Source organism: Lynx rufus, unplaced genomic scaffold, assembly GCF_022079265.1.
Source record: "Lynx rufus isolate CCGP_SWC_20201006 ecotype Redwood Valley unplaced genomic scaffold, mLynRuf1.p SCAF_15, whole genome shotgun sequence".
NCBI lineage: Eukaryota > Metazoa > Chordata > Mammalia > Carnivora > Felidae > Lynx > Lynx rufus.
In genome coordinates this window covers 5,147,546-5,219,634 of record NW_025814829.1, presented here as the reverse complement: position 1 = coordinate 5,219,634, position 72,089 = coordinate 5,147,546, and the positions used below count along the sequence as shown (strand labels likewise).

General features: G+C 46.5%; 1 protein-coding gene across 2 annotated transcripts; it reads right to left on the bottom strand.

Moving 5' to 3' along the window:
- Positions 1 to 15,150: 15,150 nt before the first annotated feature.
- On the bottom strand, positions 15,151 to 54,803 carry DUSP10 (dual specificity phosphatase 10). Of its 2 annotated transcripts, XM_047076545.1 has the most exons (4): positions 54,102 to 54,803; positions 51,052 to 51,890; positions 19,969 to 20,340; positions 15,151 to 16,384 (listed from the first exon to the last, which is right to left on the bottom strand). In XM_047076545.1, exons 2-4 carry the CDS (start codon positions 51,845 to 51,847, stop codon positions 16,119 to 16,121), a joined length of 1,434 nt encoding a protein of 477 aa, XP_046932501.1. In that variant the 5' UTR covers positions 51,848 to 51,890; positions 54,102 to 54,803; the 3' UTR covers positions 15,151 to 16,118. The 2 variants fall into 2 exon arrangements, with proteins under 2 accessions (XP_046932501.1, XP_046932502.1); XM_047076546.1 differs by lacking the exon at positions 54,102 to 54,803 and having other exon boundaries at positions 51,052 to 52,659.
- Positions 54,804 to 72,089: the final 17,286 nt, after the last annotated feature.

Genomic DNA, 72,089 nt, shown 5'->3' with positions numbered 1-72,089 from the left:
GGCCGGTGAGTCTGGCCCAGTTTCTCCATTTCAATAAGCATTATGAGATGTCTTTTTTGTAGATTTTCTACAAAATGAGCTTCAGGAAATCCAAACGACCCACGGGATACCCTCTCTTAGCTGCAAAGTACCAAGGGGTAGCACACCCAAGCGCCACTCTGGAGAACGTCTTCACAGGCAATTTTGCAACCACTCGGACCCATCTGAAGCCGCCGGCTGGGAGGCGGCAAAGGGGCACACACGGAGAGGCATCTCTGAGAGCTCTACAGCTCTCCAGCTTACCAAGGGCAGTTCTAATAAGGTAAGAAAGAGGCTACATTTCTCCAAACCTGGATGGTGGACATAGGCCATCTTTTCATTCCTTGTAGTCATTCAAGTCCTGCAGGCGTGGGGAGCTGCTAACAGCCCCGCGTCAATGACCGTGTGGTGCGTGACACGGCCAGCTGTCACGTGACCCACGGATGGGCGTGTCCCAAGAAGAGGGCCAACACCACAGTAGTCCCTTAATTCCTGAGCAATTCTCTTCTCGTCCAAGGAAGCAGCTAAGGTGCCATTCGCCAGACTGTCTTCTCTGAGGATCTGCTTCCTTAACAGACTGAAGGGCCTACACAAGACTTTGTACTAGGAACTGCAAGGACAGCAGTGAATAGGTGACTTCCTTCCTGCCTGGTGGAGCCTACAGCTGGGTGAGGGAGGCAGACCTTAAATAAACAACCGAAGAAAGAATTGCATGATTGAAGATGTACAGGATGCTACACAGTGGTCGTCGGTAGACTAGCTTTAAAAACGGAACTACCCCGCAAGCCAGCAATTGCACTACTAGGCATTTATCCAAAGGGTACGACTGCTGATTCGAAGGGACACATGCACCCCAATGTTTATGGCAGCACTAGCGACAATAGCCAAGGTATGGAAAGAGCCCAAATGTCCATCCATGGATGAATGGATAAAGAAGAGGTGGTATATATATACATATATACCATATATATATATATATGTATATGTATATATATAATGTCATAAGATATTATATATATATATACACATATATATGGTATATATGGTATATATGGTATATGTATATACCATATATATGTGTATATATATATATAATGTCATAAGGTATTATATATATACATATAGATATATGGTATATGTATATACCATATATCTATATATATAATGTCATAAGATATATATATATACATATAGATATATGGTATATGTATATACCATATACATATATGGTATATGTATATACCATATATCTATATGTGTATATATATATATATAATGTCAGAAGATATTATATATATATACATATAGATATATGGTATATATACATATATATGATATATCATATATGTATATACCATATATGTATATATATAATGTCATAAGATATTATATATATGTATATATATAATGTCAATAAGATATTATATATATGTATATATATAATGTCAATAAGATATTATATATATATACATAAGATATATGGCATATGTATATACCATATATATAATGTACATATTTATATATAATGTCATAAGATATTATATATATACACATAAGATATATGGTATCTGTATATACAATATATCTTATGTATATATATAATGTCATAAGATATATATATATATACACAAGATATGATACACACACACACACACACACACACAATGGAATACTACTCAGCGATCAAAAAGAATGAAATCTTACCATTTGCAACAACATGAATGGAACTAGAGTGTATTATGCTGAGCGAAACAAGTCAGAGAAACACAAATATCCTATGATTTCATGCATATGTGGAATTTAAGATACAAAACAGAAGAACATAAGGGAAGGGAAGCAAAAATAAGATAAAAACAGAGAGGGAGGCAAACCGTAAGAGACTCTCTTAAATACAGAGAACAAACTGAGGGTTGCTAGAGGGGTATTGGGTGGGGGATGGGCTCAATGGGTGATGGGGCATTAAGGAGGACACTTGTTGGGATGAGCACTGGGGGTTATATGTAAGTGATGAATCACTAAATTTTATTCCTAAAATCAGTATTATAGTATATGTTCACTAACGTGGATGTAAATTCCAAAAAAAAAAAAAAAAGATATGTAACATTTGCCAACTTGCATGGCTACCAGCAGTTGCCAACTTATGAAATTCCAGAATATTTAACAATCAACTTGCAATAGTCAGTGTGATCCAACCTGAACATACCACCGGGTCACCTGGAATGCAAGAGAGAGAGATGGAACCAAGTTACGAGGGTCAGGGCCTTCCCGGGAAAGTGGAATTTAAGCTGAGGCAAGCAGAAGTTAGCCACAGAGAGAATGGAGCAAATACTTTCCAGGCAGAAGGAATCCCTCGGGCAAAGACCCTGAGGTTTGAAGTAACAGGAGAAGACATGTGGCAGAGCCTGGTAGGCCCTCAGACCGGACAAAATACACACTATTCTCCTATCCCCGTTTTAGACATAAGGAAACGGAGCTTCAGATGAGATGAGTAAGCACGTAAACTGCTCAAGGTCGTGTCACTGCAAAGTGGTAGGGGATGGAGTTGAATCCATTAAAAGCTGCCATATTACGCCCTCTTTCTGCTGCCCTTCAGCTGAGGCTGGAGGGATAGGCAAGGTCCAAATTATGCAGCAGCTAGTGAAATTTGGAGGTCACTTCTAGGAGGAGCAATGTCAAATCCACGTCCTTAAGACACTGCTCTAGGCTGGCAGTACTTAACTCCTTTGGTTAAAGAGCCATTGGGAAAGCTGATGGAAAGTACGGACACCCTCATCGTAATGAATGTGTTCATACACATACTCAATTTACATGTGGTTTCTAAGGGTTCACAGACACCTGAAGTCTATTTATAATCTCTGTAGTGGCCCAAAGACCAAGAAGAACCTTTCTAGGCTATACCTCCCCCCACCCTGCTCACCTGTTGCCCGCTCTCTGTCTTAGGTACTTGTTTGGATCGAATTCTTTTTATATGCCTGCCATCTTACAGAAATACTCCTAGATTCTCTTGCTATTCCTGGAACAAAAGATTTCATCTTATATTGGAGCCCTGGAGCCATGTCATTTAAAACATCTCTAGCAAGAATGTGGGGCTGAGAGTAGAGAGATGCTGATTCTTGCTTTTCATCTCAATCTGCTTCCTGGCAATTACCCCATCATGATGTGGAAATGTGTTAGCATCCATGCTTAACGCTCTCCTCAAAGACCCATCCCCATCCCTTTGTCAAAAACACGCCATAAAAATGTCCATCCGTGTGTGTCAATAATTCGATTTCCAAGAAGTCCACTTGATATGAATTGAATGGTATTTCGGAGTAAAATTCTACTATAATTACATTTTGCTCTGCCTTCTTCAGTAAATACTTTCGAACTCAAAAGAGATACTTAGAAAAGCATTGTGAGACCGTGGGAAAGAAAGCATCATTTATATGCAGAACATTACAATTATAATAATAATTGTGTTGCTGCTGTTCTATCACGGATGCTGACATTGTCCGTTCTATCACTTCCGCCCAGCAATTTTCCTCCTGCCATCCCAAACAAGGAAAGACAGCTTTAAGTGAGCTAAAGACAGAACAATAGATCTTTGGGGTGCTGCCTGCCGTGACAGCTTTATGAGGTAGAAGATAGCTTTTGGAGGCTGTCTCACATAAATACAATGGCTCACACCGGCTCCTGAACACTGATGTTTGAATATTCTGGAATTTTGTGAGCTGACAACTGTTTCAGATGACAAAAACCAATAGGATGCAAATGTCCTGATTTCTTTCTGAGTTCTTGCTATAAGGAAGACACGGAACTGGCTGCTATTGGGCAAGCCAGATGCCTGTTTGTCCTACATAAACATATGGTCTGAACAGACCATCTGGGAGGATTTGAGCCCCCTGACGGGTACAACACCGATAAGCCCTTGTCATACCTTGGGCCACTGTAAGATATGAATAAAGCAAGTGTTTGTTGAATGAACAGATAAGTGGGCAAATGGTGAAGGCACAGTGCTTCTTAGCTTGGGAAGATCACTTTCGTGAGAATTCTCGCCACTCGTGTCCACTTTAGGAGAAAGGAAAGGTCTCTACGATGACCCTTTGGGAAGTGAAATATAAGAAGCAAGAGCTAACAGATCCACAGTTGTGTTTTCTTCTCTTCTTTCGGCCTTTGCCTCTGCCTCTCTGGCTTCTCCTCTTAATGTACTAGCACATAAGTCATGTAAAATATTGCTCAATAGATGTTCTTGCCTCCTTTGTCATAGATTAATTGGCCGTATAGGTGTGGCTTTATTTCTGGACTCTCTATACCAGATAATTTCACCATATGTGGCATCTAAAAAACAAAGCAAATGAGAAAACAAACAAAAAGCAAATAGACTCTTCGATGCAGAGAGCAAACCTGTGGTTGCTAGAAGAGAGGGCTGGGTGAGGAAATGAGGGAAACAGATAAAGGAGATTAAGAGGTACAGACTCTCAGTTAGAAAATAAGTCATGGAGATGCAAAATACAGCACAGGGAATACAGTAACTAGTATTGTAACGTTGTGTAGTGACTACACTTTCGGGGACCAGCGTTGAGTAATGTATAGAATTGCCCAATCAATACGTTGTACACCTGAAAATAATGTAACATTGTGTGCCAATTACACTTCGATTAAAAAAATAATAAATGAAAGTATGAGTCCGTGGGTCCCCCAGTGATTTAGCAGATGTAGGAAAACTGAAATCATTTTCTTACAAAAAGTCTCATCTGGGGCGCCTGGGTGACTCAGTCAGTTAAGCATCCGACTCCAGCTCAGGTCATGATCTCGCTGTCTGTGAGTTCGAGCCCCGCGTCGGGCTCTGTGCTGATGGCTCAGAGCCTGGAGCCTGCTTCGGATTCTGTGTCTCCCTCTCTATCTGCCCTTCCCCTGCTCGCACTCTGTCTCTCTCTCTCTCTCTCTCTCTCTCTCTCAAAAATAAGTAAACATTAAAAAAAATTTTAAAAAAACCTCTCATCTAGAAAAGTAACATTTATCCGTCTTCTAGATTTGTGTTAGGACCACACTAGGTGCTTTGCCCGCATTCATTCATTTCATTCTTACAACCACGTGAAGTAGGAAACTAAGACTCAGAGATGTTAAATGAGTTGGTCAATGTCACACAGGACTTCTGACTTCTAGGCCTAAGTAATTTTTACTACACAAGAGGAGTCCTTAAGAAAAAAAAAAAAATGTAGCGTTTGGTATTCCAGGCCGTTTCAGTTGACATTTGTCCTGAAGAGAACACCCCTACCCTCTAAGATGAAAACAGTGGGGATGAAGAAAAAGATGACTCTTACCCTTTGAACTTAGGATTTATCCACTCATAAAATAATTCAGAAGGAAACTTATAATTTAAACATTTTGTAAAGGGATTGTATGTCAAATATGTCTGCAGAGGGGTCAGAAGCCCCGTGAGAAACACCTCAACCTTATCCTGGCACCCAAGACAACTGGTTTTTAGAGAATTCTCTTCAACCACATCTTTCCACTTACCCTCGCCACCCCCTCCCCCATACACTCCATCACGAAGGAGCACTGGTTTTAGTGAACAAGGAAACCTCGGAAACAAGGTGCTGAAAGGTTTATGCGCTGACTGAATGAAAGGTACAGGGAAAGAGAAAAAGAGAGTGTCCAGGGCCTTGGGTCTGAATACGTAAAGGGCCACTGATCAGAGCACAAATATCCTTTGGAAGTAGACTGTGATATAGCAAGTTTAACTCTTAGCAAAAAGGATGAGCGAGAAATGAGAGAAGAAATAGAATGGAGGATATAGGGTCCAATTAGTAAATAGACGATAGATAGATAGATAGATAGTGAATGAAATAAGATAGCAAACAAACATTCTGAATTTCTGAACTATTATGGGAAGGTTTCCTACTCTTCTCTAAATATGTCTATTTTCATTGGGACTCAGTAGCTGGCCAAAAGGGCAAGGAACCCCAAGGAACCAATCGTCTGCACTGCCAGCTATGGGGCCTGTAAGACATGCACACAGTCAGTGCTCTCCCTTATTCCTTGTCACTTACCATTTCCAGAAGAGGCCAGCCTATCTTTTAAATGCCGGGAACTGTGACTCTTAGCCCAAGGGCTTCCTCTGGTCCCTCTGCCTGCCTTCTACGACTAGAACTGCTGGGTAATTGATGCCTCCTCCCCCACCCAACTAACCTTCATCTAAATTCACGCACTCCTTCATTCCTTGGGAGGATAATTCTGAGTTTCATCTACCCTGGAATTAAGCTCTACCACAATGACAACTATTGATAACTCATTCTTTATTGGCTTCTTTCCCTACCCTGTCTCCATTCCCCTCTCCCTTACTGGTTTTAGCAGAGATTACCTAACTGACTACTTGGTCTGGAATCCATCCTCGTGGTCTACTTCTGAGTAAACCAAAGATAAAGCAGAAACTGTTTCCAAGATCCCACAGTTGGCCAATAAGAGTCCAAGCACCGAGGCACAAAGGCTAAAAGTTCATGCTGTGGATAGCCAAGTGGGGCATCCATTCTCCCAGGGGTGAGAAGTCATTCCAAGTTCCAATACCAGGCCAGTAGTTTGGTCACTAATTCTTTAGACATTTTCTAACAGCACACAGAGATACAACAGATCTGTGGATTTTTTTTCCCTTGAGGAACATTCAGGTTTGTCTTTATAGTATATCAAGCTGAAGGGAGGAAAGGCAGTTCAGAGAATTAGCCATGAGTTATGGAATATAAAATTCCTCTCAAACCTGTCACTTCAAAAATCTATTACGTTGTAGAAGTTCTGCTCTGGGTGAAATAAGAATATGGTGGTTTAGTTCTTAGGAAACTGATACTCCTGTCAGAACCAGATGCACAAGCATCCACCAAATAGATCTCTGTCCTCCGGTGCCCTTTATCCCCATACCTCTGGGGTTTGGGTTTGGAGGATGGAAAAAGATAATCTTTGGGTCAAGAGTGGATTTCACATGTTAGCCTTGAACTCCAACACTATTTGAGGTACTTTAAGGAGGAAGTTAACGGCATTCCTCTCTTTACCGTCATTCCCACATTACTGCCTCCTGCAGACTACTTTTCCATATACTGGCTTTATTGTGCAAGGAACAGTGATGGATTACAGATGGCTACAAATTCTTTGCCATTCTTCTCATTGAGAGGTAGAGTATAATGCCTCTCTCCTTTAATCTGAACTCCTATTAGTGATTCACTGGGTAAATGGAGTATGATAGAAGTGATATGGGACTTCTGAGTCTAGGTGACTTAGATGTTTTGCAGGTTTCCTCCAGACCTCTTGAAGAGGGCTGCCATGTTTTGAGGAAGCCCAAGTGTCCCCATGGAGAGGTCCACGTGAGGAGAAGCCAAGAAGATATCCAGTGGACAACCACGGCTGAGGTCCAAGCTAGCTATAAGAAATACTGGAGCACGACATCTTGGGAGTAGATTCTCCAACCCCAGATGACATTTCTTATCCTGATGAGTTCATCAGAGATGAGTTGTCTCTGTCGAACCTAACCGAATTTCACGTTAAGGAATAAAAATATATATGTATTTCCATTGTTTTAAGTCACTAAATTTTAGAGCACTTTGTCATACAGCCATCAGCTACATGCCAAAATAGTAAGCAAAAAACAATATGAGACTCCCAAGGGGATTGTGGAGATTAGGGCCACCAACAAGGACTAAAAACAATGCAATGATGGTGATTCCTGCCGTGCCCCTATTTATTTCTCATATTTGCCGTATGTAGAGAGCAGATGACTTTTGAAGAATGATAGTGGGTTTTAAGATCCCAGTCAGGTATTGGCTCCAATTAGAGCTGCTATTACCTGTGTGGTCTTTATTGATGAAAGAAACCAACACAGCTCCTGGCACCAGGCTAGGAATATTGATCTGACAGATGCGTATTTCTCTCTACCCATGAGTGAAGACCCGGAGCTGGCAAATTACAGCCCGTGGGCAAAATCTGGACTACGGTGGTTTTTTTGTTTTTGTTTTATAAATAAAGTTTTGTTAGAACACAGCTATACTCATTCATATATATATTGTCTCTGGCTCCTTTTGTGCTATAGCAACAGAGTTGAATAGTTACGACAGAAATGATACGCCCTGCAAAGTCTAAAATGTTTATTTTACGTGGAAGAAAAATCGCTGCTAAGCCCTGGTAAAGACCATCAGAAGAAATTTGCTTTCAGCGGGCATAGTCAGTAATATACTCTCACTGTCCCACCTCAGAGCTAGTGTTATTCTATAGTAATCATAACTGTAATTTGTCATTATCTAGTCCACAGGAGCCATAAATGACTATCCATTCCACAAGGCATCATGCAGGTACATTATGTTAATGATATCATGCTGACTCTACCTGGTAATGAGGATGAAATAACTATTCTAGATATGTTAAGATGCACACCTACCAGGGGATAAGAAATCAACCCCACAAAATGCAGAGGCATACAGCAAGTGAAATGTCTAGAGGTCTAGTGGTTTGGAGCATGCCAAGATATCACCTCATGGTGAAGGAGAAGTTGTGGCCCCTGACCCCTCCTATCACTAGGAAAAAGGCGCAATGTCTAACGGGCTTTGGGGGATCTTGGAGGAAACACTTACATCCTTGGGCATGCTAGCCCAATCCGTTTACAAGAACCCTGAAAGATCGTTAATTTTGAGTGGGGTACAGAACAAGAAAGGTCTCTGCAATAGCTCAAGACTCTCATGCAAGCTGCTTTTCCATCTAGATCCAGTATATCCCACAGTGTCAGAAGTGTGTGTGTTAGACAGGGATCCTGTGTGGAGCCATTCACCTGTTGGGTAAATCCTAGAGCATACCGTTAGGATCTTGGAGCTCAACTGTGATGCTTTCTTCAGAAAAACTATTCTCCTTTTGAATAGCCGTTTGAAACCGGAAGCTTGATCATGGACCATCAAGTTATAATGGACTCACCATGAAAAACTAAGTGTTGTCAACCCACCAAACCTCTAAGCTGGGCATGAACAACATGTCATTATTAAGTAGACACGGAATCTACGAGATCAGGTAGAAGTAGGTTGAACGAGCCAGTGATCCGGATACCCATGGTCTCTATTGTTGGAACTCACTCGTGGCTTCATGAGATGTTCTCTGTGACCAGCAGACTCACAGAAAAAGACTTGACCTTGTTTATAGAAAGTTTTATGTGATATCCTAGTTTTCGTCCAAAACAAATGGCTCTATCACTTCAGCCACACTCTGGCACGGCCCAGAAGAATAGTAATGGAGAATTTCCCCAGTGGGCAGAATGTCCAGCCGTGTCCCTGGTCATTCGTTGTGTCTGGAAGGAGAGATAGCCAGAGGTATGAATCTATGTTGCCTCATGGGCAGTGGCTAATGGTTTAGATGATGATCAGGAACTTCAACATGACTGGAACACTGGTGATGAGAAAGTCTGGGGGAGAAGTAAGTGATGGAACTCTCTCGGTGAGCACAGAATGTCACATGCAAATACTCAGCAAAGCTCAAACTCAGCACAGAAGAATCCTGATAATGGTCGAGATGACACATTCTGTGGACCTGTCCGGTCCCTTTCTTTAGTCATTGTCTTTGGCCAATGGGATCATGGACAAAGTAGCCATGGGGGCAGAGATGGAGAGTATGTTTGGGCTCAGCAACGTGAAATTCTACTCACCATGGCTGATCTGGCTCTAGCCACTGCTGAGTGTCCAACCCATCCAAAGCAGAGCCCCACACTGGGCCCCTAAAATAGCACCATTTCTAGGGAATCGCCGGCCTCTGATGGTGAGTTAATTACATCACATCACTTCTATCATGGAAGGGGAAGTCTCCTGTTCACACTCCATAGAAACTTACTCGTTATGTGGATTTGCCTTCCCTGAAGGCAAATGCCTGAAATGCTTTTGCCAAAGTCAGTATCTGCAAACGTATAGAATTATTAAGTCTTATTCACCATCATGGTATTTCATGATGCTTTGCTTCTGGCCAAGGAACTTATTTTACAGCAAATAAAGTGTGGCAACCAGCTCATGCGTGTGGAATTCACTAGTCTTACCATGTTATCCATCACTCTGAAGCAGTGGAACGGTCCTTTTGATAATTCAGTTACTGTGCTATGTGAATAAAAACACTCTTCAGGATAGGGGTAATGTTCTGTAAGATGCAGCAAATTCTCTAAATTGGCAACCAATAGATGTTGCTCCTTCTCCCTTATCCAGGATTGTGGGTCCCCAAATCAAGGGACAGAAATGGGAAAAGCTCCTCTCGATGCTACACCTCATTATCCATTTGTAAAATTCGTCCTACTTGTCCTGCAACTTTGGGTTCTGCTGGTCTAGGAGGCTTAGTTCTGAAGGGGCAGATGCTTCTGCTGGGAGATCCAGCAATAGTTCCATTACACTGAAAGCTGACGCTGCGTGCTGGCCACGCTGGGCTCCTCATACTAAAGAACCAGCCAACGAAGATGGGGTTCCCGAACTGGCTGGGATGATTGTGGCCACCAGAGGGAAATCGGATTACCACTAGACTATAGGAGTAGAAGTGTATCAGGATGAAGGGCAGCCTTTGTACTCTTACATCCTGCAACCAAAGTGGAAAACAACCCAATGCACACAGGACAGCCTAAAGCTCAGATCTTTCAAATGTGAAGATGTCGTTCACCCCAAGAGGCAAAGAAGCATGACCAGGTGATGTACTTGCTGAGGGCAAAGGGTACCTGGAATGGGTAGCGAAGGAAGGAGGCTATAAACATCAGCCAAGACCACATGATCAGGTGTAGAAATTCGGGTGATAAGAGTTACAAATATTTCTCACTTTCCTATAAATATATTTGATTCTATGTTAACCAATTCTTGTTTTCGCCTCTAGCTCCCATCTAACATAGAACGTGGGGAAGGTAGTTATCCTTTGTTTTAGCTTTGTTGGGCTGTCATCACAAAGTCCCACACACTGGGTGGATTAAAACAGCAGAAATATATTCTCTTAGAGTCTGGCTGCTAGGAATCCAAAGTCAAGGTATCAACAGGGTTAGCCCCTTTTGGAAGCTCTGAGGGACAATCTGTCCCAAGCTTCTCTGGTGGAATCCAGAAACTTTTGATTATTTGGCTTGAGACATAGCTCTCCAATCGCTACCTCCCTCATCATGTGACATTTGTTCCTTTGTGTGTGTCCAAATTTCCCTCTTTGTATGAGGATGCCAGTAATTGGATTCGCCTAATCCAGTATGACCTCCTTAAAACCTGATTACATCTGCAATGACCCTATTTCCAAATAAGATCACATTTATGAGGTCTGGGATTTAAAACTTCCTAAGCATATCTTTTTGGCAAACATAAATCCATCTATAACATCCTTACATCTCAGCATTTAAACTAGAGGATATCAGGGGAGCCTGGGTGGTTCAGTTGGTTAACATGACTTTGGCTAGGGTCATGATCTCACGGTTCGTGAGTTTGAGCCCCGCGCTGGGCTCTGTGTTGACAGCTCAGCGCCTGCAGCCTGCTTTGGATTCTCTGTCTCCCTCTCTCTCTGCCCCTCCCTTGCTTGTGCTCTCTCTCTCTCTCTCTCAAAAATAAATAAACATTATAAGTGAATGAATGAATGAATGAATTCGAGAATAGCAAAGAGAGAGTGGATCTCAACCACAGGAGGAACGAACATCACCCAAAAATGGATACAGTAACAACGCAGGGGGCTACGTAGCCTCTTTTGGAGACAGGGTTAATGTGTTTTCAACTGTAGAAGTGTCAGTTGCATCTAATTAGACAGAAACATCATCTTCTAACGTCTTCGCTGGGAAGTTACGGAGGGTTAAAAGGAGTTGGCAAGGATGGACTGTGGCGGTTTCCTACAGTAGCAACTTAGCTGAATCGGAAACTGCGTTCTCCCTGTTTCACACGGGGCTAGGGTTCCCCGGAAGAGAAATGTACATGAGACTTGCGAGGCAGAAGTGAAGCAGCCGCCCGCTCGCTCTGCGGAGGCCACCGTTCTCAGGGATCTGGTGGCTCACCCCGGCTTCGGGCAGCAGCTGTGATTGCTGCCGATCCCCCCCCCCCCTTCGGTTCTGCAACTCCTGCACCAGTCCGTGGTCAGCTCCCTGGCAAAGGGCCCCAGATCCTTCTCCAAGGTCACCCACATCATCAAGGTTGATAAAAGGCAAATGTGGGTTCCAGTTCTTCCTCCAGATTCCACTTCGTTGTCCTCCTCGACTTCATGGCCAGCTTTTCTCCCGGGGTGTTGGCTCCACTGACCCACAGGGACTTCAGCCCATTATCAGACCTGGAGGCAACACACTCCCCTTGACTTCTTCACTAGACCCACGGCTGTCTAATTCCCCCGGGACGAACCCCTCCTTTTCTCTCTCTCCGCACTTTGGCTTCTGATCGGACCTTGATACATGTGTCTTCCACTAAACATCGGCAAGGTTGTCACAGGAAAGGAAATCAGGAACCCTGGAAAACACCGGCATTCACAACCACCTCTGCACGGGCAGGCAGTCCTCTATGGACAGGTTTACCTTGGGACTTTTTATCTAAAGACCTTATTCTTGCCCATTCTTCTGGGGGCCGGTGCTTAATACTCACTTTCTGCCCACATCCATACATAATGACTGTCTCCAGTTAGAGCTTGAAAGCACACATCAACCCCCATTTCCTGAGACCGGATGTTGTATGTTTGGGGGCTAAACCATAAATATAACGTGTTGTGGCTTATCTACAAAAGCCTGTTCACAAGCAAGGTGTTGGCCACATTGCTTATATCCATTCAATTTGGCTTGCCACTCATTTTACCTTCCAGGAGACCTAGTTAGAGCAATTTATCAGTGCTCTGTCTTAGTCAACTTCTGAAGTGTGATTCAGGTCCTAGTTCTTTATTTTAATATAGCTTTTCATTTTTGTTTTACTGTAACCTCCAATTTTCTCTTTCCCGTGCTTTATTACCTTTCCAGAAGGTCGCCTTTGCTCATTTACTGTCAACATGTGATTGCTGGGCTGTGTATGTTTCTTCTTTCATATTTCCTCCACCTGACAGCTTTCATGCCCCACCTCCCTCCTGCTTGTCCTGATCCCAAAGCAGTTAGCACAAGCTGTTCATTGCAATGTGAGCTCCAGGGGCGCCTGGGTGGCTCGGTCCATTAAGCATGAGACTTCGGCTCAGGTCATGATCTCACGGTTCGTGGGTTTGAGCCCCGCATCGGGCTCTGTGCTGACAGCTCGGAGCCTGGAGCCTGCTTCAGATCCTGTGTCTCCCTCTCTCTCTGACCCTCCCCCCCCCCCCCCACTGATGCTCTGTCTCTGAAGAATTAATAAACATTTAAAAAGTTAAAAAAAGAAATGCAACCTCCATCTCTTGGTTAATATGCATTGATTAGAAAAGTATTAACTGTTGTAATGAATGTATATGGAGGGGCTAGACCCGTTGGGCTGTTCAACTAAAGGTTAACGATGGCAGCTGTATCTGCTGAATCTGTACATAACAGAATCCTGCTATTAAATCATTACACCCATTCACCACAAAGCAACCCTTGCTGGATGCTGAGAATGACGCATGCACTGGTCGGTCAGAAGCTCTGCTTTCTCAGGAAGACAACACTCAATTATTTCTCAGTCAGCTGAGGCACCTAGCAAGGCCCAGAAACCTGGGAAGTCTGGTTTTTAGAGCCATAGTTGGGTTAATCCACTTTATTTTCATGAAGTGGTTAACATTCCTCATGAAAAATAGAGGCTAAGTGACTCAAAACAGATTAGCAAAAAAGTCCTGGGTCTCTCAGAATTCTTGGTATGTGGGTTGGCAGGATTCCTGTGGGCCCCGGGACAGTCTTTTTCTCAAAATCATCAAGTTCAAAGACCATCAATCATTTCCACGTAGCTAAAGAAGAGAAATTGTATTGATTCTTTTCCTTGTTTTGTTACAAAAAAGGGGGGGGGGAGAAAAGATAAATAAAGGGAAAAAAGCCTTACACTCTATCAGAAATTTAACTTTTGGATTTAGAGTAAACAAAAAGAAACGCCTAGGAAGTCACCATGTATTTTAAATCACTAATTATGTAACAACTTGACTCCTTAAATATGTTCTGACACCAAGGAAAGTACTAGTCTGAAGAAGAGAAAACACCAAAAGAGAAATTTACTTTTCACCTGATTAACACTTCGTAGTAAAAATAATTCAAACAGCTCTCAGCTAATTCCCATTAAATCCAGTCTTCGCTTTCTTTTTCACTTCTAGTAGAAAAGCTATTTAAAAAAATAACTGGCAAAAACAGTTTGTTACAACAGTTCTAAGCAATGTTCACAAAAATACGTCAAGCGTAGTCATCTAGAACAGGACATGGCAGGATTCTTCAATTCGGCGACTCACGCCAGGCATGTTTCCAATTTGCTGTGACTCTTCCCTATGGCCAGCTCCCTCTAGACATGTATTTTAATAAAACGCCGAAAACCTTGAGATCGTGTTCTTCCCCTCCCCCGACACCCTCTCTTCTGTGGCTTGGGAACCCCTGGGATACCAGCTATGGATTAACCAGGTGTGATGGGAAAGCCACTGTACCCAAGGAGCTGAGTTCAGTTTGCTGTCAAAAGAGCAGGAAATTGCACTTTGCTGCTTTGTACTCTCTGTGCTTAATGTTACCAAAGATGCCAAGTGAGAAAGTGGCAATGGGCAGGGGAGGGACCGTCAAGACCCCTAAATGGCAGATGCTCACACATATTTATCAGATAGCCACTGCAAAAGATCACAGAATTCTAACTAATCAATCTAGCAGTGACCTGATCATCAAAACTCAAAGGCTGGAGTGGAACCCCCCCCCCAAACCTCAAAGGCGACTTCACCTGACATTTCCCCTAATTTGGAGAGAATTTCGTTGGTAGAAGAGGGGGTGATGACTGGGCACGCCGATGACCGGGGCTCTTTGGGTTCCTTGCTAATTCTCTCCGCTTCACCCTGAGAACACAGAATGTTTTCCCTTCCTCATCTTTCTTTCCCCATATAAAAACATGTGTTTCTTTCCAAATTACGTTACATACACAAGGTACCGGAGGTAAGAGATGCTTGAACCTGAGTTGAGGAAAAAAGACACACCCCCAAATGAGTTTCATTTATATAATGAAAATAAATTTTTACACAATCAACAGAAACACATCAAGTTTGTTTTGTTTTGTTTTTTTGCGAAAAATATTTTTAAATAAATTTTTGTCTTTTTTTTTTCTTTACATTCTGATATACATATGTAACAAGGTTTATGGCACTGTAATCAGAATCAAATCCAAAAAATGATAATAATAATAATAATAAAGGAAAAAAGGTGGGGAGGAAAGTAACTGATTTTTATTGAATTCCTTTCTATCTCCAAGCTGGCAAATTTACACTATTTGCCTATTATTTGGCTGTCAGCTCTCACTGGTTTGCACACTCAAAACCCCATATTATTGCACGAGAAGCCAGTAAAGGCTTATGGTAACATGGTCAGTCCCTTGCTATTTCAAAAAATCTCTTAAACCCAAGGGGGGGGGGAATAATCCAGAGTATGAAACACACAAAATCAACAGTATCTTTTGTCTCTTTAAAGAATGTGAAGGGTTCTTAGACCACTTAAGTTGCCCTGATTTTTCTCTTTGCACCAGTGAGCACGCCTGGGCTTGGTTTGATTGGGTGTTTGTTTTCTGCGTGGATGACCCAGACAGATGTCGGGCCTTTGTGATTCGATGTCTTTTTCTGCTGCTTCCTTTTGGTTCTTTTTAATTTGTTGCAATTGTAGTAGTATCTTCGGTCTATGAACCTGCACAGACTATTTAATCATAAACTCTACAAATAGCTTAAAAGGAAAAGGGGGAAGAAACAGCTTTTATTATATTTTTATTGTTGGCTTAAAAAAATTACTCCTTTAGCCTCCCTGCTTCGTCAGTTCACGGGAAGTAAATCTCAATGGGCATCAAAAGTTAAATTCTTCTCACACTTGTTAAAAATAAAGAGTTTTTAAACAAGTTTTGTTTCCATTCACAAACGTTACCCCCATCTAAAAAAAAAAAAAAAACGAGAAAGAAAGAAAGAAAAAGAGAGAAAAAGACAGAATCCATCCTCCTTTCTCTTCGTCTCCTAGTGGAGAACAGTAATCCTTTCCATCCAGACCTCTGTCACACCACCGTTTCCACACCCATCAGCTTTGGCGTAAGGATCCGTGGTGTTACACCATTGTTCAGGTCTTCCTCAAACTCCAGTAACTGCCCCATGAAGTTAAGGTTTGGGGAAATAATTGGCCGTTTGCCTTTGACAAACTTATAAGCGTCAGTCATGGTCATCCGAGTGTGCTTCATCAAGTACGCGATGACGATGGTGGCGGACCGGGACACCCCCGCCTGGCAATGGATGAGAAGCCCCTTCCCACACTGGTGAGCTTCCTCTGGGAAAAGGGAGGGAGGCGACAGGTGCAGGAAAGAAGGGAGAGACGGGAAAAGAGAGATTAGCTTTTATCCAGACGTGACAAGGCTATATTTTGTCGAGAAAAGAATAAATTCCAGCGGTTTTAGAGCTCAGTTATAATTTGCTAGTTAATTGTGTGTGTTTATGGCACAACCTCCAGAACTGGCTGACAGCAATATGAACGTGAATAAGATGCCACACGTCTACACTTAAAGAGAGAACGAGTGGCTCAGCGGGTTAAGGGTCCGACTCCGGCTCGGGTTAGGACTTCACAGTTCGTGGGTTCCAGCCCCACGCTGGATTCTGCACTGACGGTACGAAGCCTGCTTGGGATTCTCTCTCTTGCTCTCCCTCTGCCCCTCCCTCACTTGTGCGCGCTCTCTCTCGGAATAAATACGTAAACTTAAAAAACAATAAATAAAGAGAGGACGAGGTAAAAGAATCATTTCAAGGAACCGTTCACATCACAGGTGGTGACAACCTACTTACAGCCAGAGTCACAACACAGTTAACTTGCCCGGGAAGCAAGCCACTGATGAAGGAGACCCTTTGGATCAAGGATGTTAATTCCGATCTCAAGGTTGTGTCGCTTTTCAACACTAGTGTTGTTAAAATGGCCGTCCCAGCTGTGACAGAGAGGAAAAAAAAAAAAAAAAAAAAGCCCTGCATTTCTTTCTTTCTATTATAGGATTGATCTGTAGGAACTGGTGTTAAATCGATGAGGGTTTCCGTCCTGCTAAACTCCGAGGCCAAAGAAACAGAACACAACGAGAAAGTTGCTAGGTGCGGCTTCTTACCAGAAAAGTCTATTGTTGCAAATGTAGCTAAAGAGTCGCAGTGCTCGGGCACAGGGGGCACCACCTACGTGTGACTGTCCAAGCCCTCCCCGCATCCATGTATGCTGTTCCAACATGGCGACGGGGAGCAAGATGGAGGAATTCTAGTGATGGTCCAGGACCCAGAACGATTGAAAGAAGCAATACTTTGTAAGTTTTCAGATATATTAGAAGCTCGGGAGAATAGCTTTGTGGGCACTGCCTACATGGATTCTTAATGACAATTCTAGACCAAAAGGCATCCCAAAGAAAGTTTCTCTGAAGGGATATCAATTAGATGAGGAGTAGGGGAGGGGTGTAAAGAGGAGTGATCTAACTTAAACCACTTTTTTTTTTAAAAAAGTTTATTTATTTATGTAAGTAATCTCTACACCTGGCATAGGGCTCGAACTCATAACCCCTAGACCAAGAGTGGCATGGTCTTCTGATTGAGCCAGCCACGGCTCCCCTAATTTAAACCACTTCTATGGGTTACCCTCCGGCGAACTGCGAAAAGAAACCTCACACAAAAGTCCATCTTAAACGTCTATGAATGAAGCTTACTTCTCCTAGATGACAGTATCTGAAGAAAGTAGCTCCCTTTTCTAGTTTCTGGTCCTCAGCACACGCTATTTATTCACCTCCACACCAAGACTGGGAAGCATGGTTGTAGGAAAATGAGCTGCAAAGTGCTAGGTTTGACCACCGGTTTCACGGCACACTAGATGAACACCTTGTGTGAATCACCTAACTCCCGAGAGCCCCAATCCTCCTGTCTGCATAATGGGAATAATACTAACTAACAAGGCTCAGGGAATCTGGGAATAATATCCCCCAATTCAGGAATAAATAAATTGGCACCGTGAAACCCTAAACTCTGCTTAGTTTATATGAGACTCTCAGTGAATGTTATTATGTTTATAAAGCCTACTGTTTTCCCCAAAGCAAGACTACACAATTTCAGTTTATCTAATGACACAAGGACAAAAATGAAATTGTGTCTCTGCAGGCTGTGATGCTGAGTTGTTCTTCAGGTTAAATGCTAGTTGTTATTTGTTTTGTTTTCCTTCTAAAAAATCAGATAAGCCTGAATAACCTATAAGGAATGCAGGTGCTTGGATTGAAATCCTGTTGGAACAAGTATGTCTTATGCTACTCCTTAAATGGGAAACAATCTCTTAACTTCCCCCAACTGGAATTAAATCAGATAAAATTGCAGTCATAACACCATATATCAACCGGAAAGTTCCTCGTCAACTTGGTGACATACATTTCTTCCTCGGGTCTCAAGGTTTGACTCGAATATCATGAATAAAATATCTAAGACACCTTTGCATCCACAAGTGTTGCCATTCGGGAACCAGTTGAGCAGTGGAAACGTCGCCCCAGCATATTGTAGAAAGGCTCTTGCCTCAGAGTCAAGAGCCTTGCGTTCTGGTCCTTTCTTGGCCACTAAAATTCTTATAATCTTAGAGAAGTTACTTTACTTTTCTGAGTTCAGGGACCACTCAGAATTTCCTTCCAGACTGCATATTCCATGGTCCTGCATTGAAGGCACAATCGGCCAGGAAAACAGCTGGGTGATGTGGCCAGAACCGCCAAATCCACAGCAAACCTATCAGACCCAGGGCTTTTTTTTTTTTTTTTTTTTTTTTCTGAAAAAGGATCGCCAAACATGAGTGCATTCTTCCTGGGACAGAGGCCAGTAACAACCTGCTACAGTATTTAGGGAAAGAACTCAATCACCTTGTTGTGGTTAATGAAGGCTGGAGTCACTTGAAAAAAAAATTGTTGGTTATGGGCTAGGTATTCCCCCAAATGATCATTAGAGCCTTAAAACAGTTCGAGGCTCTGGGAGCAGCAGAAGGTTCCGTTGGGATCAGGGTGAGGCTGGTGGTTACGTCCTTCTGGAGACTAAAGTCTGCTGTGGTTAGAATTCCCCTCCTTGGGAACTGCTCAGGCTACACAACCTGATCTTTCCTACTTTAGCGGGTTTGGGGTAAGCTGTCTCACGAAACCTAGTACCATGTTGCTAACACGTTCATACGCTTCCGCTACCCCATGTCTACGAACTGAGACAAAGCAAGTAGAAGGGGAAAAAAACCAACCCATCCCTCCGCTCTCCTCCCTCTCCTCCGCACCGATGTGATACCTGAGGATGCTCGCTACAGCACCGCTTTCCTGAAGAACATTCTTCAGAAGCGGCCTTTCAGCAAATGCTACCTGTGCCTCAACCTCATGTAGAGAAGCTATACCAACTGCAGATTCATTTAACCTGGGGTAAGGGAGGTGGGGGCGAGTTTGGAGGCGGTGTCATTTTCCTCGCACTTCACTTCCCGCAAGGCGCCCACAGCCACGGTAGACCAGATGGCCATGGCAGCAGCTCTGTCCTCCTATGCCTCCCTCCCCATTACTTCTTTTGAAATGACGTGCCAGAACCTACCTACGCGAAGCCCTACCGTCTTTCTCCTGGAGAACCACAAGGATGCGGCTTTCTGATTGACCAGATCCCCACCAAAGGGAATCACCGATTCGTTACAACCCATCCCAGGGGCTCCCATGCATTCCGTGGGCCATGACTTGGGAGAATACTTTGGCTGGTCCAGGTGGGGGAGGCCTGAAAACACCTCTGAGCCGCCTTTTTTTTTTTTTTTGCAGCCCAAGCATCAACCTTGGACTCGCCATCAAAGCGAAAGCTGGAGGGGGAAAGGAAGGCTGAAGGTGAGCCGCCCCCACGGGAGATAGTTACCAATGAACTCGAAGGCCTCTTCGAAGTACTGCCGCAGGTTCTGCTTATTGCTGTCGGTGGCCGGCAGCCGCTTGTAGTTGAGCAGGCCTTTCTCGTAGTGATAGAGGGGCAGGTGAGTGGTGACGTTGATGACGTAGCCTATGTTCAGCCGCTGCATCGTGTCCAGGTCCTGAGCGTCCTGCTCGTTGCCGAGGAACAGGAAAGGCAGGATGGGCGTCAGCTCCGCGTTCTCGATGTCAGGGGTGGTGGGGAGAGACTGAGGTAGCACGCTGGACGCTGCAGACGCGCCGCCCCCCACCTCCCGGCACTCCTGGAGCTGGAGGGAGTTGTCACAGAGGTTTTCATGGTTCTGCTTAAAACTGCTAAGTCCACCTGGAGCAGACACACAGAAGGTGAGAGTGACCACTTCTAGAACTTCGGAGCCGGCGGAAAGACGGTGCCACCTACCCCCTCCACCCCCGGAAATAAACTGTGCTTTGCTGCCTAGGCACCTCTTAGAAAATAAAATCGGACCCCAAGTGCCAGCCCGGGGGCGTCCCCAGTGGCTCAGCCGGTTGGGTGTCAGACTCTTGATTTGGGCTTGGGTCACGATCTCACGGTTCGTGGGTTCAAGCCCCCCACCGGGCTCTGCACTGAGAGTGGGGAGCCTGCTTGGGATTCTCTCCTCCCTCTCTCTGTCCCTTCCCCGCCCATGTTCTCTCTCCCTCTCTCTCAAAATAAATAAACTTGAGAGAGAGAGAGAGAGAACAACAATGCGAGTCCTTTTGGAGATCCAGGACAAGTTCAGATGATCCCACGGCAGGCAGTACTTTGGGAATGTGCTCTTTCTACAAACTGTGGCACGTCCCCCTGGAAAGAGTTCCGTGCAGCATCAGGCAATTTTATCAGCAGCAGATTTGATCTGCTTCGAAGAGCCATATGCTCAGTGGCCTACATAGAACCTTGTACTTCGAGAGCCAGGGAAAGCATGGCCGACCTCCCCGGGCACCCTTGCACTCTTCCATAAGCTTACCTCACCCAGAATGAGAAGTTTGCTCCCGACACGGCAAGGTGGCTATGAACAGGGACCTTGGAAGGCCCGGATTCCCTTGGCTATTGTCCCAGTAACACAACTTCTTGGCTCTGTGACTTAGGCAAGTTAATTTCTCTCTCTGTGCCTCGGTTCCCTATCTGCAAACTGAGGGTAACGGCATCTACCCCTGAGCGTGATTGGGGGTCTGGAATGAATGCACACGGGCAAAGTGTGCAAACGTCCCCATCAACAACTGCAGCGTCACTTATGGGAATGTATCTTAAGAAAATCACCTAACCAAACATATCCAGCTAGATGCGGCAAGACACTGACCACAGCATTATTGTTTTATAGGAAAGGCCAAGAACCAAAACAAATTACCAAAGGAAAAAAAAAAAAAAAAAAGGAAAAGTTAATATATTCATCCCAGGGAATGTGACGCAGCCATTGAAAGTTGTGAAAGGGATCTGAAAACAAAGAAAATGTTTCTGTTTAACGTTAAGCGAAACAGATCCAATCCAAAACATTCACCATACACGTGATGAAAAGCTAAAGGACCATGCAAAAAAGAATTTGAGTTAGGAAATTTATGGATCGCAGAGTATCGTTTAAGTTTTTCCTTTAATATTTGTTAGATACATCGCACACATGGTTAAGCCCAAAGGATTGTTACAACGGTCGAATCACATGATATACGTGTAAGGGCTATGAAACCTGAGTTGATATGATTACTGCCGTGTGGGCTCCCATTCTAATCCAACAACCAGATACCCTGGCCTTCCTTTTAAAAGGAGGGGGAAGTTAGAGACCTCCTAGAAGCTGAAAGCCTCCAGAACATGACATTTATGCCTCCTAATACAGGCCTTACGTCTGTCTTGATAGTTTCAGGAGATAAGGCAGGAAACACAAAGCGTGAACAGGATACCGTTGTGTTGAAATAAACACAGGAAGTCTATCTGTCCTCTAGTTTCTGAACCTAACATATGCCCTCCTCCATTTCAAGTCTCATCTTTGGCAACTAGGGCAGGGATCTCCAGGCCACAACCTAGACAGTCTCAGGTTGTTCCTGCCCCAAACACACACAGCTAGGCGTGACAACAGGCCAAGTCATATTTTCATCAAGGCCCAGTGATGACAGAAAGATCATTCAAAGAGGGTAATATTATGGTCATTTCATTCATCTGTAAGTGTCAAAACCTAACTTTGCTTTTCAAAAAGAAAAACAGGAGCTATGTATTCATTTTGGTGGATTTCTAGAATTAAACTCTGCCCTTACATATTATTAGCGTACTCTGCTACGAAATCATGATTAAAAAGTTTGGGCCCTAAGAGATTATTTGTCAACTAGACAGAGGAAACGGAAAGCCAGAAAGACTTTACTAGTGACAACTTAAAAAAAAAAAAGCAAATTGAAATCACCCACTGTTACCAACACAAATGCCACGAAAGAGACTTTAAAGAGTTATTTTAAAATCCGCTCAGCTTTGCCTCCATAAAATCCAAGTAAATGATTTACACGGATTCTGTGATGGGAACCTAATTCACTTTGTTTTTCCCCTTAAGAAAAAGGCAGTCGTTACACTTTTTCATCTAAGATGAGAGGAAAGAACCAAATAAACTCAAAAGAAGTCTCGAAGGGGTGGGGAGGGGACTTTTCTCTGTTCTTATTTAGGGTTCTCAAGCTGTAATTGGTCTTAAAAGCGGCTAGTTTAAAAAAAAAAAAAAACGCATGCCAAAAAAGAAAAAAAAAAAAAAACCCACACACAGAAAAAAAGCACCGTACAGCTTTTTAAAATTCTGTCTCTATACCTCCTTTCCCAATGACATCAGCTGGAGGCTCCCCACCTGCCCAGTTGCCATAGCAGTTACACAAAGACATACAATGACATCAGTTGGCATGATATCAGCTCTTTGAGTACAAACAATACAAGAAGAACTACTTTGTTTAAGGCCTTTGGTGCAACTGTGTTCTGGAGAGCCAATGATGTAATGCTAACAGGTGGCATGGGCCTTGCATTTGCCTAATGGGGGAAAAAAACCCATGGGGGAGGGGAGGAGGGAATGTGAGACAGACAGACACAGAAGGCTCCGACTCACAGGGGGTGCTCACGTGCAAAACTACGTGTGTGTTGTATGTTGCAGCCATGTGGGGACTCCGTTCATAGAATATTGGAAGATGACGAGGCTAGAAAAGGAAATACCACGGGCTCAAATACGTTAGTTGGACAAGGGACTTCTCATTGGGGGGCACGAAGAAATCGCCTCCGGTTCACTCGTCAGTCTGCTGACCAGCTCCAGCATCAGTCCCCCTACGGGTCATGCACATCCGCAGTTACACAACTCTCCTGGGAGGGAGCTTCAGGCAAGATGAACGGGTCGAATCTCACCGTGGTGGTTCTTCAGAGAGATGTCTGCGGGGAGGATGGTGTTTCTGCTCTTAGGGAATTGGAATTGGGAGCCGGGGAAGGAGGAGCGGGAAGACTAAGGCTGATACGGTTTTCTCTTCCAACCACCTTCCCCGGACCCTACGCTACCACGTATCACTAGAGGCTGAAATGCCTGATCACCTAGTGAGGAGCTTTGATTCCATCCTGTTGGCCCTTCACTACGTAAGAACATTACAGCAGGATAACCGACAAGCAAAGTAGAGACAAAGTGGCTGGTGGTTAAGAGCAGTTGATAGAGGCAGACAGACCCAGGGTGTGATGTTGATTCTGCCCCATCAGAGTCTTGATGCAAATCACTGCCCCTCATTAAGTTTTGGCTTACTGATCTGTAAAGTGGACGTAATGTCACCTGCCCACAGGGCTGTGGTCTGAGCAGCCTAGGTAAGCATGTTGATATATAGCCAGGCATCTGATACGTAATGTCTTCTTACCCCACAATTATTACCCTCCTTGTCCTTATCTCCCTTTGATCGTCTACACTGCATTTCGCGAGAACTCTAAGTGCCATGCGTGGTCGGTCCTCAGGCCGGCCGCCTTGGGTCTGAGCGCCAGCACCGCCAACACTAGCTTCCGGACCCCGAGCAAATTTCTATCCCCCAGATAGAAAACAGGGGCAATAAGAGTACCTCACACTACTGTTTTGAGGATTAAACTGCTTAGTAAAAATAAAGTACTTGAAAACAACTATCCATGGTGAGCACTTTTCTACTTCTATTACTTTGGGAAACTACCATTTTAAAGGTCTTTAAAAAAATTTTTTTTTAATTTTTTAAAAGTTTACTCATCTTTGAGAGACAGAGCACTAGTGGGGGGTGGGGGAGCAGAGAGAGAGGGGAGGACACTGAATCTGAAGCAGGCTCCAGGTTCTGAGGTGTCAGCACAGAGCCCAACGCGGGGCTCGAACCCACGAACTGCGAGATCACGACCTGAGCCGAGGTTGGACTCTTACCCGACCCAGCCACTCAGGTGCCACCTCCCCCAAATTTCTTAATATAAAGATCCTACTGGGATGAGCACTGGGTGTTATAGGTAGCCAATTTGACAATAAATTATAATAAATTAAAAAAAAAAAAGAAGACCCTAAACAACGATCAGGAAGCTAATATTTCAGAGCTTTTCCTTTTAAATTTTTACTTAAAAAGAACCAGGGACAAACATATCTGAGCAGTTTTAACACTGAGATAATATACTTTTATCATAAAGAAAACAAATAGCTCCCTATCCTGCCTAAACAAATATATCTGATTTCATTTGTTGGCCCTAGCTTTCCCAATAACGACTGCATAGTTTTTGACTTCCTGTTTTGTTTTATTTTATTTTTTCCAGAGGCGGATGGTGTTTTAAATAAAAGTGCTCTACACCCATCCCTGCCCCCACCCCCCCACGCCTCCCCAGTCCCCACCGGGCTGAGCGATCTTGACCCTCTTACGCACACAATTGCTTGCAGTTACCGTGCAAATATTTTCCGGGCAGGAGCACCATTGCTGGGGGCAAACATTTCAAACCTTATCGGCAAAACTAGGTTCTCTGCCAAAATGAGCACGGTCAGCACTTTGATTCCGAATGGCAACAACCAAGCATACCCAACCCCTAGAGAAAAATATGTAGGAATACAGGTCGCCTTGGTTTCCCCCAACAGCAAGGCGACCGTCCCGCTGAAGCAATGGATCCCAGCGTGAGTGGGAAACCTCCAGGCAGATTTGTTTCAGTTCCGTTGCCGTGTTGACTATTGCCGTCCTAGAAACAGAGGAGCCTTCTGTAATGTGATTCAGAAGCAGGGCTCTGGGCGGCAAATTAAAGAACCACATCCAAATGCAGAATCTACAAGCAAGAGATTTCCCTATTCTGGGGATGGACAGCACTTTCGCGCACACGCTTTTTTCGCTTCATGCTAGGCCGGAAAGTGAGCACTTTCCAGAAATTGAAGGAGAACCCTCACTGAAGGTCAGCAAATGGAATTAGCCCCCAAAGGAAGGTGGAGGGGGATGCAAATGGAGCTCTTCTCGAAGAGTGACAGCATGCTGACAGAGTGGATGTCAGGCTTCTAGCACTGAAACTCTCATAGAGCGGGAGTCACAGTCAATTCATACTTTTCGAGGCACAAAATTACCCACCCTCACAGGGGAAATATTGGGGATGCCAGCTAGAACCACAGAGGTTACTGTCCCTGGCTTGTTTCACATGAAACAGTCTTCATAGTCCACAGACACAACTGAGGATTTCATAGTAGGAATGATTTCAAGTTCAATGCCAGGTGGTGTCACCTAAGCTGTCATATGATCCTGTCCCCAGGCAACATGGGGAGGCTATCTTAGAGAGGATGAGTCAAGTGAGAGCACTGTGTCACTAGGTAGATGAGGACACAAAGGGATTAAGAAACACTTTTGTTACCCAGGGAAGAGAGAGACTTAGGAGGTTGGGTCCAGCAGCCATGGTGGCCGGGACCACGAGTCAGAGATGAGTCTCCCTAGGATCCCTACAATCCTATCACATCATCGCCTACGTGTGAAATGTCCAAGTGTGAAAAAAAAAAAAAACCACAACACATATACAAGAGGTACGTTAAGCTTAAAATTCTTAACAAATCAGTATCTTGACGCCAACTGAGTACATATTGATTATTTGGGTAAATACCGTTAAGTGTTCCAGAAAGATAGATACATGTTGCCTCACGGGTTTTTGTTTTTATCTGTTTGTTTATTGTCCGATCTCTTTGGTAGGAGATACACGTTATCTACAGATATAGCTTAAAACCCAGCTCTAGAAGGCCATCTGTGATACACAAGGCAGAGGGGCAAAGCTTTGCCTTGATTCAGAAAAATGACTCTGTCGTGTGCCAGCTGTGGGGCTTTGTGAACGTTACTGGGTGCTCCTGGATGAGTTTTCCATAAGTATAAATCTGGAATACTTCTGTTCAGGTGGGTGGTAGGGATTCAGTGAAACTGTATGTAAAACATCCATCCTGGTATCTTTAAGAAGGTATTCAAACCCTGTGGCTATTTGGAGAAGAATTGTCAGCAGGGGACAAAGATGAGGAACCTTCCTTGCTCTAGAGCTGTCGTAGGTTTAGCTGGAGGGGGGACCTTGAAGAAAGGTACGCGGAGGGAATCGGAGACCGTCTTCCAGCGCCAGTCCCAAGGGAAAGGGTGCTGGAAGATGCCACTGGGCTGCCGGCCTGCAGCTCTGCTCTTGTAAAGGTCATGTTCAGTGCTGTTGGGTCCCAGCTTAGACAAACGCAGGAGGAAGTGGCGTGCAGAACGGGGGCGGGTCTTGTGGTTGGTGGTCTCCATTGGAAACTTCATTATATTTAGTTATTCATGTTCTAAGATTTCAATAGAATGGGAGGGGGAGATATATAGGGTTGTGAAACAGGCATAAAATACATGCATTTCTGGCAAATTTTCTGGAGATATATACACACACACACACACACGTATATGTACATATATACACATGTATAATCTACCGGCAAGACATTGCTTGTATAGTCATTATAACTCGGGTAATTTACTTATTTATGTACCCCTCAGATGACATGCCATTGCTCCCAGCAAAACAGCTTGGTAGATTATAAAATCCAGCATTCTGCAAATAAGCTAATACTTGACTATAATATATACCAAGAACGAAATTCCACTTTTGCTCCTTCCTAATCTTTGTATAATTGGCAGCGAGCTCTTAGCTTCATTTTTATCTCTAGATACTTCTGTATATAATTTGCTTGGGGGCTCTTCTTTCTTATGTTTTAAGACACGCTGCTCTCTTCTTTGATTGATAAAATCTTTGTAATGTCCTCAACAGAAAGAACTTTTAATAAATCCCTGCCTAAATATTTACCTCAAAAAAAGTGAACGGAGTCGGAAAGATCCAATGACTGAGGAACGGCGACTTCCGACAACTGAAGAGAAAGGGGCGCCGGGGTGGCTCAGTCCGTTAAGCGTCTGACTTCAGCTCAGGTCAGGATCTCACGGTTCGTGAGTTCGAGCCCCGTGTCGGGCTCTGTGCTGGCAGCCTGGAGCCTGCTTCGGATTCTGTGTCCCCCCTCTCTCTGTGCCCCTCCCTTGCTCGCACTTTGTCTCTCTCAAATATAAACATTAAATTTTTTTTTTTTTAAACGTTGAAGACGAAGCTTTGGTTGCACACCTTCCAAGAAACGCTGATCCCCGCATGTTTCTGTCCAAGTTGAATAGATTCTCCCTGTGTCCCCAGCACCCCACACCGCCCAGCTCGGAAGTGGCCTCTGGTGTAGACACGTGCCCTCGCTCCAGAACCGGTCAGAAAAGGGCTGGGGATTCCACTTCAGCCCGCTGAAGTCACTCAAATGCACCGAAGGGGCACCTTCTCCCAGGAGGCGAGGCGCCCTTCTCATGTCCCCTTCCTACCACCCCCAACTTGAAGGCTTTCGCGGGTACCCAGAGATCAGGATACCACCAGTCTCATTTGTGCGTGCTTGAATACCGCAAGCAGCTGGTTTGGGAGGCCGCTTCACAAGTATGTAAATACAGCCTGTTTCTTTAAATCTGTTACCTCATTTATTTACATTAGAACAGAAAGCAGTGCCAGAAGCAACAGCTGATGACAGTCATGTAATTTTCCACAAAGACAACAATTAAACAGCTTTGTGTTATTTTAGCGAGCAGATGACTTTTCGGAGTGAGTGGGAATCAAACTAGGATTTCAGACTTCCCGCAGCCGGGACCCCCCTCAGGTATCTGCCAGGGTCCCTGGGACTTGAAGACCAAGCTTTGGGCCCCTCTCCCTCACAGCCAGCTCTCTCTCCCTCTCTCTCCCCTCTCCCTCTCTCTGCCTCCCTCCCTCCCTCCTCCCTCTCTCAGAAACCCGACAGGAGAACAGGGGAAGGAAACAGGAGAGGGAGAGGTTCTACCCAGAACTGGTTTCTGCTTGGACCGCCAATGAATCCACAGAATATTTTTGAAACCGATTTTTATCTTTATTCTGTTTTAAAACTTTATTTATTTCTTTTGAGAAAGAGAGCAAGCCCGTGGGAGAGGGGCAGAGAGAGAGAGAGAGAGAGAGAGAGAGAGAGGGAGAGAGAGAATCCCAGGCAGGGTCTGCACTGGCAGCACAGAGCCCGATGCAGGGCTCGAACTCATGAATCGTGAGATCATGACCTGAGCTGAAGTCAAGAGTCAGACGCTCAACCGACTGAGCCACCCAGGCGCCCCTGAAACCTATTTTTAAAGAATCCAGGGTAAGGGTGGGAAAAGTGGTCAGGCCCCCTTACCCCCTACCCCCACATAGCGAGGCCCCGTTAATGGAGAACCCCACCCTCACACTCACTCTCCCCATTCTGTCGGAAGAACCATCTGGAAGGCAGGGGTGGGCCTCATTGACTCCTAGGGGTCGATCCCTTTGCCTGAGGGGCTGGGAGAAGCCTTCTGTTCACCCTTCAGCCTGGTCTGGGCTGGTCTGAGCAGCCATGCCTGATGGGTCCGGGTGCCCTCTCTGGCACCATGGGAAGACCAGACTGTGGAGTCTCATGTTCATGGGGAGTTTGCCTGCCTCTACATCGAGCTTCACTCCCACTGACAAAAATGCCAACGAAAGAGAGTGGAAGTGATTTGTCTTCTTTTCATGACAGGGCTTTGGAAGCCAATCAAGTGAATAGCTTTCCATGGAGAAGTGTGGCTATCGGGGCGCCTGTCTGTTGAGCCCAGTCTGTTGAGCGTCCGTCCGGCATGGGCTCAGTTCACGGCCTCGTGGTTTGTGAGTTCGAGCCCCGCGTTGGGCTCCGGGCTGACAGTGGGGAGCCTGCTTGGGATATTCTCTCTCGCTCTCTCTCCGCCCCTCCCCCCGCTTGATCGCCGCGCCTGTGCGCTCTCTGTCTCAAAATAGTAAATAACTAAACCTAAAAGAAAAAAGAATTGTGCCTATCAAAATACAGGCTGGGTATACGGAGGGAGATGCACAGGAAGGAGGACAGCCAAGTTCGAGCCCCATGTCCCCGGAAACTTGCAAGTTCAGATTCCCTTCTCCTTTCTCCAACCGTCCAGCCCTGAACTGTGTCAAAGCCTCAGCACAGACCAACCGGTTCCCAGGGAGAAAGGCGCATCGCAAACACTCAGCTCAAGTCTCTGGATTGTTCTAAACGGACACACCAGAGATATTACGTACGTTTCACTTTTATAATCTCTTTTATCTAAGAGCAAGCCCTCCCAAACATTTTGGGATTGGAGAGACGTGCCACAGATGCCCCTTCCCTCTCTCCACCTCTCTCCCTGCCCACAGGTCAGGGTCCAGTGGGAAGAGATAGAGGATAAACATTAAAACACACAAGGAAAAAGGTAATGATTAATTATGATGAGGGCATGGGGCGCCCTCCAGTTCCCGGGTGCTAGGAGAGGGAACTAATTAGACGGGGTCCAGGGAGGGCCTCTCTGGGGATGAGAAGGCATTAGCTGGGTTGGGAAAGGGGTAGAGGGGAGGGGGCCCAGAAGGGCAGACGAGGCAGGGAGAACCACACCATTGGCAAGGGCAGGACATTTGCTAGGTCTGCGGTGACTCAAGGGAGCCCAATGTTTAAAGCCTAATGAGCAGGTGGAGGGATGGGGGGAGGGAGTGACCAGTGGAGGTCAAAGAAGTCTGCAGAGGGCCTCTTAGGGACATTCAGCAGCGAGGATTTTATTCTAAGTTCAGTGGGAAGCTCTTGAATGTTCAGAAGTCCGTAATAGGGGATTAATATGTGTTTGAGAAGAAAAGGGGATCAAAAGAGAAAGGGAAAAAAATTAATTTACCAGATGGTGCAATTTACCTATACTCTAAAACCTGGGCCCAAATCATGACTTCTCGTTCCCAAACTACATCTTTTGCACCTACCGTGGATTGAATTGTGTCCCCTACCCCACCCCACAAATTCACATGCTGAAGCCCGACCCCCCAGCATGGTGGTATTTGGACATGGGGCCTTTGAGGGATAATTCGGTTTAGAGGAGGTTATGGAGGTGCCGTCCTCATGATGAGATTAATGCTCTTGTAAGAGGGGGCACCGGAGAGCTTGGTGACTCTCTTGTGACCACTGAGGACACAGCGAGCATCTGCAAGCCAGGAAGAGAGGACCCTCACCAGAAGCTGACCATCCTGGCCCCAGATCTCAGACCTCCAGCCTCTAGCACCGTAAGAAAATACACTTCTGTTGTTTAAGTGATTCTGTCTGTGGTATTTTGCAGACTAATACAGTCTTTTAAATTCCCAGTAAGGCTTTCTTTTTAAAAATATAAATTATAACTCCTACTTTTGAAGAACCACACCCAAACCTATCAATTACCTGAGACCCTGGCCCCTGGGAGCCAAACCAAGTTGGTACCATATTTTAAGATCTTAAAATCGAGCCAGAAATGTTCCAAGGTCAGGAGGAAGACGGTGCCTAAAGAACCAGCATAGCCATCAGAAGCAAGTCCATGGAGCCTCCCAGAACCTTAGTTCCATGAACCAGCTGCAAGCAGAGAAGCCCATTCCTTCCCCAAAGACACCGACCTCCCTGCGGATCAGCATTGACCCAATGCCCTCCGTGCTACATCCTCTGGGGCCAAAGAACATTTTTGCTGGAGAATTTCCGTGTATTTGGGAGGCTACTCTATACCATGTGAGGGCTCCACCTTCTCCGTTCCCTAAAAAGCTCAATACCCGTTAATCCATCAAGACGGATTAAGGGAGGGGAAAAAAAAATCCATGAGATCATACTGGAAGGCTGCAGAGGGAAGAATGTTAATAGGAGAGTGCTATAAAACACAAAGCCATATTTTTCCCAAGAGCTCAACCAGATACTCTCCATTATTGTTTAATTCTCTGAAGAGAGGGAAAACATTCTTTGCTTTTCAGTGCAGAAGTTTAAATAATGAAGCATTGCTAAACAAACAAACAGAGGAAAGCCCAGTGAAGCTATTCATTAAACAACCCCACTGGACATAAGGAACACGGCTGCTTAACGGTCCACCTCCCCTGAGGACCGACATTTGTCTAAGACCCCAAATTAAACACATCACAACTTCACAGCAAAAGTATGTTTCCCAATGGGATTTCGGTAGAGTCCAATTAAATAAATCTCTAGAAATATCAAGAACAAGCCTCAAGGGAGAGCATATTTCTACTGTGAAACATTCTCATTGGAAATTACATTCACAAAAGGTCATCTGGAAACATCCATGACAAGAGGAGGGGAGGAAAGGCAGGAAGCAAGGCAAAGTTACATAAATAAAGCCCCAGGGGGGTAGGGGTGGGGGTGGGGGTTCACTATCATCGTGTTTGGAAGAAGTGCCCGGCCAAAAATCCTGTGTGCCTCTTAGCTTGCTTTGAATGAAAGCCTGTGTCCGGACAGCTTGTATGACGATGCTTTAATATGATCTGGAGGTCAAAGGCTCTAGCTTAGGGAATTCAGGAAGTGGTAGGGGAAAAGATTAAATGTCAACATCAAAATCTGAATTGTTTTACAGAACCAATGTTTTCAGTTCGCGAAAGGCATAGCAACAAGTTCCTCAAGTCACGGAGCCGAATTCTATATTTGGCAAGAATACTCAGCAAGCCTGAGCATTAGCGATCAACTGCCAGAAAGAGCGGGCGTGAGCCCCACTTGCAATGGATTCACCCAGCCGCCCATGCCCAACAGTTAGATCACAGAGTGAGGGCTGAGCTTGGGAAGGTCAGCCGGAAGCCAGGGAAGACCTCATTGGAGCACTGAGAGAGATAGGGGGTCACACCAGGTCAAAAGCTAGCACGTCTCCACCTAGCGGACCACCTTCTGAAATTAAGGGGGAAACAACCAAGAGGCCAGTACATCTCTGAGGAGGTGGGCTGGGAGGGTATAGGGACGCGGTGGAGGGCCAGCCGAGTAGTGGTCGGTTCAACCTGGGACATGTGCAATGGAGAGCCAGCCTGGGATGCCCTCCACATGGGACACCATCGGACTTCCCGGCCACACGCCCTTGAATGCGATGCCAATGCCCACCACTGCTCAGGGCGACAGAAGTCCCAACGGCCAGTGCGCGAAACACAGCCCTTCTTCCTGCGCTGAAGTGATCCTGGGTTCCAGCTTGGGGGCCCCTGTTGCCACTTCTATGAAGTCGGGAGTGTGGATAATCTGTGCCCCAAGGTCTGGCACTCTATAACTTCAACACAGCTTCCATAAACCAGATATGGATGGACGATGGCAAGGACGAGGGCAGCGGTCTCGGAGTGTGCCAGGCCTGGGGGGTCTGCCTCCCTTAGCTCACGCTGTTCCCTCCTCCCGGAACCCTCTTCCCCTCGTTTCTCACGTAGGTGGCTCAGAACGCAGGTCAGATGTGATCTCCTCACGGGGGTCGTCCCGGCCTCCAATTTACCGCCGACCTCTGATGGCACTCTTTCGTGACATCATCCAGTTTCAAAGTTTTGTTGTCTTCAAAACACTTATCACAATCTGAAGTTGCTTCTTATTTCTTTGCCGGTGGGTTGTTGTTAGTAAAATGTAGTTTCTCCCACCCTCACCCCCACCCGAGAATGTCCATGTGCTGTTTGTTTTTGAGGAAACAGAGCCTAACAGTTCACTGTGCCGGGGCTCAGGCTGCCTCCACCACTTTCTAGTATGATCTTAGCAAAGCTGCCTTACCCTTTTTGTACCCTAGTTCCCTCATTTGTCAAATGGGGCTAATAATAGTGCCAACGGGGAACAAGGGAGTTACGGCGACTCTTAATGAGCTAATACTGGGAGTTATGAAAAGAAATTATAAAGGGGTTGACTGTTTAGCACCTGGAGCAATACCTGATTTGTATAGACGCTCATTAAATGTTTCTAGATTACATGACCTTTGGCTTGAGATGAGAAAAGGCCGTTTAGTTGGCAAGCACCTATTATGTGTGGTTCAGCATAATGTTAGGGATTCGAGGGATTAAAAAACAGACATATGTCTCTGAAGATAAATCTAATGAGACAAAGAAGGAAGGATAAAGGAACATTAGAGAAAACATAGGGACCGGCAGAAATCTTAAGAACCTACTAAAGAGTAACCTGAGATGACACCATCAAGCTGTGACTCATGGAAGGCAGTGTAGGACCAAACAGGTGAATTCAGCATGAGGACACAGAAATCTTGTCACTCTCTGGCTAGGAAGGAGGGCCAACAAGTCTCCTGGAGATGAACAGCCTACGGGGGACCGGCTATGACGTGGGAGGGATGGGACCCAAGACAGTTTATATCTGGTGGCTTCTAACGCTTTCTCCTCTCTCCATGCCCCTCCCTTGGACATTCTATCTGAGTGGTGAGAAGTAGAGAGGACGGGGGCACCTGGGTGGCTCAGTCGGTCATGATCAGTCATGATCTCACGGTCCGTGAGTTCGAGCCCCGCGTCGGGCTCTGGGCTGACGGCTCGGAGCCTGGAGCCTGTTCCGATTCTGTGTCTTCCTCTCTCCCTGCCCCTCCCCCGTTCGTGCTCTGTCTCTCTCTGTCCCAAAATAAATAAAAGACGTTGAAAAAAAAATTAAAAAAAAAAAAAGAAAAAAGAAAAAAAAGAAAGACGAAGTGGAGATTGATGGAAAGGAGGAAAAAAGGCTCAGGAGGGCACAGCAGCCTGTGGGACATCGTGGGACAGTGGAAGGGGCCCCCAGTTCAGTTCTACACACGTTCACTAAGCACTGAATATGAGCTGGAGGCTGGTACTGAGCATACAGACTGGCCCTCCCACTGGGGCACAATGAGCAGGAACAGATAGATGGTGCAGACAGAGAGTTCTCACCACCCCTGGGGGCTATTTCTTCTGCTTCCTGTTGAAGGGAGACAACGCTGGATCTAAAATCAGGAATTCTGGGTTCCTCTTACCCCTGTCATTAACCATGCGCTTTTGGGTAAGTTACTTAATCTTAAGGCCATTGTAAAGCATGATTACATCACAAGAGCTTTTTCTTCAAACATAGGAGCTTCCTCTTCCCTAAAAAAAGGGGGGGGGATCTCTCCCAGGAATAACATTGTGGGTGCTCTCGAAAGGCAGACAAGGGGCCTCTGGTCTTCTGGAAGGTGAGAGGCTCAGGGGCAGGGAGTGAGAATGGAACGCCTAACTTTCTGTACCTCTTTACTTGTTTCTGATGAACGCACTTCCCTTTTAGAAACCAGGACTGGCTGACACCCCCACAGTCGCTGAGAGCGGCAGGGAGAGGTGCCTGAGAGTAACCTGTTCCCCGAACCTCAAGCCTGAATGTATATACAGGAAATATATATAGGCAATATATATATATATATACATATACATTGCAATATAACAATACAGAGTTTAAGTTTGTCTCTTCTTAGAAATGTGCCTTTGAGGGCAGCCCCAAGATGCCCTTGCAGGATTCCACTTTCCAGGAGCTGGTGACCTCAGAGGGCCTTGCAGGACTGGGGCCAGGCCTGAGTATGACCAGAAGGGTAATGGTTAGTAGGACCACAGGCAAGAGACAGGGTCTATTTTAGGCAGGGGAGGAGAAACCAAACAAAAATCAATAGATAAAACACACGGGATCGTGGCTTAAAAATCCAAACAAAAGTTTCCAAAGAAAAGACAACAGCTGATTTGAGCACAGCATTTATGAGATGTAGCAGAACACAGCCTACAAAAGTATGGTTCTAGACGATGCAAACTGTTAAAAAAAACATGCCATGGAAAACACTCCTTACTCACAGCATCAACCTACATCAGTTTCCTATAAGGATCTCCATCCCAACATCAATATTTAAAAGTCTCCAGAATCAAGGAGATGCCAGTACATATGTCCCCAGCACTCGAGTGGTGCTGTCTGGGAAATGAAGACACAGAGGGGACCCTACGAGTTGCAGGCTGGAGGGGACTGGTTGTGCTGGTCTCAGAGACTTCCCCGTCTCCCGTCTCTGGGCTGAACCTAGCGGTCAAAAGCATTGGCTAGTGGTTAATGACTCAAAGGCTGAGTCATTCTGCGTGTCTAGAATGGAACTAGCCACCATCACCCATGAAATGGGGTTAGGGAGATCAGCAAGTGAAGGTACGGAACCTTGCTTTCCCAGGCACTGTGCCCCTAAAATATATATCCAGATGAAAGGTGTCTATTCTTGTAAGGCTACAGCACAACTCTGACACTAACAACAGAATCAGCACAGATTCCACAAGTTAAGGGCATAGTCCCCCCCCAAAACTGCCCTCACTTCAGATGCCAGCCGTAAGTTTGGGAGTCCCAGGCCACTCACACTTCTGACCGATAGGCAAAAGTTGTGGGACTCCCACACTCAAACCCCCCAGGTTGGATAATTCACTAGAATGACTCATAGGACTCAGGAAAAATGCCATACTTACTCTTACAGTTTTATTCTAAGGATGCAAATAAGAACCAGCCAAATGAAGAGACACAGAGAGCAAGGTCTGGGAGGGTCCTAAACACGGGAGTTTCTATGCCCTGAGGACCCCATCACCCTCCAAACACATCAGCGCATTCATTAATCGGGAAGCTGAACTGAGCTCTTGTGTTCAGAGTTTTTGCTGGGGTTTCATCACATAGGCCTGACTGATTGAACCATTTGGTCACATGACTGAACTCAATTGCCAGCTCCCCTTTCTTACCAGGAGGAGGTCTAACTAATACAAAGCCCCCATCCTCTAATGGCATTCTTTGTCTTTCCAATGGCCTACCCCTATTGTGAATCATCTCACTAGCAAAAACTATCCCATTAGCATAAGCTGTCTCATTAGCATAAGCCATCTCATTAGCATAAGCTTGGTTGCCATTAGAGGTTATGACCCAGGAACCAAGGACAAAAGCCAGACAAGTTCTCTATAGTATAGTTCACTAGTGGGGAAGAGCATAGGCCCTGGAGTCAGACGGCTCTTGAGTTTGACTTCCTGCTGCGTGACTTTGGGCTATCGACCTAACCTGGCTCTCGGTTTCCTCATCTAAGAAGTAGATCCAGATAATACTGTTACTGTTATACAGTGATCAACACCACTCAAAAGAAACGTAATGCTGGCTACTATGTAACAAAATTCTTTTCTAGTAGCTGCATGTAAAAAAGTAAAGAGGAACTGATGAAATTAACCGTAACAATACATTTTGCTTGCTTCAACATGCCTCAAATCGTATCATTTTAACATGCAATCAATGTTAAAACAGTTCATGGAATATTTTACTTTTTTTCTTAACACGACGTCTTTGAAACCCGGTGTTATTTTACACGTGCAGCACATCTCAGTTTGGGCTAGCCCCATTTCAAAGGCTCAGTAGCCACATGGGACTCATGGCTCCCGTAGTGGATAGCACAGACAGAGAAAACAGCCGTTGTTATTTCCATTAAATGAGTTAGTGCTTGGTGCCATCCCATCCCCTTTTATAAATGTTAACTCAAATATGTATGTGCACATGCTCACACGTAGGTAGAGGCAGTGGCAAATGACTAAAATCTGAAATGCCAAAAGCCACACTTGTCGGTCAGCTTCACAGAACAGGAAAGAGCCCCTCTTTTCTCAGAAAAAGAACCACTGTAACTTGGAGTAGAGAGGTTTTCGGATAGATCATCCCTAGTGGGCTCTTCTACTCCCATGCTCCCGTGTCTCCCCAACACGTGTTCATTGTTTTTTAAATGTTTATTCATTTTGAGAGAGAGAGAGAGAGAGAGAGAGAGAGCAGGGGAGGGACAGAGAGAGAGGGAGAGAGAGAATCCCAAGCAGGCTCCACACTCTGCCAGGAGCGTGATATGGGACTCAATCCCACAACTATGAGATCATGACCTAGCCGAAATCAAGAGCTGGACGCTCAATTGACCAAGCCACCCAGGCGTTCCCCCAACGTACATTTCATACGGCAAAATCAAGGGACTGTGGGCAACAGCTTTCAATGGGGAAAGATGCCCCAAATCACGGCGCGGCCAGATGAAGAAGTGCCACTTGCAAGGGGCAAGTGTGAATGGCTGGGGACTAAAGGGGGGCAGGGGGAGAAAAACCATAGGAAGGAGTTTTGGCTTCTTGAGTCACTGAGCAGCCCCTCCTCACCCCAGGCCACCTCCCAGAGTCACTGCCCAGCCACCAGCTAAGTCTACCAAACCAGTTACCCCCCCCCCACCCCCTTCACTTTCTAGAAAAAGCTGTGTCCTGTAAATCCAGAAGAATATCACTAGCAGGAGACCGATTTCAAGCAATTATTCAGGAAGCTTTGTAGCATGAGAGTCTCAGGCCCCAAAACATTCTCCACGGTTTGTTTTTTGGTTTTGGGTTTTTTTTTGGGGGGGGGGTTTGGAAACGATTTTGGAAACGATTTTGGAAACGATGCCGATATTAATATGAAAGCTCTGTGTCTTAATCGTGGTGCCCCACATTCAGCTTCTCCCAGCTTTTATAAGGGAGAGCGGCCCATCACTTTGGCATTCCTCCAATTCATTCAGTTCTCACTGGAGTTGCGGTGGGGGGTGCCAGCCACCCTCAAGGTAGGAATAAAGGGCCCCTAAGAAGGGCAGGCGAATGCACTTTTTACATAATATGCAAGATTAATTATAATAAATGCAATCCAATTCACATACCTTATCAAGGAAGACAAGCTAATTATCTGTTGGAGAATTAGCTCCTATTTAAAGGGCATTTTACCTCAATTTGGCAAAAAGAACTAATGGGAATAGTCTTTCCATTCTGATGCATTCTTTTGGCTGCACCAGCTTCAGGGCTCAGAAGACTTGAACACTGCCCTGAAACCCCAGGGCTTAAGAAAGGGGGAGGGAGGGGGGCGCCTGGGTGGCTCAGTCGGTTGAGCGTCCAACTTCGGCTCAGGTCATGATCTCACGGTCCGTGAGTTCGAGCCCCGCGTCGGGCTCTGTGCTGACGGCTCAGAGCCTGGAGCCGGTTTCAGATTCTGTGTCTCCCTCTCTCTCTGCCCCTCCCCTGTTCATGCTCTCTCTCTGTCTCAAAAATAAATAAACGTTAAAAAAAAAAATTAGAAAAAAAAAAAGAAAGGGGGAGGGAGGAACACAGAAACACGTATCACTCAGCATCTCCCAAAGTCTAACTCTTTGTGCTGTTATTGTAATGATGTCCCTTCCAAAGTGTCTTATCAGCAGCATGAAACTGGGAGTGACTCATATTTATGACACAACATAGGGTTGGCCCTGCCGGACCGTTCACGTCCACAAACGCTTCTGTCATTTTAATAGTGCTGAGTGGTGCCTCGATACTTCCTCGCTCTGCCCACCAAAGCAGAAGTCCAAGATTTACAACATATCCCTCTAGGGTGCGGGTGCCATACAGGCAGCTGGAATGTGCAGGGAGACCTACGATCGAGGACAAAGACCTCCCTAAAAATCAGTAACTTTGATAGGTAGTTGGCTCTTGTATCCTCAAGAGAAAAACAGGAATAGACAAGTGGAAAGGAATCACGGTAGAGGGGGAACCATAAAGCCAAGGTAGCTGGCCCCAGCCACCATTCCTCATGGTGGGGGCAGGGGTGAAGAAGATTCCAGGCAAGGGAGTCTCCTAAGAGGTTTCTCTTATAATACCGAAAATTTGGAGATAACCTTAACCTCATTAATAGGCAAATTAGTTAAGTACAACGTGAGGCATCCATAAAATAAGACATGTTACAACATGAAAAGAAAATCTGATGGTAATACAGGAATCAAAAGGACACACGATATAAAGGGAAAATGAATTTCAGTTTCTATACGAGAAATGCTGCAAAATATGCACATATATGGGTAAAGAATGAAGAGAAGATATAAAAATGAAACTAGGCCGGTCAGGGGGATTAGTAGATGATCTGTTTTCTCCTTTCTAAAACGTCCTTGATATTCCAACAATGGGTATACAACTGAGTCTCTGCTAAGACTTAATTTTGTAAGATTTCCTTACATAGAAATAGTATATAATTTTCCAGGATGGCACTGATTGAGAAAAAAATACGATGTAGGTATCTATCCACCCCACCAGAAACACTGGGTTGTCTCAAACCTTTCAACGAAGCAACGGAGAGTTGTTTCTATTTATATTGTACCAGTGGCAGTGTCATTTTTCTGAATTATAGCACTCCTGTATCCCCTGGACACAAGTAGCTAATGATGAATTATTTGTGGGTATTTGATATTATAATCATGAAACCTTTTTAATAAATGCTAGTCATTATATGTCTGGCACTGTTCAAAGCCCCTGTACATGTATTATCTAATTTAATCCTCCATTAATTCCACGAGGAAAGTGTCCTTGCCCTCCCCATTCCATGGATAAGAAAACGGAGGCACACCGCATTTAATGTGCTCAAGTGCATGCTTCTAATAGGTGGCCAAGTCAGATTTCCAACTCAGCCAGCCTGGCCATGGGACCTGTGCTGTTAACTTTCATTCTACACTCTGCCTGCTGGAAGAGATATAAATTCTGAAAAAGAACAGTGCCTACAAATACAGATCAGTGGACCAACTCATTGAGAAGTCAGCTACCAAGCTCACTGCAAAGGGAAAGGGAACGAAAACATGGAGTGATCTGGCCAAACACTTGGACCCCTGAGATTTTCATATTTAATAAGAACTCAGATACAAACCAAAGGATTACAGTCCCACTGGGGTTAAAAAAAATTACGGGGCACCTGGGTGGGGGGTGGCTCAGTAGGTTAAGTGTCTGACTGTTGATTTAAGTTCAGGTCATGGTCTCTCAGTTTGTGGGACAGAGCCCTGTGTTGGGTCCATGCTGACAGTGCAGAACCTGCTTGGGGTTCTGTCTCTCCTTCTCTCTCTGCCCCTCTACCCTCTCTCTCTAAAAATAAATAAATAAACTTGAAATAATAATAAATAATTTGTTACTGAACTAGAGTTAGGAAACACGGATCCTATACCAGTTCTGCGACCAGCTACTTAGATGCTCTTGGGTAAATAATCAGCATCCCCATCGGTAAAATGGGATAGTTGGAACAAATGCTCAGTAGTACCGCCTGAATGAATGATGCTTCCGGCCCAGGTTCCCAGGGGGCCGTTCTACTAGCCTTCAAGGGTGTCAGTTATGCTTTTTCCAGGGTCCGTCCCTGCCACACTCCCTGATTATCTGAGCTGTATTTGTACACTTAGGCTGTAGAAGGGAAGAAGAAAGGAGAAAGAAAGCAGAGGGGAAAAAGAATAAAAAGTAAATAGTTTGGTAAGAACTCTGTTCCCTTATCCCAGAGAATTAGCTTCCCCAAAGGATAAGGAGAACCTACTAGAAGTTCCTTCTTCACACAATTCAGGGCGGGGGGTGGGGGGGGAGGGAAATCTATAGTTAATGTTTATTATTCACACTAACAGAATGGATAATGGATACGTTAGGGTCTTTGGGCTGTCACCACACATTATCTCATTTTATACACACCTCGTATCAGATAGTGTATCATCTGTTCCTTCTCACTTCCTAGATCTAACTTTGTCCCCGTCTTTCTTCCTGCTCTAATTCCACTCTAGAAAGTGAATAGATTAATACTTGCAGAAAGAACATCACCCTCACATCCGCAGGTATCCTAAGGTTCTCCCCATTGACAGAAACCCAACAGTGTTGTGCCCAGGCTCTCGCAGTCCAATGACCCTGGACAGGTGCCTGGGCCTCTCTGGGTCTCAGGCACTCGTATAGAAACTGGAGTGTTATCACGAGCTATAATGCTTCGAGCACAGAGTCTCGTAGGCAATAAACATCGCATAATGTTGGAGATAATTGTTGCGGTTTTCAAAGTTTCTTTAATCAATCTGTTACTCCTTAAAAAGCTTCAAGCTTAAAAAGTTTGAAGTTGCCAAAGCTGAGATAGAACCCAGGGTGAGGTCACGGAGAAGACGGCTCTTCTCTGAGGACACAGAGGGGGCCAATATTCTCACCAGTAGCATTTTCAATTGAGGATATACAAGAAAATAGAGGGGATGAGGAGGTAAAAATATAACTTAGGGCGCATCAGAGAATAAAACACAGTTAAGGCGACCATTGGGAATGAGATACACGCTCCCTGATAATTAAGCATGTGGCCAGCTTGGAAGGAACTTGGGCCCCAACCTTGTAAGAGCTGGGTTTCTGTTCTTGTTCGCCAGCTCACTGGTCAATAACATGGGAGAAAATATGGAATCCGTTCCTCAGATTCTGCATCTGTAAAACTGGGGATCTGAAACCGCTCTGATGAAGCTGCTCTGAGAAAGAAATAAGACACAGAAAGGACGGCCCGATGCCCAGCACACAGAAAGCATTCAAGAGCTCTTAATTTTTGTCCCAGACTATCGGGAAAATCTTTTTTTTTTTTTTTTTTTTTTAATTTCAGGGATGATGGGTTGGCCAGACCCAGGGTGGTTATATGTGATTAAATGGTGTTCTGCGGTCAGATTAAAATATCACTTCACGGGAACCATAAAACCATCCTTATAAAGTCTTATCATAAAAATGTGCTATTTTAATAAGACTAGAAATACAAGCCCCAAGAAAATGTCCCCTATCCCTCCAAAGAAGCCCCCCCTTAGAAGTCTGCGTCTAGACTTCCTCTCATAAGAGCGAATAACTCTAATAACTCTAATAACTAATGACAACAATTCACTGTCTTTTTTTTTTTTTTTTTTTTTTTAATTTTTTTCAACGTTTTTATTTATTTTTGGGACAGAGAGAGAGACAGAGCATGAACGGGGGAGGGGCAGAGAGAGAGGGAGACACAGAATCGGAAACAGGCTCCAGGCTCCGAACCATCAGCCCAGAGCCCGACGCGGGGCTCGAACTCACGGACCGCGAGATCGTGACCTGGCTGAAGTCGGACGCTTAACCGACTGCGCCACCCAGGCGCCCCCAATTCACTGTCTTAAACACTAGAACCCAGGACTCAAGTCCACGTCCTGGACGATCCTGTCACCATAACCCTGAAGGTATCCTCTGTCCTCATACTGTCGTGTCCCCTTTTCTCCACTGCCTCTCCTTATGCACCTCCCAATCTGTGTTTTCTTTTCACCTGCCAGTAGCAACAGCAGCAGATATTTAGCCCAGTGGTTGTGGACCTTGGGGCCGTGATTCAAACTGTGTGGGATGATTCCTTCCATAGAATAAATATGAAGTATTAAAGAAGTAGCTACTGATGTTCTCACGCAAAGAGGTGATTGCCTCATCACCTGGGGACACCACAGAAGGTGAGCTGAGCTCCCGCTATGAGCTGAGGAGTGGATGTGCCTCAAAGGGGACACCAGCTGGGCGTTACCCCTGGACCAGACAGCTTTATCTATTTGCCTGGTGGAGAAATTTGGCAACAGATGCCCCACGGGGGTCCTGTTGGGGTGGTGAGACAAAGACGATGAAACCCTTTGGTGGAGCCCTGAGGATGTTCGGCCTCGTTTTGTTTTCCATGAAATTCGAGTCTTAGAAGGTGAATTAAAAAAAAAAAAAAAAGTCCGTGAGTTCGAGCCCCGCGTCGGGCTCTGGGCTGATGGCTCAGAGCCTGGAGCCTGTTTCCGATTCTGTGTCTCCCTCTCTCTCTGCCCCTCCCCCGTTCATGCTCTGTCTCTCTCTGTCCCAAAAATAAATAAACGTTGAAAAAAAAAATTAAAAAAAAAATATATATATAGATATATAGGTATATATATCTATATATATATATATATAGATATAGATATAGATATAGATATATATGAGTAGGCCTTCACTGCAAATAAAACCTCAAAGGCAATGCAGATAATTTGATGAATCCACAAACTCTTTTCTTCCTGTTAGTGCTGTTCCACTTTGCCAGAGGCAGGGCTTGGGGTCACAGCCTTTATCTTATATGAAAGTACCAGGCTGTGTGGCTCATTTCCTTCTCCGAGAGCAGAGGCTCAAGGTTTTTTTTCCTTTCATTTACATATAAAATAGGGGTCTTGCTGGGGTGAAAGATTGGAAAGTGTGTGTGTGTGTGTGTGTGTGTGTGTGTGTATGTGTGTGTATGTGTGTGTGTATAAGTATATATATATATGTGTGTGTGTATAAATATATATATATGTGTGTGTGTATACACACTTGTAAGTAATAGATGAGATGAGGCACAAGCTAGAAAAAAAAGATATTATTATCTTCCTCTTGGCTTATGGATGAAAACATCTCAAGAGTTAAAGACGTCATAATTAGAAAACACACATCAACTTCAATATAAAATGTACATTTCGAAAGTGTACAGTAAAATTCAGGCTGTGATTCATACTCATCATTTTCTCTTCCCTCCAATTTTTCTGAATTAGTAAGGTCATACAATATGAATGAAGAGTAAATAGTATATGGAAACGCAGCAATGAACATTTGCCCAAGAGGGACCCATATGGTTTAGGGGAAATAACGCAGGCTTTGAAATGACAGAGACTTGTGTTTTTACCCCAGCCCTGTCTCTTAGAGTGGTTTTTAATTGTACTTGCAAACTTCTTCTTCTCCTTCTCCTTCTTCTTCTTCATCATCATCTTCTTTTTTTTTCCCTGAGCAGGCTAAAACCTTGTCTTTGAAATATCATTTACAATGCTTGTTTGCTTAGCATGCTCTCTTTTCGTCGAGAGCATGCAGGAAAAAATAAACACCAGTCCATTCCTATCAGCAACATGTCCAAAATTAGGTCCAAATTACAAAGTTCCACTCTAATGCTTGGAGAAGGCCTGTCAGCCCTGAGCTCCTAAGGCAGAGAGAGAGTGCATATTCCCTTTTCCATTAAAAACCAACACATTTTTTTAAAAAGTCATTTCTTTTTGGATCAAGTCTTAGAAAGAAATCCTGTTGGCCCATGAAGATGTGCTTAGAAAAGGCCAGACTTTATCTTGCAAAGGAGAAATAAAGGAGAAAAATGCCAAATGCTTCACAAACATGTACTTCCCAGGAGAATGGCATTTCTAAAGATGAACTGCTCCCTAAACAAGATTGTGTAGCACGAGAGGATGAAGAAAACAAACAGGTACATGATCTTCAAGGTAGAAAGGATCTGGAATATACTGGCCTGGTCTGTATATGCTCCCATGCTAGCATTTAGATTTTGAGGGTTACAGCTACAGATTCCCCAGCTCAAAAATTAGTGCCCAGCACATAGAAGGCATTCAGTAATATTTGTTGAACAAATGAATGCATCTCCTCTACCCACGGGCTGTATATCTATGGAGACCAACACATCAAAAAGTCCCTAGAAACCTGAGATACTTTGGGACAAGGGTGCATTTTGATACATGTTTTCCAGCTCTTTCATAAACCATTAAGTTCCCTAGAAGATGGGTTTAAGTCAATGTCAATATTTGACCTATTAATCTAGGACCCAGGCAAATAGCGGGCCCATGAGCTGCTGGTTTTCAAAAGAGCTTAGACTTAGGTCCCTATAGTTCTAGACCGAAATCTCAAAATTCAACAAAAATGGTATCAATACGAAAAATGATTGATTAAATGTTACTTCATATTTGTAAGCTATACAGTAGATCCTGTTATCATTAGATAATCACACACACACACACACACACACACATGCACACTCTACCAACCTGGCAAGACCTATTTTAGCACTGAGGACCAAGGCTCTAAAATTAATCATGCATGTGACCTCGGGCAAGTTAAATCTCTCTAGGCCCCATTTCAGTAACTGCGTAATGAGACTGGACTAGATCAATGGTTCTCACACTTTCCTGCACGTCAGACTCAACAGGGAAGCGTTATGCACAGGCTGTACCCCAGACCAGTTTAACCAGGATCTCCAGAGGTGGGAACAGAGCATCGAAGGTTTTAAATCACCCCAGTGGATTCCACTGGGCAGCCTGCAGGGACGACAGTGGGACTAGGGGTCCTCTAAAGTCCCTTCCTGTTCTAAAAACTGGGATCTTGAGCTCAAAGAACATGAGAAGACCTCTCCTGGGTTCAGAATTTCTCTCCCTAATGTGGAGTGTATCCTTGCCTACCTACTTGAGTTAAATCACCAAAGCACTGCAAATCGACACATTTTTATGCCCAAACTGCTCCCCCAGGCTGGGGCAGGAGGGCCTGGCTGGTGGCAATGCTGAGCCTAAGGAGTGAGGAGTGGGTCTGCTACTGGTCAAAGGCTCACACGTAGGCTGTGCAGAGTTTTTCTGCGCCTGTGGTTCTGTCAAAACTCCCTCCCCTTACCCTCCTTTTTCTAATCTAAAAATCATGATCTACTACTGCCAGGAAAGGAGTTTCTTGAACTTGTCCTTGACAAGCCAGATGGTTAACTTAACTGATCTGAATTGGTAAGGACAGGTGGTTGATATTTAACATGCTCCCATAGTACCGTGCTTAGAGCAACTTGCCATCCTCCCCAGTGACCAGTGTCTAACCTCAGAGGATCTGCAAGGGCACAGGGGTAGGGGAACAGGGCCCAGGGGCTGCTTGATTGAGAGCCATGCACCAGGCACTTGATTTCCGCTGTCTCAGTTCATCCTGTGATGTTGGAATTACTCCTGTTTCACAGCAGAGAAACAACTGGGGCTCTGGGAGGTGACCTGAGCTCCCTAAGGACACCTACAGTTGGTCAATAGAAAAGCCTAGAACTGAGCTCAGGTGTAAGTGGGCTAAACCACACTTTGCTGAGCACACAGCGAATGGGGAACAGATAAAGCAAGGACAGGGATGGGGGGCGGGGAGCTCACTTACATCCTTTCACTTACATCTTAATTAGGAAGAAGGACAGGATACCCAAGAGCTCAAAATACAGGCAACCGTGAACCAGTTGAGAGCAAAGGCCCAGGTCTCGCTTCAAGAACAGGCCTTCCCACGATTCCCCGCCTTTCCTTCACATGCCATCTCCTCACAACTCAAAGCTTTGAGAACCTCTGAAAATGAAGCACATTCCCCCCCTCCTTCCACCTACCCTTTTATAGTCAGACTACAATCCTTCTTCCAAAAATAAATCAGCCCCAGAGGCCAGAAAAAGCGACGCTTAATGGTTTTATACTTTCATCATTTAGTTATGGGACGCTAGTTGGACAGATTTATCATCACATTTTTACAGATTCCCCTACAAATAAATAACTCTAGGATATGCCCAAATAACCCTGGCCTCTTGACCTAACATGTTTTTATAATTATTTGGCACTCCAATCGTATGCTACTTAAATTAGGTAACAGTCACCAAGTTATTTTTAGGCCATAACACCACACACACACACACACACACACACACACACACACACTCTCTCTCTCTCTCTCTCTCTCTCTCTCTCTCCCTCTCTCTCCCTCTCTGTTATATCTAGCTTGCTATTTGTACTCCTTTGCCAAAGGAGCACAGATTGCCTTTTTACTGGCACCACCATTTCTCTCCAACCAATAGTAATAACAATATGAAGCCACATTTACTGAATGCTTACCACATATGAAAACCGGTCTAGACAGTTTGCACACATGAATTCATTCGATTCCTAATCTAACACTATGAGCTAGCTACTGTTATATCCTCTTTTATAAGTGCAGAAACTGAGGAAGTAAGGGATTAAGCAATTTGCCCAAGGGCGCATGGCTGGTAAGAGGGGACCAAGACTAGCTTCAGACAGACCGGATCCCAAATCCCGCCTGAATGTCTCCACCATTTGCTACAAGGCAAGTGTTCGGCACGTTTGGATGGTAAGCGGAGGTTCAGAATAACAACGGTAAGTTCGTGCATGTAGGTATGTCTTGATTTCACATATCTTAAAAAAAAATCCTCCTAACACCTTGAGAGACAAGAGGAAGACTGTTTGTTCCCCCCCAAAACAAAGCAGGAATAGAATATTGTCACAGGGTCCCTGATTTCCAAGCACGGGCATTTATTTTGTTGTCAAACTCAGTATTGCCCAGAAGTGTTAACTTCAGAATCCTTTGTGATTGTGGAAAAATGTGCAATCTATGTTGTTCATTCCTCAGGAATCATGATGGAAGGTTTTATGGTATAACAATCGAACTCTCTATGTTATCAAATCTTCCTTATGGATCAGCCTTCCTGACGTGATTTCCTCTCTTCCCCTGCTCCCCACTCAACACCTCTAGCCACGGCAGCAGGCCTGTGGGGGACCGAGGCAGTCGGTCAGTCTTTGAATCCTGACAGCACAGAGCAAGTATGGGCATGGGCCCTACAGACCCCCAAGGAAGTGCCTAGAGCCCCCTCCTCCACTCGCTTCTCCACAGACCTGAGAGCTACCTAGCCAGAGTGGAATTCTAAGTTTGAAAAACTCTCAAAAATGGTCACACGACCCTGAAGGTTTTAGGAGTGCAAATGTTGTCCACGCTAGACTATAAAATATTCCCAGCCTTCTCAAGGCTAAGACACTGAGTTCCAACATGAAACATATTTGAATACATTATGGTCTATGCTAGGAAATATTTCAGCAACCAAAAAAGGAAGAGAAAGCCAATTGGGAAAATAGTGACAACTGTTTACTCCAGGTGACAGGCATGTGGGTGCCCTTTAACCTCTTTTCTACTTTTCTATCTATTTGAAAATCGTTATTTAAGTTTTAAAGGCACACACCGTCTTTCGAGAGGAGCAAAGCCGTAGACTATCCTTTCCAACATAGGCCTATCGGTGATAAAACAGTTCCCTGAATCCAGCTTTCCTGAAAAGTAAGGGTACCCTATAAACACCATGACAGAGGTGGTGGCTCCCATTAAGGAAGGGACCGGAACGGTCTAGTCTTCTTACTCCGTTTGGTTAGAAATTATACCAAAAAGCAACTTGGGGTGAAACAGATTGTGGCCCTTTCAGAGACTTTGCAAATCCCTACGTATTTATTCATTTGGATCATTTTCACCAGGATGAGCAGAAGCACTGGTCTGATGCCATTTATTCTTCGGATGCTGAGAATAAAACATAGATTCAGACATAGGTCACCACAGGGAGGGGACTGTAAATTAGAACAGTAACTTAATCCCAGGGGCTTCTGCGCCTCTGATCGGTTTCTTCCCAACCTGACACAGCATTACTAAAATGGTAACTGAGCAGCCACTCTATTTGATAGCACCAAAAATGGAGAACATGGCATTGAAATAGGGGGACATGAAACTTGGACAGGGAGGGTAGCAACCAGTGTTTACAAACACAACCCGGAGAATCAGTTGGGCCAGCCATAAATTACCCAAGATTGTACCGAAATCTCTGAAGAGAAATTAATGAGGCCCCAGAAGTTTCCACCTTAGACTTGCAACCACCTTCACCCCCATAGCTTCCCTGCGAAAATCGCTCATTCCAAAATGGTACCGCTCCCACCTCGCTAACATAAAATCTTACATCACCAAGGGAGGGCTTAGTAGAATGAACCCCAGCAGAGAACCCAGACCAGAGTGGTCGGCTTGACCCACTCGAGAACTTGGGAGAAGTTGCTGGCCATGCGCTTCTGCGAGAGGCCCACCCCGTTCTTCACCCCAGTGGTGCCATGGGATTAACCTTTGGTTTATTTACCCAGATGAAAGCGTAGGTAAGGGGGGGGGGGTTCTCATCGCGATCGCTTTCCTTTCTTTCCCATCTTGGTCCCAATGTTAAGCCGTTCCCCCAAAAGAGACCAAAACGGTAATGACGACAATAATAAATTAACTAGATTACAGGCCCTTTTGCTCCTAAACTATGTATTTTCAACCAACTTCCCAGATACTTGAAGAAAAAGCCCCCAAAACTACAAATAATCCAACCTCTACCACCAGCGCGTCTTCCAGGTCGACCGCCGCTGTGTCTCACCAACCCGAAAATGACGAGCCCTCGGGGTGGCCGCCCAGGGTGCCCAGTGGTGAGGTCAGCAGCATGTCTGGCCCCGCCCCACTGAGGTAGTCTTACTCAGTGACACCGAGCAACAAGCCCAGGCTGCTTGGACTCTCAAGCTGCATCCACCAGAGAGGAACCCCACTTCCATCAGTAGCACCCAGGAGACTCATTTCCCAGCGATGGACAAGCCACCCCCAAACACAACAGTGTCCGCTGCAAACCAGAGGGTAGGATCTACAACTCCTCCTAATCACCCTCGTGTTCAAGGTCAGGGTCATCTTCATTTCTATTGTTTGATGCCTGCCCTCAGATCATACAGACGTAAAAGGTCTACTGTCTCTTAACAACATCTCCTCTACGTGAGCAAAGAGATGCCCCACACAACCACCGGCTAGCCCCTCTCTTTGCTCCCCACTATTACAAATGGGAAATTTGTAGGTTGTATTTTTTCCCACCTGAAAAAAGACAAGACAAGCCAAGACCATGGTGAGAGAACACTAGCTGGGTAAGCCTACTGGGAATTACTCAAAGTCAACCAAACCAGAATAGGAAACGATAAAATACACAGATTTTCCTCCACAGAGGAAATCTGAATATATCCGTAACCCTGAGAAAACCCATCAACCACAACAAAAAAGTCTGGGCCCTGCTGAAACTCTCTGGATGTGACCTCCATTATGTTCTCCTTCCCACCAGACCCCACCGACCCTAAGAAAAGTTGTGCCTTTGTGGGAGCACAATGACAGCAAGCTTGAGGAGCTCAGGAGAGGATGGGATCAGGGGACAATATCAGAGCAATTCAGAACCGTATTTCCAACAACACTACTTAAGAAAAGGCAGAATGCGTCACTGGGAAGACAAGGAGAATGGCGGAACTGTCACACAAAGACAGAACAACCGACTTGCTCATCCCAGTGGCCTGCTGCAAGTGAAATATGGAAGGTATTTAAAGGAACCCAGCAATGCCTTTGGTCAACACTCTTCAGGAGACTTGGTGGTGATGTGGCCCAGAAACCGTATACCTTAGCTCTAAATACAAGAGAAGAAAAGAGAGAGGATGACTGTCTCTCACGATCACCAAAGGACAGAAGACACCGAAGACGCACAGCAGTGCGTAGGGCCCCAAAGGACAATATCGGACGCCAAGGAGGAGCAACCGGGAAAGATCCCAGATGAGGGCTCCCCTGCTGGGTTCGGCAACCCTGGGTGAAAAGGAGCTCAGGAAAGAGTGGGTAACTAACTCTTCCCGCCAGGGCTCAGCAACGCTGACCTCACAGTTATGCCGCATCCAGGGTACGTGGGCAAGTGACCCACCACTCCATCCTGGAAGGAGCCATGATGCCAACGGTTGCCAGGTGAGGCCAGAAAGAACAACGGGTTGGGGAGGTATTTCATAAAAATGTCTCTGTCCCCCTGGAGCTTTGGCAGAAGAATGCACGTTTTGGCTACACTTAACGCTTTCTGTGGGGCCTTATAAGAAGGGTCTCTGCCCTTCTTGAAGGTCACTTTATAAACCACCTAAAAGCCCAGCTGGCCAGAGAGGTGAGGAAGAAGCTTCCCCACCAAAAGAACTGGTACCTGTAGGTTTACTTGCAGTTCGCCATAGTTGCTGCTTCCTCCGTTCCATCAACTTGGGTTAAATCTGAGAGACAATACCTTTCCAGCTGGTTATTGACTGGAATGGTGCTACCAGCCCAGTTAGGACTTGAGAAACCGTCTGGTGGCACAAAGCCCCTCTTTAGAAAGATGAGAAAACAGTCTCAGAGAGGTGAGATGCTTGCACCACGCAACCGAGCGGCTGAATCGAGACTAGAACCCAGTTCCGGTTCTGCGTTACTGGGCTTTTCTCACTCTTACCAGAACAACGAAGGGCCAAGAAGGGAAGACGGAGAAGAAGAGAGCCTGGCTTGGCCTCGGGTCGCCAGGGTAAGGAGGCTGCCGGAGCTTCTAAGACCGAACCCGCACTGGACCCGGGCTGACCGGGACTGCGCGGGGGCAGGGGGCAGGGAGGGCATTACCTTTCAACACCAGAGGCTCTTTGCCTTCTCTCTTCAGGGACTCGAGGACTATGTGAAGAGGCTGGGAGGGCATCACTCGGCTCGGCTCATTGGTATTCTCATCATAAACTATAATTTCTTTGGAAAAGATCCTCTTGAAAGAGTCCTTGCCTTCCCTACAGGAAATCAAGTCTAAGACAGTGATCTTGCCCTGCTGCAGTCGCCGCCGGCTGATCTTGTCGGCACAGTTAATGTGGACAGCTCCTTGGATGTGACTCTTGTTGTACTCCATGAAGGGCCTGCAGTCAATGATGACGGGGCCCTGGCTCGGCAGGTGGCTCTTGCTGCCTTTGGCCATCTTCTTCGCCAGGTCATTGGGGTAGATTATTTTGATGCTGGCTAGCTGCTTGGGGGTCCCTGACACAGGGCTTCCCACCCCACCTGACGGACTTAAAGGGCCTGCGTTCTCATTGCTGTTGACCATCTGGCTGGCAGGGCAGGCGGTAGAGGTTCCGATGGCAGCGGCGACGGCCTGGGTCGGGGCCTGACTGTCCTTGTCGTAGGTTGCCACAGTGCAGCAGCTGGCACTGCTGCATCCACAATTCAGGGAGCGGGCAGAGCCGCTGGATGAGGGCATATACGTCAGATTCGCAGCCTTGAGGGACACGACGGTGGTGGCAATGACCGGAGGGCGGCTGCTACGGCCGGGGGCGGCAGGGCCAAGGTAGCCTGAGTCTAAACAAAGGTTGAGGTCCTGAGGTCGGACGGGCCTAGACAATGCCACCACTAACCTGTCGTCTAAAGGAGACGGAGGCATGAGGAGGCTGAAAACTGGCAATTCAAGAAGAACTCAAGACAGTCTGTAAAGAAGGGGAGGGGGGGAAAGAGAGAATAAAGTCACGTGACACAAAAGGCAGTCGGCTCCAAAACCTGGGCAAGGTCTCCGCTTCCCTCTGAGGGAAGGGGTCCCAAGGGCCCTCTACCACGCCACTCTCCAAGCCTGGAGCTCGTCCTTAGAGCTGCCAAGAGGATGTCAACCTGAGGGCCCCCGCCTACGTGGTCACCAAGTCCACGGCTGCATGGACCATCTACACCAACGCTGACGAACGACCTTCCGCGGACCCACAGCAAAGGTCGGCCTCGGAGACAGACAGCAAAGGCACGAAGACTCAGACAAGCTGAAGACAGAAAGGAAGGCTCTTCAGAGGCATCTGTTCTGGGCCTCATCTCCTGGGCAGAAGCATCGGGCAGCCATCTGAGAAAGAGCCACTTGTCCACCCTTACATACTTTCCATTTCATCCCCTCACCCGCTGCAAAGGCAAAGCAATGACCAAGAGCGCTGGCATGGCTCACCAAAATATACAGCAGCTAAATATACATCGGGGGCGGATGGCAACTTTCTGCACATCAGAACGAAAGTGTCCCCCTTCGTGAATCTCTTTAACCAGCAGCTAGTCTCGCTTCCCACTCCTTTGAGAGGCACAGCACGGTCACATTAACCCCCCCCCCCATGTTTCCTGTCAGTCTCCCATAAATTAATCTGCATTTCCCCTTTTGTTACGAACGAAATGTCCCGAAACAAAGCCTCGGGCCAAGGAGCCAAGTCTTGTAACCCCCCAGCTCTGGGGGACCCATCACCCTTTGCTCCTCTGCTGGCGACCTCATCTCCCCCCCCCCCCACCCCCACTCCTGCCTTTAAGGAAAGGACCACTTCGACTCTCCTCCCTCCTTCATTTCTCTATTGGCACACGCTGTGCATCCCAGAGCTTCTCTCAATGGCAGGCAGCCACCACAGAGGACATTTCAGTCCCCCACAGATAGACCCTTGCCCCTTGAAGAGGATGAACTCCGTAGAAAGGACTTCCCAATTAGCCGGTCCCTGTTAAAGGGCGCAGGGAAGGGTTGCCCGCTAGGTCCACCTCCTGTTTCATGAGAGGACGCCTGCAAAGGAACAGTTCCTTCCTTCCCGTGGGCACAGGGGCACTCTCTGACCAGACCCTCCTGGGTCCTCTGCTATTAGACATGCACAGAGAAAAGAAACCAAACCCCATGCAAGAATCGCTCACCTAAAGGAACTTTAAGAGATGGCTGGAAAAATGTCATCTATCATCCGTCTACACACGACCGTCACCATTCTCTGACACAGAGCCAAAGTGTCACAGGCAGAATCCACACGCGCGCGCACACGCATACACACAGAGGCACCCACCCAACACGTCCACAGATCCCCACCGACTCAGGTTTCTCTCTCCCACCTTTGGATGGGAGAGAAGGTTCCATCCCCTTCCCTCCCCCCTCCCTCTCTTCTTCCTCCCTCCTTCCCTTGCGTAGTATTTTTTTTTTTTTTTTTTTTTTGAAGAGCAAGTACTATTCCAGAAGCTATAACTGTTTCCCAGCTGGACCAAGCTGGGAAAGTCTTTGCTATTGTGTTACCAGGTAGGGCTCGTCCCGGGATCAACAGCCCGTTTCCTTTGCGAGGGACGCAGAAGCGTGTTTCACGGAGACACAGGCTGGGACCCCCACCTCCACAAGGAGTGCGCGGCTCACACGCGCACACACACACACACACACACACACGCGCGCGCGCGCACGGAGTGTATAAAGAGATCTGCATCCCTGCAGCAGAGGGTCGGGCGTATATATTGCCCGTGAAACCATCCAGACTGGCCCAGGAAACCTCCCAGCGAAACACGGAGCTACCCCCTCTCCCTTGCTAGTCGTCCTTCCACCTCAAGGCAGGGGCTGGAAAGAAAATTAAGTCGTTCGAGAATGCTACTTCCCCACTCCTGGGCGCTCATCCCCCTTCGCAACAGAGCGCACGAACAAGCCCCTGGCATTTAAAACTGCCGCAAAGCATCCCAACAAACCTCATTTTTTCTTCTCTCCAAACCCAACTAGACTGCAGACAGAGTAAACGCACAGGGCAGCGTGAGCCAACAGCCGGAACCCTCTAACCTCACCTGCTGTGGCTCCCCCGTGAGCATCGCATCGCACACACTCACTCACACTCACACTCACACCGCCTTACACTCCCAGGCTCTCGGGAGCAGCCGCGGTGACTTCCACTTACTTCATAAATAAGCGTAGCCCTCCACCATCTGGCGCTCCGCTTCAGCTATGGATTCGCCCATTCAGCCCCCATTCACTTGGCTTCATTGATCTCCAGCAGCAACATAGTTACTTTCTCTTTTGCTACACTGTAAATGTAAGGTTCTGGGGGGGCGGGCCGGCTGCCGACCGACGGCACGTTGGGCCAATAGGGATCCGGAGAAAGCTGACCGCGGCCTCACAGCGGCCCGTGGCCAATGGGCAGCCTGGGGGGAGGAGCCGGGGGCGTGGCCTCGTCTCTTTAAGGAGGGTTTATCCGACGCCGCTCCGGGTCCTCAGAGTTAGAACACGGGCGGTGATGTCATTGGCAACCAATCAAAAACTTAAAAGGGCCAGCCGGGGCCCGCGCGGAGCAGCTGCTCTCTATTTACATGTAAACCGAACCGGCTGGATGCGGTTAACCCTTTCCGGGGCTGAAGTGTCAGTGGGCTGGACTCGCCGCTCCGGCTAAAACTGGCTGGGTCCGTTTGCCAGGATCCCCCCCCCCCCGCCCCCTGCACCCCCGCTCCCGGTGGGCAGACCACGCTTTCCTTTTCCTTCTCACTCGGGACGGAAGATCAAAAGTGTCGGAGTAACTTTCTCCAGGCAAGAAACAAGAACAATCACCGTCCCCAGTGGGCGAACCGGGTTCTCCGAGTCGCTCGAGGTGCTTTGACAAACGCGAACCCGAGAGCCACGGACGTCGCCGAGCCGCCAGCCGTGGGACCGACGTGAGCGCGCTGCCAGGGGCGTCGCTTCGGCGGCGGCCCGCGAGCACCCGCCGCGCGCTGGGGGCCGGGGCGCGGGCGCGGCTGGCGAGCCGGCGGGCGGGCCGGCCCCGGGGAGCGAGGCCCACCCAGCCGAGCTGCGCCCCGCGTCTTCGGGCCGCGCGACTCGGCTCTGCGTCTCCGGGAAGCGTCGGCCGCCCGCCCGCCCGCAGATGTCGCTGCCCCTCCGGCTGCCCTGCTGCTACCCCGCGCGGCGGTGGCGCGGCGCCCTCTGGCTCGCCTGCATCTGCGCCCCGGTCACGCCCCCGCCGTCCCCCCGCCCGCGTCCCGGGGCTCGGCCGAGGCGGCGCTGCGGAGGGCTGCTCAGAGGTGGCGGCGGCCTGCGTCCAGGCCAGAAGCTACAGGGTGCGCGCCCACGAGGCCCGGCGTCGCGACGGGGCTCGCAGTGCGCTCGCCACACCCCCGGGGACCCGTCTGCCGCCCGGCGCGCGGCATCCCCGCGCCGTGCCTGCCGCCCTCCTCCCCGCGTCCTGGGCAGCCGCCCCGCCACCCCGCAAGGCCCCAGGCGAGCCTCGGACAGTCAGCCCGGCGCTTCTGGAACCCCGCCGCTGGCGGACAGGAGCTGGAGCTGAGAGTAAACAACCAGCTTGCGTGTAGCTCGCGGAGCGTCGAGGAGGCGGCGCCGACCCTCTGGGTTTTCCAGACTTTTGCCGCCCGCGGAAGTCGCGGGCCCAGGCACGCGTCCGGAGAAAAAGAGTGGGGGGGGCGAGAAGCCGGCTCGCGCCTGGTCGGGAAAATATCAGGGCCACTGCGGGAAGGTTTTCTTGGGGTGCGAAAAGGGGTGGAGATGACGAAATGGACTGCGGAGAGCCTTGCGTCACAGAGCCCTAAAGAGAAAAGAGCTTTTTCCGTTCCCCTCACTGGTCTCAGACGGGAGCGAAGGAGTGAAATAATTACAGTGGAGGACATTGCATTAGGAGCACTGCAGACATTTGGCGATGATTTTTCTCTTAGGAGCTTGAAGGTGTTTGGAGACATTCTTCAGGCTCCAGGCCTATTAAGTAAGCTAAGTGGCGGTGACATATTCTTATAATTGCTTTAAGTGCAGATCGGAAATCAGAAGATGCCATACGATGGCCGGCTGTGCTCCAAGAGCTACTAAGAGCAACCCCTTCGGGTTCCTCTGAAGGGAAAACACCTGTATAGTTTTTCACATAGGTGCGTCCACATACACAGTCCAGCTTTCACTCCAGGGTTTCAACGTGCAGTAAGTGAATACAATCATCTTAAAAAATCATATGATCATCTTTTGTGTAACCCTTCCGCATTCACACACCAAGGCACCTACACCCTTCATGATAACTGAGTACTTAGGGCAAGCCCGTTCGTCCTTACACCTTGGGGATCAGCAGGTCCTGGCTGAGGAAGTTGGTTTTGGGTAATTTCCATAGACCTCAGAGAAGAAGTTCCCAGAGGGTCTACCCTGGATCTATTTGGAGCTTTAATAGCTTGCTTTTCCCTAACCATAGACGACTATTGAATAAGCGTTCACTAATTCAGGGTCAGAGAGTTCTGGACAGAAGTCCTGATTCTGACGCACATCTGTTGTGTCTGTTCATCCAGAGTCACTGTGTTCATTTGTTTATCTGTAAAACGGTAATACCCCAGCCCAGAAGGAAGAAGGAAAAGTCCTGGTGGGGAGGGGCCGGGGAACCGAACACTTGTGCTGATAACTGGGTGCCTCTGTTTCAAAGCACTTGTGATCTCTAGATTATGAATTCATTGCTAATGCCTCACGAACTAAGCCCAAACAAAGTAGGCTTTATACAATTACAGAGGAGTTTATAACAGCTTCTCCCACAGGCCCAGAAGGGGAATGTCACTTCAAAAACAAATGTAACCCATTTAATGAGATGATTATTTTATTATAGTTTCAAACTAGTGGATTATTATAATTTAGTTGACTAAGAATCGAAGCCATCCAAGTTGCAAAATTAGGAAAAATGGCAACATCCCTCCTCATTTATCAAACTTGAAACATGGAAGAATTACCAGATCATTCACACACAAACGTAATTTTTTTTTTAACTAAGCGTCTCTAAAGGTACAGCTTATGTTCAAATTGTAGAATGGTAGGAAACAGTTTACAGGTGGACGTTGTTTCATCACACTTCTGAGCTTCTTTTGTACACACAGAGGTGATTGTGTTCCTTTAATTTTTTGTTTTGAGTCATAAATGTGAGAACGCTATCTGTAATACCAGCCAGCCGATGGCTATGAACCTGATCCGTATACAAATAACCAGCAAAGCCTTAATGTTCAGTTTTAGTCCCAAAGAAACGGCAAAACATCTTCGCCGTATTTGAGTGTTCTAACGTGATTACACTGAGCCATGTCTTTGTTCCGACAAACATCATAAGGAAAATACTGTTTCACCGCAAAGCACTATGTGTTAAAGCCAAAAGGTGGAGATGACTTAGACTGACACAGAAGATATGATATGGATAACGTCGGGAAAAAAAAAAACCACGTACTAATTAAACGACTTCCTTAATGTGCACTCAAATGGTGATGAGTGTGAGATGATGACGGCAGAAGGTAGGGATGGGTGTGACAGCCGGGTTTTCAAAATACTCCTCCGGGTCAAGGTGGATTCCTGGAGGAATTCTAGAATTCTAGAATGAAGGCAGAGAAAGGCTTAAGGAAAACTTAGAAGGAATAAATCCCAGGGTAAAGGTGATCGCGGATCCACAAGAGGTTGGAGCACGAGCTGAGTGACAGAAAGGTGAGGTGTCGAGCAGCTGAGGTCACCGAGGCCAGCCTGATGAAACGTCGCGCAGCACTTTCCAGGCCCAGAAGAAGAGTGGCTCCCGCAGCATCTGGTGCGGCCGTGGAAACACAAGCGGGACCAACTGCGTGTCTCTCTCCATGAGTTTGGAAACGGGGAGCCCGCAGATGTTTCCCGGTAAAGTCATGGATAGGATGGACCTGTGCCCGAGCCATTTATGCTTCTGTGCTTTCTGGTAGGGTAGCCATTTGCCACATGAGACCACTGAACACTGGCGACGTGGCAAATGGGAATTAAAATGTGCTGTGCGTTTAAAGTAAATGCCGAGGGTGCCTGGGTGACACTGTTGGCTAAGCTTTCAACTCTTGATTCCGGCTCAGGTCAGTATCTCATGGTTCATGGGATCAAGCCCCAAGTCAGGCTCCGTGCTGAGTATGGAGCCTGCTTGGGATTCTCTCTCTCTCTCTCTCTCTCCCCCTCTCCCTCTCTCTCCCTCTCTTTCTTCCCTTCCCTGTCCCTCTCTCATGCTCTCTCTCTCTCTCTCTTCTTTCCCAAACAAACTTTACAAATAAAATAACAAAATACAGGCCGGATTTTGAAAATTTCACGTAAAAATGTGAACTATCTCAATTATTTTTGTATCAACTACATGTGGAACTGTGCAGATATGTTGGGTTCAATAAAATATGTTGATGAAATTAATTTTCCCTATTTTTGTATTTGTTTATTTTCCTTCTGAGAATAGAGCTATTAGAAAATTCAAAAAGACTTATGCACTTGACATAGGTTTGTGGGCAGTGCCGTTCTAGAACCTGCAATTTCTCCTTTGATTTGAGGTCACTTTGGGGCCAAAGGGACCAGAACCACTCAGTGTTAGATCTGAACCGGCCTTAGAGCTTACCTAGGCTGGTGTTTTTCAAACCGTGTGAGGATGAGCCACAGGGAATAGAGACACCCAGGCCAGGGAAAGATTAAAGAAAGAGCCCTGGGGGGCACCTGGGGGGGCTCAGTCGGTTAAGCCTCCGGCTTCAGCTCAGGTCACCGGCTCGCGGTTTGTGAGTTCGAGCCCCGCATCGGGCTCTGTGCTGACAGCTCTGAGCCTGGAGCCTGCTTTGGGTTCTGTGTCTCCCCCTCTCTCTGCCCCTCCCATTCTCATGCTCTATCTCTCTCTGTCTCTCAATAATAAATAAACGTTAAAAAATATGTACATATTAAAAAGAAAAAACAAAGAAGAGAAAAAGTCCTGAGGGGTGAGCTGAAGGAGCTCTGGGACCACTCCTCCTTCCTCACACACTGGAGATGTATTCTTTTATTCCTGAGACTCCAAAGTAAGATTGCTTTTGAAGAAAGGATTCTGGCTGGTGTTTTGTGTTCTTTTGTTGTGTTTTACTCAGGGCCCATCACTTTGCCCGTAAGCCAATCTGAGGTCCGGCGAATGGCGATAACCGAGTCAAAGACATGCTTGACCTCAGGACTTGACCTCAACTTCACTTGAAGGTCCAGCGTGGTCCCTACAGTGCAGGCAGCGAGTGGCCCGTTGGGGGAATTAATAAACTCCCTGTGTCAACTGAGGCAAGCCGGTCCCCTTCCCGAGCAGTTAGCTGTTCGTCCCCCTCGGCTCGTCCCTCCGTTGGGGACTCTCTCATCCTCGGAGATGCCTACTGCTCTTTGTCAAGAGAGAATTCTGGCTAGGCCCGAGTGTGTGGATCACTGACACAATTTTCCTTCTGAAAATACCAAACAAAAAACTCACTGGCGGTAGGTTTCCAGCAATGCCTTGCTCTGCAGTGGATGGCCTATTATTATTATGAGCTGCTACATCAAAGACTTCCCGTTTTCCCCTTTGCCAGGCTGAGCAATCATTCTCTCATTAGAAAATGCTCTTGGACCCACAGTGGCTCCAGCCCAGGAGGCTGTGACTGCCGGCTGCAAAGACGAAAGGCAAACACTCCCGCTCAGCGTTCCTAGAGCCCCTCCCGGCTTGCCTCAGGTCTAAGGAGTGAAGGCGTTAATCTAACACCCTCCGTGGCTGAGGACGGTACCGCCCCTGGATAGAATAAACTCCTTTCCGTTTTGCCCAGCGTGTCACGATGCGCCTCGCTTTTCTCTACAATTCAGCATTGACCGCACTGACTTTCAGGATCTGGCAGTTGGAAACATAATCATAACGGGTTAACACGCACGGAGCGTTTTGCTCTGGGCCCACTGCTGTTGTCGGCGATCTAGGCGCATCCCCTCGTTGAAATCTTCCCATCCACACCGAAGCTATAAGGAAGCACGGCTTTGATTAGCCTTAATTGGAAGAGGAGGCAACAGAAATACAGACCGGGCAAGAATCTGCCCCAGGTCACACAGCTACAAAGCAGCAGAGGCAACATTTGAACCCAGACAACCGGGCGCCACAACATCTGCTTTTAACCATCCTGTGTGATTTAATTCACTCTCTCTGTGATTTTATAAACTTCTGTCACATCCCCTTCAGCCTCCAGACTGCCAGCGTACTTTTAATTGCCTGCTTGTGAGACTTCACTGTTTTTTCCCCTGCTTTCTCCTGCACTTCTTGGAGTCCGTTATGTCCTCACACCGTCTCTCTCACTGCGGGATCCTCCACGTTTGGGACGGGATCAAAACCTCCGCCGTGTTTCCAGAATCCTCCCAAAGAGTGCTCTAAACTCAGTGTTTTGGTCCCCGCTGCAGGCTATGCTGCCAGGGTCCAGGAAGAGGCTAGGACAACTCCATTACCCCCACGGCGTCTCGCTCAGGCTCCCATCCCAGCGCCTGGCCCCGGAGCTAGCGCGCAGCGGGAGCGCAGAACGTTCCACGCAAGGGGACGGCCCCACTGCGCATTTTTCTTAACTCAGCCCCTTGAACTCTTTTTCCCTAGATGCGCGGCTTGGCTGGGCTGACGCCTTTGAAGCTACCGATCTGGGCCTTCTGCGATAGGGGGGAAGTCAAGGCCCCTGGGAAGTCCCTAAATTCAGTCCTCTTTTGAAATACTTAACGCAGATATTAACCACGGGAGCCCCGTTGCTTGTGGATCGCCGCGTTGGCTCCTCAGTCTTCCATTCATAGTTTAACTTCAGTTTCTTTTTCTCCTGGCCTCCACGCAAACACCAGCATCTTTCTCGTTAGCGCACATCTCACTCTGATCCATCCTCGAACTTTCATATGTGGCCGCCCCCTGTGTGTTGTGCTATCTTCCACGCTCGGGAAAAATTCGCCCTTCCTGCTCGCTTGAGTTTGAGCAGAAGGAAGGCACGTTCTTTTTCACTTTCAACATCTTCCCTTTTTTAGCATCCAAAGGCATCCGTTTCTGTGTGCTCCTCTCCCGGACCTGCCGCCTGGCCAGTGTTTATTTTCCAGCATGTGACTGATGCTGATGAATCGCTTTTTTCAGAAAGAGGCATTGCATCCAGACCGGTGCCTGGAGGCTCACTTTGCCTTTTCCTGGGAGTCGGTGATGTGCTCAGAAAAAAAAAAATAAAAATAAGAAAAGAAAGAAAGAAAGAAAAGAAAAGAAAAGAAAAGAGAAAAAGAAAGGAAAGAAAGAAAAGAAATATATTCTGGCATTATTCCAACCTGAAAAGTCCTGGTTCTAGTGTTCTGTGATAATGTGGCCCATGTCCCCCTAGACACCTGCCCAGAGGGGGTGGGTGGTGGGTGTTCAGTTTTGCCCCTGATTTATGTGGTGGATAAAGCAACCACTTTAGAATTACGCTCTTGGCTTCCGAGAGCCACGAATATAGAAATGTGGTGGAGAAGTCCCCTTCTGGGTGAATTGAAGCATCCACTGTGGGCTGACGACCGAGCCCACTGTAACACCCTGAATAATAATAATAATAGGTGCCCAAATGAATGCAGGTCAGGTCAGGTCACGTCACTTCAAGTTATTCAATGGGTCAGAGTAAGATCCCTATTGAAGTTGACTAGATTTTTAGTTCAAGTAGGAATCTCAGAGAAGAAGAAAATGTTATCGATGCCATACACTTCCAGTGTTCACAAAAATTCAGAATTCAAGGAAGATAAGTGGATTGGATCCGAAGGCAGCCACACAGAGTCGGAGCTGCATCTCACTCACCTGCCAGAGCCCAGAGCGTGGACGTAGCAGGTGCGCACGGCTGCGCGACTGTGTCCCCTTTGGAAGGAACACATTAACGTGTAATTTGCAGGGAATTCTTAGCCTCCTACAGTGCTTCCTTGTGCCATTCCTATTCCTAGGAACTAGGAAAATGGATACTACTTGAAATTGCTGTTGTGAACTTTAAATTAGGTGAATAACCACAAGCCGTCCATTGAAGTGTTTCCTCTGTATTCTTCACAGAACAGAAACGCGGGCAGGCTCTGATTCCCTTTTCCATGCACAGTCCCAATCCTCACGTATTACATGCGTTCTCCAGAATATGCATAGAGACTTAGACATTTTACCCACCAAGCTCATCCAACACATTGCACCGAGGGTTGCTCCCAGCCCATCTAGCATTCGTGACTATTTTCCAAAAGGTCAAACTTTTGCCTTCCCTCTTCCTGCCCTCCAATCATCAAACTTAGTTGTGGAAGAAAGAAGGAAGGACCAAAAGAAGGAAAGAAAGAAGGCAAAAGGAAGACAGAGATTAGATATATATACGTGTGTGTGTGTGTGTATGTGTGTGTGTGTGTGTGTGTATGTGTGTGTGTGTGTGTGTATGTATATGTATATATATACATATATATATATATATTTTTTTCTGCTTGTATTTTTGACTACAGGGTCGGGAAGGGTACACCTGGAGAGAGAGAGACAAAGCAAAGAGCGGACAAATAGAGGAAATGTTGCTGGTTCCAGACATTTTTGTTTTCACAAGCAAGACAGACGCAAACAGAATCTGGCTGCTGCAAGGGGTTGTGGGATACTGTGCAGCCAGGTCACGCGCAGCCCCGAAGCTGAGCCTGGTTGTCCCCAGCAGACACTGGGGTGGCGAGGAGGCGGTCGGGCTTTGGTCTCGATGCATCTCTCCGAGATGCTGACTCAGGCAGCAGCTGACGGCTGCTGTGCCGGGCCACGGGGCCTCAAAGATGAAAGACGCCAGTCCCTGCCCTCTGGGAAAGCGCAGCGAAGGGAAGCTCCGTGATGTTGAAGTGAATGGAGAGTCACTCTATGGAAGCCCGGGGCAACCCCAAAGGCAAGTTTCTCTGATCCCACAGTAGGAGGAGCAGATGGTGCCTCTCTCCTAAGAGGACGCAGAGCTTTTCCCTCTGTGTGTTTAAGCTACTGTGATCTTCGTCTCTGTTGGTTAATTTCATGTGTCAACTTGAATGGGCCATGGTGCCAAGCTGGTTGGTCAAACATTATTCTGGATGTTTCCAGGAGGGTTGTTTTTTGGATAACACTGACCCTGAAACTGATAGACTTTGAGTAAAGCAGATTGCGCTCCATAACGTGGGTGGGCCTCACCTAATCAGTTGATGGCATCAATAGAACAAAGATTGATCTCACCCAGGCAAGAAAGAACGCCACCAGCAGATGGCCTTTGCATTTGAAGTGCAACATCGGCTTTTTCTAGGTCTCCAGCCTGCCTGCCCATCCTGAAGAATTTGGACTTGCCAGCCTTCACAATTACATGAGCCAATTCCTTAAAATAAATCGCTCTGTGTCTCTGGGTACACACACACACACACACACACACACACACACACACACACATCCTTTGGTTCTGTTTCTCTGGAGAACCCTGACCAATATATCTTTCTTTCCTTTTGTGGACAAAGCAGAGGAAGCTTGGGAGATGAAACATTGTATCACATGTTAACACATCTCCATTCCTGTCCTGAATTACTCAAGACACTGAATTGAGAGCATCTTTGTCTCAGTGCCTCTAGGTACAAGAGTTTAAAACTGGTGAAAGGGTGATGAGGACACACTAGATAAATCTAAAAACAGAAATTCTTTTTAAATCTAATCTAAGATAGGATTACTGATACAGAAGGAAAACAAATATCCCACTTCACCCCCCCCCCCCCCACAATTTATTAGGAAAAACTAGTAAATCCCAGTGAGGCTTCTGGCTTTGGGATTCTAAAGCAATCCAGAGATTGGAAAGATAAAAATAAACCCGAGTCATGTTTCTGAGCCCCTATTTGTGTCCATTTAGCCTGAAGGAAGAAAGATATGAATATGTTTGCTTTCCCCCAAATGCATATTTAATCTTTTAGCTAAACATCCTGAATTTGGAGCCTGTCAGGAGTTTCCATAGTAAATACAGATTGCAGTCCCAATTTTCCATCATGTGTTAAGAAAGAACCACTTTAAATCGCAGACTTAATGTTGCAGTTACTTATTTCTTGTTACTTTTGCTTTTCCAAGGTAATCGACATGCAATTAGGTTATTATAAGATCTCGGTGCAAGGGCCTAAAGAGTGGACTTCTCAACACGAAGGGGTCACAGTTTACAAAACCACCTTGGAGACAAAAATGTACTCTGTTTTCGCAGCTGCCTCGTGTTTTCGGTTTCCCTGGCTCTTTATCAGGAATGTGTGAAGAACTGGACTGTGAATCTATAACTCAGCCTCACCCTCCCGGGTTTCCAGTCGACTTGAAGCCCGTTCTCTAGACCAGAGCTTCTCCAACTCTGAGCACCCACAGATCACCAGGGTATCTTGTTAAAATGCTGGTTCTGATTCAGCAGGTCGAGGCTAGGACTGAAGAGTCTACATTGCCTAACACTCTTCCCAGTGATTTTGATGGAGCTGGTCCACAGATCACACATCTGGACCCAGACCACCCGATTCAGAAGCCCCCAGCCACGTGTGGCCATTTGGGCATTTGAATTGGGGCTAGTCTGCATTAACATTTACTCTAAGTATAAAACACATACCAGGTTTTGAAGGTTCAGTAGCAAAAAAGAGACAAAATATCAAATTAGTAGTTTCATCTGGATTACATGTTGACATGACATTTTAGAAATAAGGGGTTAAATAACATATTACAACTACTTTTACTGTCTTTAATACCAATTACTTTTAAGAAAAGTTTTTTTAAACATTTATTCATTTTTGAAAGACAGAGACAGAGCGCAAACGGGGGAGGGCCAGAGAGAGAGAGGAAGACACAGAATCGGAAGCAGGCTCCAGGCTCTGAGCTGTCAGCACAGAGCCCGACGCGGGGCTCGAACTCACGGACCGTGAGATCATGACCTGAGTCAAAGTCGGCCGCTTAACCGACTCAGCCACCCAGGCGCCCCAATACCAATTACTTTTTAAAAATGGAGTTACTCGAAAATTTTCAATTACATGCATTGCTTGCATTTGTGGCTTGCATTGAGTGTCTTTCAGAGGGAACAGCTCCAAATCAACAGAGCCGGCCCTGGAGACATGTGTGAGGGAGTGAATCCCCTACTCTTTTGGTTCTTTTTCACCAGGCACTGAATTCATCTCTTGATCCGTCTCTGTGGTGCCTCAGGACTGTTGCTCTAGTGTTTCCCCCGGCACCCCGCTCCCCACCCCTTTCAAAGTTGGGTCATCTGCCAGCTTGGCCATCTTGGGTCCCATCAGTCAGGGTGAGTGCTCTCTAGCAAGGCCTCGCCCAAAATGACATGGAAACACTCTTAAAAATTCATTAATGGGGCTCTCTTGTGTTCCCCCAAAAGTCTGTGGCATACAAACTGTCTTTATAAGGGACCGAGCCTCTTAGCAAAAACAGCCTGGGCTTTAGAACCAAGAGACTCTGGAGTTTAATTTGATCAATTTATTAATTAGTTAATCCAATAAGCTATACTACGCTTGTCTTTTAGGTGCTAGGGATTCAATACAAAAGTATCACCTTCTCTGCCCCCAAAGAGCTTAACGTTCAAAAGAGAAAACAGACATTGAGCTAGAAAGCATATAATAAAGAGACGACAAAATACAATCCCAGCATCTCTCATTTTCATGTGAAACATTCCTTATCCTTTCTGAGCCTCAGTTTGATTTTTGGATCGGGAATAAGGCACCCCCTTCCAGGGTTTTGTGAGGACTAGATAGAGCGATTACATTTGCATAGCTAGCATTCGTCTGACCCAGAGTAGGTGCTCAGCAAACAGTTGCTGGCTGGCTAAATAAAATTGAGCAGCCCAGATCATATTTATTTGTTTGCTTATTTATATGCTAGCCTGTGATGGGCAAGTTCATGTGTCAACTCAACTGAGACACGGGATGCCCAGATAGCTGATAAACATTATGTCTGGGTGTGGTCTGTGAGCTGTTTCCAGAAGAGATTAGCATTTGAATCAGTAGATAGGAAAGAAGATAGCCCTCAGCATCGTGGGTACGCCTTATCCAATCCAGTGAGGGTCCAAACAGAACCCAACAGGTGATAAAGCTCTCAGACATCACAGCTTCTGATTCTGTGGCCTCGGAACTCCAGGACCTACACCAGTGATGATTCCCCAACCTCCCCATCTCCGCTGCCAGGTGGGTTCTCAGGCTTTTGAACTTGGCCTCAATTGTCCTATATCACCGGCTTTCCTGGGTTCTCCAGCTTGCACTTCGTGGACTTTCCGGCCTCCCTTCCATAACCATGTGAGCCAATTACAAACGTAAATCTCCTTTTCTGGATATCTGTATATATCCTGTCAATTCTGTCTCTCTGGAGAACCGTGAGTAGGATGATGCCTCATTCTACGAAGCGTTCTGTAGGAACTGGGTAGGCTGTTGTCACATTGCAGACGGTAGGTGAATCTTGACTCCCGATGGAACTCAAACTTCTTGGCGACATTTCCTAACTCAACTCTTTGCACATAAGAAGCATTCAGTCAACATTTCTTGAGTCAAACTATACCTGGAACAGACCTTCCAAGAGTCCTGGTACAAACCTCCTCATCTGCAGAAGGTGATAGAAGCCAGAGTTGATGCAGCTTATCCAGGAACACAGTTCCAACAATCCCTCTTGGGAGAGAACACACCGGTCACACCTGCCAGGCTCTGGTGGAAGGAGAGGAGGAGAGTTTATGGAAAAGCAGTCGGAGAAGAGAGCAGGTGCCTGGAGCCAGAGGAGAGCTGGGAGTAGCTTGTAGAGAGGCTGGGAGGTGGGGACCCAGGGGCAGTGGAGGTGAGGAACTGGAGACAATGTCAAGGACTCCTCTTTTAGGATGTTTTGAGGTTAAGAAAAGGAGGGAGCCAAGAGCCTCACGGAGGAAGCAGTAGCACCAGGGAGCTTTTTGTTTGCTTGTTTCTGAAAGTTTATTAATTTACTTTGAGAGAGACTGAGACAGCACAAGTAGGGGAAGGGCAGAGAGAGGGGGAGAAAGAGAGAGAGAGAGAGAGAGAGAGAGAGAGAGACAGAATCCCAAGCAGGTTCTGCGGTGCCCACACAGAGCTCCATGTGGGGCTCGAATCTACGAAGCTGGGAGATTGTGACCTGAGCTGAAACCAAGAGTCTGACGCTTAACTGACTGAGCCACCCAGATGCCCGTTTGTTTTGTTTTAGAACCGAAGACACGAGCGCAGCGGAGGCTGAGCTGAGCTGAGCCGCTGGTTAAAAGGAGGCAGAGGGGGCGCCTGGGTGGCGCAGTCGGTTAAGCGTCCGACTTCAGCCAGGTCACGATCTCGCGGTCCGGGAGTTCGAGCCCCGCGTCAGGCTCTGGGCTGATGGCTCAGAGCCTGGAGCCTGTTTCCGATTCTGTGTCTCCCTCTCTCTCTGCCCCTCGCCCATTCATGCTCTGTCTCTCTCTGTCCCAAAAATAAATAAACGTTGAAAAAAAAAAAATTAAAAAAAAAAAAAAATAAAAAAAAAATAAAAAAAAAAAAAAAAGGAGGCAGAGGTGGTACAAGAGAGGACGAGAGCAGCTGCGAGCCCCAAGTCCTGGCAGAAGGGAGAGGGACGAGTGGGTCAGCAGAACAGGGGCGATCGGTAGCCTTAGAAAGTGGGGGGCACCTTTGCTTCTGAGATGAAAAGGGAGTGTGATAAATATTCAGTTCTATGTTGAGGGGAGAGAAGGACCGTTATGAAGTGAAGAAGGAGGCAGGACCCTCTAAGGAGAGTGAGGAGGGCATCAGAGGTTGGGGTTCCAGCCCAGAGGACTTCCAGCCCAGGCTCTCCTGAACTTACAACCCAGACCTAGGCTTCTAGAAGTCTGGTCTGAGGACCAGTGCCGGACCACACACTGTTTGCTGCTGGTCTGAATTCAGAGAAGGAGCTTGTGTTCGGATGCAAATAAACAGCATCGCTGAGCACGCTGTTTAGTTCAACTGAATTGTTTTCCTCTGTCTGGATGAAGCAGAGCATTATTATACCTTCTGGCTGGGCTCCTTTGCTCATCACGGTGCACGGAGAAGGTGCTCCTGGGTAGCACTGATCTGTGCAGTCTCCTACTGGCAGTTCAGTCTCCGTGCCCCACAGGCGCCTCTCACCACACTGAATTCATCACTTTAGCTCCAGACTTGCTCCTGTTCCCTCATTGTCCTCCGTGAGTCGGTATCTCCCTCGACCGGGTCTCCAAGCCAGAAATGTCAGGGAGGGTATTGTATCTCACATCTCCCTCTCCAACCTTGACCGGTTATGGTCATTCATCAGCCGGGTAGAACCTGCTCCCCCCGCCCCCCTCCGCCTACATATACACATAGGTCTCAAATCCCCTCTTCTCTCCATCCTTGTTGGAAGGATCCAGTCGAGACCACGGACATCTTGCCTGGATATCTCCGCAGGTGTTAGGCAAGCCATCCTCCACACCGCTACCAACAGCTAAACCCTTCACTCCCTTGGCTGACCCCTCCAGTGGCTCCTTCTAGCCCACATGAACACCCTGGGGTGGCTCACGGCCCCTCCCCTTCAGCCAGGCATTCTGAACCCCTGGCATTGGCCATTTGGTTGACCTCCAAGTTTTCATGCACGCTGCTCCCTTCACGTGTGATCATCGGCGTGGGTGTCTGTGACCTCAGTCCCTTAGAATCTTTGCAATACCAACACCTAGCCCGGTCCCCAGAAAACAGTAAACAGCCGGTACATGTTTGTTGAATGAACGAATGGATCAAGCAGAAAAGGAGAACTTAGTTGACCTTGTACTGAGCAGAGGTGCTGGAAGCGGGGTCATGAAATGCTTCCTGACTATGGTCCAGGTGGTCTCAGAGCCGGGGCTGGACTAAGCCTGTGGATGGAGTCCTAGAACTCCAGCAGTGGAGGTGGGGGCTCTCCCCGCAATGCTGCCACGGGCTGTGGCTTCGCTCACTGACTCTGGTACATTCATGAAAAGTCTCCTGGACCTCTGGAAAGCACCAACTTTGTCAATGAGATTCTTACCACCTGTGCATATCATCGGCTACTTTTCTTGTCTAGGCTTCCTGGTTTCTCTTGCAACCCAAGTGGCACCCTCCTCCCAAGCCCCACCAACACCACTACCCTTTGGGCTTTTGCCCTTGACTTAGATCCTGTTACTTAACATCCCGTGGCCTCCTTTGCATTCCTGTAATAGATGGCTTGCAGAATCTGGCCCCAGATTCCAACATAGCACTAGCTGGTAAGAAAGGCTGAGGTCGAACATTCTCCCCTGGTCTTCAGGACTCTGTTTGCTACGCTGTCACATTGTCACTTTATGCCAAAAGAATGATAGTAGGACAGAGAAGGGATGGAGGGAAACTAGCACAGCCTTTCGGAGCCAAATAATAGATAATAGCTGGAAACTCCGTCTTGATTTGGCTCAAGGGCCACAGCTATATTTGGCTGGCCCCTGATTGACATAATTATTATTGCCAGAAAGTAATTTTAGAAAGACCTTAAAAGGAGGACATGGGTGATTAAAGTTCTAATAATAACATTTCTAAAAAGTCTGGGTTAATGAATCTGTAACTCAGGTAAAAGAAAAGAGGCTTCAGGTGTTCAGGGATTAGTACCTGGAACTGAACTTGGAAAAAAAAAAAAAAACAATTCTGTTGGGGAGTCAAGTAGGGCAGGGGGAGATCACCCGCCCCTAAGAAATCAGGGGGAAATGGAGAGGACGTGGCTCATTTTTATTTTGAAGTTCCTCTAAAAATTTTGCTAGTGAAATAAAGTTTCACAAAGTTTCACATATTTTAAATTCATTCACTGAGCATCCCTTATGTTAAGGCACTGTACCAGTTCCTTCGTGGGATTCCCATGCGTGCGAGTAGGGCTGGTCTGAGCATCGGCTTAGACTTTCTGGCTGTTTATAGCCAGCGTCTAATTGGCTGATGCCCCACCAGTTGTTAAATATTTTGAATGTCACCCTTGGATATAAGGCAAACTTTCTGTCCTAAAATAGCTTACAGTTTACAGGATGAGGTATGCCCAGGAACAAGGATAGTGCAATGCTGTCTCATAAGAATGGTTACAACTGTATTTCCTGTTGTCCTTTGCAAAGTGATTTCAGACACTTTTACCACATATGAACTTTGCAACAGCTCTTGCGGTGCGCGTTCCTATTCTCATTTTGCAGATAAAAAAGCGTGACAGGCAAGGAAGGAGGCAGTCTTTCACATTTCACAGAGCAAGAGCTTGTCCTGGCTTGACAACATCTGATTTTTCCCTCCAGGTCTTATCCCCAGTGCCCACATCCTCCGCATTTAAAACTGATTCATTAAAGCAAATGATTGTTTATTTCCTGAATTAAGTCTTTATTGCTAGATACATTTTTTTTTTATACCCTGTAACCACATGAAGATCAGCGGTGTAGATCACCCTGATGGAGAGTTTAAAAAGCCTCATTCTGAGAAACAGGTAACGTACATTCGGGAAGCAAGAGTACCTTCGGGGACCTCATCCAAGCAATAAAGATAATATGTAAAAGAAACGCAAAATGAAACAAAAAAAAAAAAATCAAGGGCGATAAGAGAGGGGGTTGCAGAGGGAAGAACGAAAAGAAATCAGCAAGCAAGCAAAGAGACACATAAAAGCTTTCAAGATAAAAAGTGCCCAGTGATCTGGGGGGCAGACCTAACCCCGGTGCAAAAGCCACAGCGTGTTGCAAAAGCTCAACACAGGACAGTAGTAGGTGTTCCTCGTGCTGGCCCTGAGGAAGTAGGTTAGATGCTAGAAAAGAGTGTGGATGCCTGCAGAAGTAAGCTTGGGTGTTCTGGGACTTCACTCATGCAGAGCGCCTCCTTCTCCGAGGGCCCCGTCCGGGTGCAGCTGCTTTTGAGTCACCTCCAGCATTTATACAAATGGTCACGAACAGCATGCCCGTGAACTACGGGGAGAAGAACAAAATATCTCCCGAGTGAGTGATGCCTGTAGTCTATATAACCACTCATCCAGGGCTCCCGATACAAGAGGATGCCCAGGTCCAGGCTGTCAGCACCGACCCCCTCTCAGGTTGATGGGGTGCTTTTCTCATGCATCTGGCATGCAACGTGCCAGCATCCGCTCGGTTCCATTCCGGTCCTTAATCCCCTGTGATGATTTCTTTCATGAAACCTTACAGAGACACTATGTGAGGTGGGAAGACAACATACAAATTATGTAATGCACGCCCCTCCTTTCTTTCAGGAGAGGAACATGGAATTTATAAAAATTAAATGACTTGGGGCACCTGGGTGGCTCCGTCGGTTAAGCTTCCGACTTTGGCTCAGGTCATGATCTTACTGTTTATGAGTTCGAGCCCTGCCTCAGGCTCTGTGCTGACAGTTCAGAGCCTGGAACCTGCTACGGATTCTGTGTCCCCCTCTCTCTCTGCCCCTCCCCCGCTCACACACGAGCGCACACACACACATACACACACACACACTCTCTCTCTCTCTCAAAAATAAATAAACATTAAAACTTTTTTTAAATTAAATGACTTATTCAAGGTCACAAAAAACGTTAGTTACAAAGTGAATATTAGAGACTATAATTTCTGGTTGTCATCACTAGATGCGCGTTAATTGCAATGTTTGGAATAACCTTACTATCAAACGACTTGCAGAACTAGTAACTCCGCCAGGTATTAATAGAGTCGGTCGTGGAAATTAGGCCACCTGATTAGTACCTGCTCACTGGAACATCCTGTTCTGAAACGTTGGGCATAAATACACTTCTGATTATTTAGATTCTATTTTGCAGGTTCTCAGGGATCTCTCTCTGGTGCACCTTTGAAAGGACTTCCGAATAAACTTCTGCTGTGTAGCCAAGAAGCTTCTTACAGTGAATATTTGCTGTCGGATCCATTCCCTTGACAGCTGGAACAGTGCTCACCTTCAGAGCCGGCATCCCACGTCACCAGCACGATCTGGTGCCTGTTGGTGGCTGATTGATTCACGTGCCGCAAGAGGCTCTCAAATTAAACCTCTACGGGCAGGGGCATTTGTCTCTCTTGTTCGGTCCTGGACGCCCAGTACTTAGCCTCAGCCTGGGACACAGGAGGAGCGCTATGCATATTTGATGACAGAAGTAAATAAATAAATTTTCAGAAAGGGAATGTCTAGCCTTGGCTCACTTCTGTCACCATGTCTACCTTCACAGGTGCTCCCTTGCCTGTGAGGAGTGTGGCTACGAAACTGCAGATGACCCCTT

What these genes read in the sequence shown, in the direction of transcription:
- DUSP10 (XM_047076545.1), bottom strand. Translation starts at nt 51,847, where the DNA reads ATGCCTCCGTCTCCTTTAGACGACAGGTTAGTGGTGGCATTGTCTAGG. An exon ending in AGAGCCTCTGGTGTTGAAAG is followed by an intron (nt 20,341 to 51,051) that starts GTAATGCCCTCC and finishes TGTCTGCTCCAG; the next exon opens with GTGGACTTAGCAGTTTTAAG. An exon ending in AGAGGCCTTCGAGTTCATTG is followed by an intron (nt 16,385 to 19,968) that starts GTAACTATCTCC and finishes CCCTTTTCCCAG; the next exon opens with AGGAAGCTCACCAGTGTGGG.